This window comes from Ranitomeya imitator, chromosome 5 (assembly GCF_032444005.1).
Source record: "Ranitomeya imitator isolate aRanImi1 chromosome 5, aRanImi1.pri, whole genome shotgun sequence".
Taxonomy (NCBI): domain Eukaryota; kingdom Metazoa; phylum Chordata; class Amphibia; order Anura; family Dendrobatidae; genus Ranitomeya; species Ranitomeya imitator.
In genome coordinates this window covers 697,689,059-697,761,147 of record NC_091286.1, presented here as the reverse complement: position 1 = coordinate 697,761,147, position 72,089 = coordinate 697,689,059, and the positions used below count along the sequence as shown (strand labels likewise).

Sequence of the window (72,089 nt, the reverse complement as noted above, 5' to 3'; positions counted from 1 at the left end):
TCATGTATCTCTGTATACAGGGAGCTCCCCCTAGTGGTGGCTGCAGACAGGATCTTGTGTATCTCTATACAGGGAGCTCCCCCTAGTGGTGACTGCAGACAGGATCTTATCATGTATCTCTGTATACAGGGAGCTCGCTCTAGTGGTGGCTGCAGACAGGATCTTATCATGTATCTCTGTATACAGGGAGCTCCCCCTAGTGGTGGCTGAAGACAGGATCTTATCTTGTATCTCTGTATACAGGGAGCTCCCCCTAGTGGTGGCTGCAGACAGGATCTTATCATGTATCTCTGTATACAGGGAGCTCCCCCTAGTGGTGACTGCAGACAGGATCTTATCATGTATCTCTGTATACAGGGAGCTCCCCCTAGTGGTGACTGCAGACAGGATCTTATCATGTATCTCTGTATACAGGGAGCTCCCCCTAGTGGTGACTGCAGACAGGATCTTATGTATCTCTGTATACAGGGAGCTCCCCCTAGTGGTGACTGCAGACAGGATCTTATCATGTCTCTCTGTATACAGGGAGCTCCCCCTAGTGGTGACTGCAGACAGGATCTTATGTATCTCTGTATACAGGGAGCTCCCCCTAGTGGTGGCTGCAGACAGGATCTTATGTATCTCTATACAGGCAGCTCCCCCTAGTGGTGACTGCAGACAGGATCTTATCATGTATCTCTGTATACAGGGAGCTCCCCCTAGTGGTGGCTGCAGACAGGATCTTATCTTGTATCTCTGTATACAGGGAGCCCCTCTAGTGGTGGCTGCAGACAGGATCTTATGTATCTCTATACAGGGAGCTCCCCCTAGTGGTGGCTGCAGACAGGATCTTATCATGTATCTCTGTATACAGGGAGCTCCCCCTAGTGGTGGCTGCAGACAGAATCTTATCATGTATCTCTGTATACAGGGAGCTCCCCCTAGTGGTGGCTGCAGACAGGATCTTATCATGTATCTCTGTATACAGGGAGCCCCTCTAGTGGTGACTGCAGACAGGATCTTATGTATCTCTGTATACAGGGAGCTCCCCCTAGTGGTGGCTGCAGACAGGATCTTGTGTATCTCTATACAGGGAGCTCCCCCTAGTGGTGACTGCAGACAGGATCTTATCATGTATCTCTGTATACAGGGAGCTCCCCCTAGTGGTGGCTGCAGACAGGATCTTATCTTGTATCTCTGTATACAGGGAGCCCCTCTAGTGGTGGCTGCAGACAGGATCTTATGTATCTCTATACAGGGAGCTCCCCCTAGTGGTGGCTGCAGACAGGATCTTATCATGTATCTCTGTATACAGGGAGCTCCCCCTAGTGGTGGCTGCAGACAGAATCTTATCATGTATCTCTGTATACAGGGAGCTCCCCCTAGTGGTGGCTGCAGACAGGATCTTATCATGTATCTCTGTATACAGGGAGCTCCCCCTAGTGGTGGCTGCAGGCAGGAGCTTATCATGTATCTCTGTATACAGGGAGCTCCCCCTAGTGGTGACTGCAGACAGGATCTTATCATGTATCTCTGTATACAGGGAGCTCCCTCTAGTGGTGGCTGCAGACAGGATATTACCATGTATCTCTCTATACAGGGAGCTCCCCCTAGTGGTGGCTGCAGACAGGATCTTATCATGTATCTCTGTATACAGGGAACTCCCCCTAGTGGTGGCTGCAGACAGGATCTTATCATGTATCTCTGTATACAGGGAGCTCCCCCTAGTGGTGACTGAAGACAGAATCATATCATGTATCTCTGTATACAGGGAGCTCCCCCTAGTGGTGACTGCAGACAGGATCTTATCATGTATCTCTGTATACAGGGAGCTCCCCCTAGTGGTGGCTGCATACAGGATCTTATGTATCTCTATACAGGGAGCTCCCCCTAGTGGTGACTGCAGACAGGATCTTATCATGTATCTCTGTATACAGGGAGCTCCCCCTAGTGGTGGCTGCAGACAGGATCTTATCTTGTATCTCTGTATACAGGGAGCTCCCCCTAGTGGTGGCTGCAGACAGGATATTACCATGTATCTCTGTATACAGGGAGCTCCCCCTAGTGGTGGCTGCAGACAGGATCTTATCATGTATCTCTGTATACAGGGAGCTCCCCCTAGTGGTGACTGCAGACAGGATCTTATCATGTATCTCTGTATACAGGAAGCTCCCCCTAGTGGTGGCTGCAGACAGGATCTTATGTATCTCTATACAGGCAGCTCCCCCTAGTGGTGACTGCAGACAGGATCTTATCATGTATCTCTGTATACAGGGAGCTCCCCCTAGTGGTGGCTGCATACAGGATCTTATGTATCTCTATACAGGGAGCTCCCCCTAGTGGTGACTGCAGACAGGATCTTATCATGTATCTCTGTATACAGGGAGCTCCCCCTAGTGGTGGCTGCAGACAGGATCTTATCTTGTATCTCTGTATACAGGGAGCTCCCCCTAGTGGTGGCTGCAGACAGGATATTACCATGTATCTCTGTATACAGGGAGCTCCCCCTAGTGGTGGCTGCAGACAGGATCTTATCATGTATCTCTGTATACAGGGAGCTCCCCCTAGTGGTGACTGCAGACAGGATCTTATCATGTATCTCTGTATACAGGGAGCTCCCCTAGTGGTGACTGCAGACAGGATCTTATCATGTATCTCTGTATACAGGGAGCTCCCCCTAGTGGTGGCTGCAGACAGGATCTTATCATGTATCTCTGTATACAGGGAACTCCCCCTAGTGGTGGCTGCAGACAGGATCTTATCATGTATCTCTGTATACAGGGAGCTCCCCCTAGTGGTGGCTGCAGACAGGATCTTATGTATCTCTGTATACAGGGAGCTCCCCCTAGTGGTGACTGCAGACAGGATCTTATCATGTATCTCTGTATAAAGGAAGCTCCCCCTAGTGGTGGCTGCAGACAGGATCTTATGTATCTCTATACAGGCAGCTCCCCCTAGTGGTGACTGCAGACAGGATCTTATCATGTATCTCTGTATACAGGGAGCTCCCCCTAGTGGTGGCTACAGACAGGATCTTATCATGTATCTCTGTATACAGGGAGCTCCCCCTAGTGGTGACTGCAGACAGGATCTTATCATGTATCTCTGTATACAGGGAGCTCCCTCTAGTGGTGGCTGCAGACAGGATCTTATCATGTATCTCTGTATACAGGGAGCTCCCTCTAGTGGTGGCTGCAGACAGGATCTTATCATGTATCTCTGTATACAGGGAGCTCCCCCTAGTGGTGACTGCAGACAGGATCTTATCATGTATCTCTGTATACAGGGAGCTCCCCCTAGTGGTGACTGCAGACAGGATCTTATCATGTATCTGTATACAGGGAGCTCCCCCTAGTGGTGGCTGCAGACAGGAAGTTATCATGTATCTGTATACAGGGAGCTCCCCCTAGTGGTGGCCGCAGACAGGATCTTATCATGTACCTCTGTATACAGGGAGCTCCCCCTAGTGGTGACTGCAGACAGGATATGATCATGTATCTCTGTATACAGGGAGCTCCCCCTAGTGGTGGCCGCAGACAGGATCTTATCATGTATCTCTGTATACAGGGAGCTCCCTCTAGTGGTGGCTGCAGACAGGATCTTATCATGTATCTCTGTATACAGGGAGCTCCCCCTAGTGGTGACTGCAGACAGGATCTTATCATGTATCTCTGTATACAGGGAGCTCTCCCTAGTGGTGACTGCAGACAGGATCTTATCATGTATCTCTGTATACAGGGAGCTCCCCCTAGTGGTGACTGCAGACAGGATCTTATCATGTATCTGTATACAGGGAGCTCCCCCTAGTGGTGACTGCAGACAGGATCTTATCATGCATCTCTGTATACAGGGAGCTCCCTCTAGTGGTGGCTGCAGACAGGATCTTATCTTGTATCTCTGTATACAGGGAGCTCCTCCTAGTGGTGGCTGCAGACAGGATTTTATCATGTATCTCTGTATACAGGGAGCTCCCCCTAGTGGTGGCTACAGACAGGATCTTATCATGTATCTCTGTATACAGGGAGCTCCCCCTAGTGGTGACTGCAGACAGGATCTTATCATGTATCTCTGTATACAGGGAGCTCCCTCTAGTGGTGGCTGCAGACAGGATCTTATCATGTATCTCTGTATACAGGGAGCTCCCTCTAGTGGTGGCTGCAGACAGGATCTTATCATGTATCTCTGTATACAGGGAGCTCCCCCTAGTGGTGACTGCAGACAGGATCTTATCATGTATCTCTGTATACAGGGAGCTCCCCCTAGTGGTGACTGCAGACAGGATCTTATCATGTATCTGTATACAGGGAGCTCCCCCTAGTGGTGGCTGCAGACAGGAAGTTATCATGTATCTGTATACAGGGAGCTCCCCCTAGTGGTGGCCGCAGACAGGATCTTATCATGTACCTCTGTATACAGGGAGCTCCCCCTAGTGGTGACTGCAGACAGGATATTATCATGTATCTCTGTATACAGGGAGCTCCCCCTAGTGGTGGCCGCAGACAGGATCTTATCATGTATCTCTGTATACAGGGAGCTCCCTCTAGTGGTGGCTGCAGACAGGATCTTATCATGTATCTCTGTATACAGGGAGCTCCCCCTAGTGGTGACTGCAGACAGGATCTTATCATGTATCTCTGTATACAGGGAGCTCTCCCTAGTGGTGACTGCAGAGAGGATCTTATCATGTATCTCTGTATACAGGGAGCTCCCCCTAGTGGTGACTGCAGACAGGATCTTATCATGTATCTGTATACAGGGAGCTCCCCCTAGTGGTGACTGCAGACAGGATCTTATCATGTATCTCTGTATACAGGGAGCTCCCTCTAGTGGTGGCTGCAGACAGGATCTTATCATGTATCTCTGTATACAGGGAGCTCCCCCTAGTGGTGACTGCAGACAGGATATTATCATGTATCTCTGTATACAGGGAGCTCCCCCTAGTGGTGGCTGCAGACAGGAAGTTATCATGTATCTGTATACAGGGAGCTCCCCCTAGTGGTGGCCGCAGACAGGATCTTATCATGTACCTCTGTATACAGGGAGCTCCCCCTAGTGGTGACTGCAGACAGGATATTACCATGTATCTCTGTATACAGGGAGCTCCCCCTAGTGGTGGCCGCAGACAGGATCTTATCATGTATCTCTGTATACAGGGAGCTCCCCCTAGTGGTGGCCGCAGACAGGATCTTATCATGTATCTCTGTATACAGGGAGCTCCCCCTAGTGGTGACTGCAGACAGGATGTTATCATGTCTCTCTGTATACAGGGAGCTCCCCCTAGAGGTGACTGCAGACAGGAGCTTATCATGTATCTCTGTATACAGGGAGCTCCCCCTAGTGGTGACTGCAGACAGGATCTTATCATGTATCTCTGTATACAGGGAGCTCCCCCTAGTGGTGACTGCAGACAGGATCTTATCATGTATCTCTGTATACAGGGAGCTCCCCCTAGTGGTGGCTGCAGACAGGATCTTATCATGTATCTCTGTATACAGGAAGCTCCCCCTAGTGGTGGCTGCAGACAGGATCTTATCATGTATCTGTATACAGGGAGCTCCCCCTAGTGGTGACTGCAGACAGGATCTTATCATGTATCTCTGTATACAGGGAGCTCCCCCTAGTGGTGACTGCAGACAGGATCTTATCATGTATCTCTGTATACAGGGAGCTCCCCCTAGTGGTGACTGCAGACAGGATCTTATGTATCTCTGTATACAGGGAGCTCCCCCTAGTGGTGACTGCAGACAGGATCTTATCATGTCTCTCTGTATACAGGAAGCTCCCCCTAGTGGTGGCTGCAGACAGGATCTTATGTATCTCTATACAGGCAGCTCCCCCTAGTGGTGGCTGCAGACAGGATCTTATGTATCTCTGTATACAGGGAGCTCCCCCTAGTGGTGACTGCAGACAGGATCTTATCATGTATCTCTGTATACAGGGAGCTCCCCCTAGTGGTGGCTGCAGACACGATCTTATCTTGTATCTCTATACAGGGAGCTCCCCCTAGTGGTGGCTGCAGACAGGATATTACCATGTATCTCTGTATACAGGGAGCTCCCCCTAGTGGTGGCTGCAGACAGGATCTTATCATGTATCTCTGTATACAGGGAGCTCCCCCTAGTGGTGGCTGCAGACAGGATCTTATCATGTATCTCTGTATACAGGGAGCTCCCCCTAGTGGTGGCTGCAGACAGGATCTTATCATGTATCTCTGTATACAGGGAGCTCCCCCTAGTGGTGGCTGCAGACAGGATCTTATCATGTATCTCTGTATACTGGGAGCTCCCCCTACTGGTGACTGCACACAGGATCTTATGTATCTCTATACAGGGAGCTCCCCCTAGTGGTGACTGCAGACAGGATCTTATCATGTATCTCTGTATACTGGGAGCTCCCCCTACTGGTGACTGCAGACAGGATCTTATGTATCTCTGTATACAGGAAGCTCCTCCTGGTGGTGACTGCAGACAGGATCTTATGTATCTCTATACAGGGAGCTCCTCCTAGTGGTGGCTGCAGACAGGATCTTATGTATCTCTGTATACAGGGAGCTCCTCCTAGTGGTGGCTGCAGACAGGATCTTATCATGTATCTCTGTATACAGGGAGCTCTCCCTAGTGGTGGCTGCAGGCAGGATCTTATCATGTATCTCTGTATACAGGGAGCTCCCCCTAGTGGTGACTGCAGACAGGATCTTATGTATCTCTGTATACAGGGAGCTCCCCCTAGTGGTGACTGCAGACAGGATCTTATCATGTATCTCTGTATACAGGGAGCTCCCCCTAGTGGTGGCTGCAGACAGGATCTTATGTATCTCTATACAGGCAGCTCCCCCTAGTGGTGGCAGCAGACAGGATCTTATCATGTATCTCTGTATACAGGGAGCTCCCCCTAGTGGTGGCTGCAGACAGAATCTTGTGTATCTCTATACAGGGAGCTCCCCCTAGTGGTGACTGCAGACAGGATCTTATCATGTATCTCTGTATACAGGGAGCTCCCCCTAGTGGTGGCTGAAGACAGGATCTTATCTTGTATCTCTGTATACAGGGAGCTCCCCCTAGTGGTGGCTGCAGACAGGATCTTATCATGTATCTCTGTATACAGGGAGCTCCCCCTAGTGGTGACTGCAGACAGGATCTTATCATGTATCTCTGTATACAGGGAGCTCCCCCTAGTGGTGACTGCAGACAGGATCTTATCATGTATCTCTGTATACAGGGAGCTCCCCCTAGTGGTGACTGCAGACAGGATCTTATGTATCTCTGTATACAGGGAGCTCCCCCTAGTGGTGACTGCAGACAGGATCTTATCATGTCTCTCTGTATACAGGGAGCTCCCCCTAGTGGTGACTGCAGACAGGATCTTATGTATCTCTGTATACAGGAAGCTCCCCCTAGTGGTGGCTGCAGACAGGATCTTATGTATCTCTATACAGGCAGCTCCCCCTAGTGGTGGCTGCAGACAGGATCTTATGTATCTCTGTATACAGGGAGCTCCCCCTAGTGGTGACTGCAGACAGGATCTTATCATGTATCTCTGTATACAGGGAGCTCCCCCTAGTGGTGGCTGCAGACACGATCTTATCTTGTATCTCTATACAGGGAGCTCCCCCTAGTGGTGGCTGCAGACAGGATATTACCATGTATCTCTGTATACAGGGAGCTCCCCCTAGTGGTGGCTGCAGACAGGATCTTATCATGTATCTCTGTATACAGGGAGCTCCCCCTAGTGGTGGCTGCAGACAGGATCTTATCATGTATCTCTGTATACAGGGAGCTCCCCCTAGTGGTGGCTGCAGACAGGATCTTATCATGTATCTCTGTATACAGGGAGCTCCCCCTAGTGGTGGCTGAAGACAGGATCTTATCATGTATCTCTGTATACAGGGAGCTCCCCCTAGTGGTGGCTGCAGACAGGATCTTATCATGTATCTCTGTATAAAGGGAGCTCTCCCTAGTGGTGGCTGCAGACAAGATCTTATCATGTATCTCTGTATACAGGGAGCTCCCCCTAGTGGTGACTGCAGACAGGATCTTATCATGTATCTCTGTATACAGGGAGCTCCCCCTAGTGGTGACTGCAGACAGGATCTTATCATGTATCTCTCTATACAGGGAGCTCCCCCTAGTGGTGACTGCAGACAGGATCTTATCATGTATCTCTGTATACTGGGAGCTCCCCCTACTGGTGACTGCACACAGGATCTTATGTATCTCTATACAGGGAGCTCCTCCTAGTGGTGGCTGCAGACAGGATCTTATGTATCTCTGTATACAGGGAGCTCTCCCTAGTGGTGGCTGCAGGCAGGATCTTATCATGTATCTCTGTATACAGGGAGCTCCCCCTAGTGGTGATTGCAGACAGGATCTTATGTATCTCTGTATACAGGGAGCTCCCCCTAGTGGTGACTGCAGACAGGATCTTATCATGTATCTCTGTATACAGGGAGCTCCCCCTAGTGGTGGCTGCAGACAGGATCTTATGTATCTCTATACAGGGAGCTCCCCCTAGTGGTGACTGCAGACAGGATCTTATCATGTATCTCTGTATACAGGGAGCTCCCCCTAGTGGTGGCTGCAGACAGGATCTTATCATGTATCTCTGTATACAGGGAGCTCCCCCTAGTGGTGACTGCAGACAGGATCTTATCATGTATCTCTGTATACAGGGAGCTCCCCTAGTGGTGGCTGCAGACAGAATCTTATCATGTATCTCTGTATACAGGGAGCTCCCCCTAGTAGTGGCTGCAGACAGGATCTTATGTATCTCTGTATACAGGAAGCTCCTCCTGGTGGTGACTGCAGACAGGATCTTATCATGTATCTCTGTATACAGGGAGCTCCCCCTAGTGGTGGCTGCAGACAGGATCTTATCATGTATCTCTGTATACAGGGAGCTCCCCCTAGTGGTGGCTGCAGACAGGATCTTATCATTTATCTCTGTATACAGGGAGCTCCCCCTAGTGGTGACTGCAGACAGGATCGTATCATATATCTCTGTATACAGGGAGCTCCCCCTAGTGGTGACTGCAGACAGGATCTTATGTATCTCTGTATACAGGGAGCTCCCCCTAGTGGTGACTGCAGACAGGATCTTATCATGTATCTCTGTATACAGGGAGCTCCCCCTAGTGGAGACTGCAGACAGGATCTTATCATGTATCTCTGTATACAGGGAGCTCCCCCTAGTGGTGGCTGCAGACAGGATCTTATGTATCTCTATACAGGCAGCTCCCCCTAGTGGTGACTGCAGACAGGATCTTATCATGTATCTCTGTATACAGGGAGCTCCCCCTAGTGGTGGCTGCAGACAGGATCTTGTGTATCTCTATACAGGGAGCTCCCCCTAGTGGTGACTGCAGACAGGATCTTATCATGTATCTCTGTATACAGGGAGCTCCCCCTAGTGGTGGCTGCAGACAGGATCTTATCTTGTATCTCTGTATACAGGGAGCCCCTCTAGTGGTGGCTGCAGACAGGATCTTATGTATCTCTATACAGGGAGCTCCCCCTAGTGGTGGCTGCAGACAGGATCTTATCATGTATCTCTGTATACAGGGAGCTCCCCCTAGTGGTGGCTGCAGACAGAATCTTATCATGTATCTCTGTATACAGGGAGCTCCCCCTAGTGGTGGCTGCAGACAGGATCTTATCATGTATCTCTGTATACAGGGAGCTCCCCCTAGTGGTGGCTGCAGACAGGATATTACCATGTATCTCTCTATACAGGGAGCTCCCCCTAGTGGTGACTGCAGGCAGGATCTTATCATGTATCTCTGTATACTGGGAGCTCCCCCTACTGGTGACTGCACACAGGATCTTATGTATCTCTATACAGGGAGCTCCCCCTAGTGGTGGCTGCAGACAGGATCTTATCATGTATCTCTGTATACAGGGAGCTCCCCCTAGTGGTGGCTGCAGACAGGATCTTATCATGTATCTCTGTATACAGGGAACTCCCCCTAGTGGTGGCTGCAGACAGGATCTTATCATGTATCTCTGTATACAGGGAGCTCCCCCTAGTGGTGGCTGCAGACAGGATCTTATCATGTATCTCTGTATACAGGGAGCTCCCCCTAGTGGTGGCTGCAGGCAGGATCTTATCATGTATCTCTGTATACAGGGAGCTCCCCCTAGTGGTGACTGCAGACAGGATCTTATCATGTATCTCTGTATACAGGAAGCTCCCCCTAGTGGTGGCTGCAGACAGGATCTTATGTATCTCTATACAGGCAGCTCCCCCTAGTGGTGACTGCAGACAGGATCTTATCATGTATCTCTGTATACAGGGAGCTCCCCCTAGTGGTGGCTGCATACAGGATCTTATGTATCTCTATACAGGGAGCTCCCCCTAGTGGTGACTGCAGACAGGATCTTATCATGTATCTCTGTATACAGGGAGCTCCCCCTAGTGGTGGCTGCAGACAGGATCTTATCTTGTATCTCTGTATACAGGGAGCTCCCCCTAGTGGTGGCTGCAGACAGGATATTACCATGTATCTCTGTATACAGGGAGCTCCCCCTAGTGGTGGCTGCAGACAGGATCTTATCATGTATCTCTGTATACAGGGAGCTCCCCCTAGTGGTGACTGCAGACAGGATCTTATCATGTATCTCTGTATACAGGGAGCTCCCCTAGTGGTGACTGCAGACAGGATCTTATCATGTATCTCTGTATACAGGGAGCTCCCCCTAGTGGTGACTGCAGACAGGATCTTATCATGTATCTCTGTATACAGGGAGCTCCCCTAGTGGTGGCTGCAGACAGGATCTTATCATGTATCTCTGTATACAGGGAACTCCCCCTAGTGGTGGCTGCAGACAGGATCTTATCATGTATCTCTGTATACAGGGAGCTCCCCCTAGTGGTGGCTGCAGACAGGATCTTATGTATCTCTGTATACAGGGAGCTCCCCCTAGTGGTGACTGCAGACAGGATCTTATCATGTATCTCTGTATAAAGGAAGCTCCCCCTAGTGGTGGCTGCAGACAGGATCTTATGTATCTCTATACAGGCAGCTCCCCCTAGTGGTGACTGCAGACAGGATCTTATCATGTATCTCTGTATACAGGGAGCTCCACCTAGTGGTGACTGCAGACAGGATCTTATCTTGTATCTCTGTATACAGGGAGCTCCTCCTAGTGGTGGCTGCAGACAGGATTTTATCATGTATCTCTGTATACAGGGAGCTCCCCCTAGTGGTGACTGCAGACAGGATCTTATCATGTATCTCTGTATACAGGGAGCTCCCCCTAGTGGTGGCTGCAGACAGGATCTTATCATGTATCTCTGTATACAGGGAGCTCCCTCTAGTGGTGGCTGCAGACAGGATCTTATCATGTATCTCTGTATACAGGGAGCTCCCCCTAGTGGTGACTGCAGACAGGATCTTATCATGTATCTCTGTATACAGGGAGCTCCCCCTAGTGGTGACTGCAGACAGGATCTTATCATGTATCTGTATACAGGGAGCTCCCCCTAGTGGTGACTGCAGACAGGATCTTATCATGTATCTCTGTATACAGGGAGCTCCCTCTAGTGGTGGCTGCAGACAGGATCTTATCATGTATCTCTGTATACAGGGAGCTCCCTCTAGTGGTGGCTGCAGACAGGATCTTATCATGTATCTCTGTATACAGGGAGCTCCCCCTAGTGGTGACTGCAGACAGGATCTTATCATGTATCTCTGTATACAGGGAGCTCCCCCTAGTGGTGACTGCAGACAGGATCTTATCATGTATCTGTATACAGGGAGCTCCCCCTAGTGGTGGCTGCAGACAGGAAGTTATCATGTATCTGTATACAGGGAGCTCCCCCTAGTGGTGGCCGCAGACAGGATCTTATCATGTACCTCTGTATACAGGGAGCTCCCCCTAGTGGTGACTGCAGACAGGATATTATCATGTATCTCTGTATACAGGGAGCTCCCCCTAGTGGTGGCCGCAGACAGGATCTTATCATGTATCTCTGTATACAGGGAGCTCCCTCTAGTGGTGGCTGCAGACAGGATCTTATCATGTATCTCTGTATACAGGGAGCTCCCCCTAGTGGTGACTGCAGACAGGATCTTATCATGTATCTCTGTATACAGGGAGCTCTCCCTAGTGGTGACTGCAGACAGGATCTTATCATGTATCTCTGTATACAGGGAGCTCCCCCTAGTGGTGACTGCAGACAGGATCTTATCATGTATCTGTATACAGGGAGCTCCCCCTAGTGGTGACTGCAGACAGGATCTTATCATGTATCTCTGTATACAGGGAGCTCCCTCTAGTGGTGGCTGCAGACAGGATCTTATCATGTATCTCTGTATACAGGGAGCTCCCCCTAGTGGTGACTGCAGACAGGATATTATCATGTATCTGTATACAGGGAGCTCCCCCTAGTTGTGGCTGCAGACAGGAAGTTATCATGTATCTGTATACAGGGAGCTCCCCCTAGTGGTGGCCGCAGACAGGATCTTATCATGTACCTCTGTATACAGGGAGCTCCCCCTAGTGGTGACTGCAGACAGGATATTACCATGTATCTCTGTATACAGGGAGCTCCCCCTAGTGGTGGCCGCAGACAGGATCTTATCATGTATCTCTGTATACAGGGAGCTCCCCCTAGTGGTGACTGCAGACAGGATGTTATCATGTCTCTCTGTATACAGGGAGCTCCCCCTAGAGGTGACTGCAGACAGGAGCTTATCATGTATCTCTGTATACAGGGAGCTCCCCCTAGTGGTGACTGCAGACAGGATCTTATCATGTATCTCTGTATACAGGGAGCTCCCCCTAGTGGTGACTGCAGACAGGATCTTATCATGTATCTCTGTATACAGGGAGCTCCCCCTAGTGGTGGCTGCAGACAGGATCTTATCATGTATCTCTGTATACAGGGAGCTCCCCCTAGTGGTGGCTGCAGACAGGATCTTATCATGTATCTGTATACAGGGAGCTCCCCCTAATGGTGACTGCAGACAGGATCTTATCATGTATCTCTGTATACAGGGAGCTCCCCCTAGTGGTGACTGCAGACAGGATCTTATCATGTATCTCTGTATACAGGGAGCTCCCCCTAGTGGTGACTGCAGACAGGATCTTATGTATCTCTGTATACAGGGAGCTCCCCCTAGTGGTGACTGCAGACAGGATCTTATCATGTCTCTCTGTATACAGGAAGCTCCCCCTAGTGGTGGCTGCAGACAGGATCTTATGTATCTCTATACAGGCAGCTCCCCCTAGTGGTGGCTGCAGACAGGATCTTATGTATCTCTGTATACAGGGAGCTCCCCCTAGTGGTGACTGCAGACAGGATCTTATCATGTATCTCTGTATACAGGGAGCTCCCCCTAGTGGTGGCTGCAGACACGATCTTATCTTGTATCTCTATACAGGGAGCTCCCCCTAGTGGTGGCTGCAGACAGGATATTACCATGTATCTCTGTATACAGGGAGCTCCCCCTAGTGGTGGCTGCAGACAGGATCTTATCATGTATCTCTGTATACAGGGAGCTCCCCCTAGTGGTGGCTGCAGACAGGATCTTATCATGTATCTCTGTATACAGGGAGCTCCCCCTAGTGGTGGCTGCAGACAGGATCTTATCATGTATCTCTGTATACTGGGAGCTCCCCCTACTGGTGACTGCACACAGGATCTTATGTATCTCTATACAGGGAGCTCCCCCTAGTGGTGACTGCAGACAGGATCTTATCATGTATCTCTGTATACTGGGAGCTCCCCCTACTGGTGACTGCACACAGGATCTTATGTATCTCTGTATACAGGAAGCTCCTCCTGGTGGTGACTGCAGACAGGATCTTATGTATCTCTATACAGGGAGCTCCTCCTAGTGGTGGCTGCAGACAGGATCTTATGTATCTCTGTATACAGGGAGCTCCTCCTAGTGGTGGCTGCAGACAGGATCTTATCATGTATCTCTGTATACAGGGAGCTCTCCCTAGTGGTGGCTGCAGGCAGGATCTTATCATGTATCTCTGTATACAGGGAGCTCCCCCTAGTGGTGACTGCAGACAGGATCTTATGTATCTCTGTATACAGGGAGCTCCCCCTAGTGGTGACTGCAGACAGGATCTTATCATGTATCTCTGTATACAGGGAGCTCCCCCTAGTGGTGGCTGCAGACAGGATCTTATGTATCTCTATACAGGCAGCTCCCCCTAGTGGTGGCAGCAGACAGGATCTTATCATGTATCTCTGTATACAGGGAGCTCCCCCTAGTGGTGGCTGCAGACAGAATCTTGTGTATCTCTATACAGGGAGCTCCCCCTAGTGGTGACTGCAGACAGGATCTTATCATGTATCTCTGTATACAGGGAGCTCCCCCTAGTGGTGGCTGAAGACAGGATCTTATCTTGTATCTCTGTATACAGGGAGCTCCCCCTAGTGGTGGCTGCAGACAGGATCTTATCATGTATCTCTGTATACAGGGAGCTCCCCCTAGTGGTGACTGCAGACAGGATCTTATCATGTATCTCTGTATACAGGGAGCTCCCCCTAGTGGTGACTGCAGACAGGATCTTATCATGTATCTCTGTATACAGGGAGCTCCCCCTAGTGGTGACTGCAGACAGGATCTTATGTATCTCTGTATACAGGGAGCTCCCCCTAGTGGTGACTGCAGACAGGATCTTATCATGTCTCTCTGTATACAGGGAGCTCCCCCTAGTGGTGACTGCAGACAGGATCTTATGTATCTCTGTATACAGGAAGCTCCCCCTAGTGGTGGCTGCAGACAGGATCTTATGTATCTCTATACAGGCAGCTCCCCCTAGTGGTGGCTGCAGACAGGATCTTATGTATCTCTGTATACAGGGAGCTCCCCCTAGTGGTGACTGCAGACAGGATCTTATCATGTATCTCTGTATACAGGGAGCTCCCCCTTGTGGTGGCTGCAGACACGATCTTATCTTGTATCTCTATACAGGGAGCTCCCCCTAGTGGTGGCTGCAGACAGGATATTACCATGTATCTCTGTATACAGGGAGCTCCCCCTAGTGGTGGCTGCAGACAGGATCTTATCATGTATCTCTGTATACAGGGAGCTCCCCCTAGTGGTGGCTGCAGACAGGATCTTATCATGTATCTCTGTATACAGGGAGCTCCCCCTAGTGGTGGCTGCAGACAGGATCTTATCATGTATCTCTGTATACAGGGAGCTCCCCCTAGTGGTGGCTGAAGACAGGATCTTATCATGTATCTCTGTATACAGGGAGCTCCCCCTAGTGGTGGCTGCAGACAGGATCTTATCATGTATCTCTGTATAAAGGGAGCTCTCCCTAGTGGTGGCTGCAGACAAGATCTTATCATGTATCTCTGTATACAGGGAGCTCCCCTAGTGGTGACTGCAGACAGGATCTTATCATGTATCTCTGTATACAGGGAGCTCCCCCTAGTGGTGGCTGCAGACAGGATCTTATCATGTATCTCTGTATACAGGGAGCTCCCCCTAGTGGTGACTGCAGACAAGATCTTATCATGTATCTCTGTATACAGGGAGCTCCCCCTAGTGGTGACTGCAGACAGGATCTTATCATGTATCTCTGTATACAGGGAGCTCCCCCTAGTGGTGACTGCAGACAGGATCTTATCATGTATCTCTCTATACAGGGAGCTCCCCCTAGTGGTGACTGCAGACAGGATCTTATCATGTATCTCTGTATACTGGGAGCTCCCCCTAGTGGTGATTGCAGACAGGATCTTATGTATCTCTGTATACAGGGAGCTCCCCCTAGTGGTGACTGCACACAGGATCTTATGTATCTCTATACAGGGAGCTACTCCTAGTGGTGGCTGCAGACAGGATCTTATGTATCTCTGTATACAGGGAGCTCCTCCTAGTGGTGGCTGCAGACAGGATCTTATCATGTATCTCTGTATACAGGGAGCTCTCCCTAGTGGTGGCTGCAGGCAGGATCTTATCATGTATCTCTGTATACAGGGAGCTCCCCCTAGTGGTGATTGCAGACAGGATCTTATGTATCTCTGTATACAGGGAGCTCCTCCTAGTGGTGGCTGCAGACAGGATCTTATGTATCTCTGTATACAGGGAGCTCCTCCTAGTGGTGATTGCAGACAGGATCTTATGTATCTCTGTATACAGGGAGCTCCCCCTAGTGGTGATTGCAGACAGGATCTTATGTATCTCTGTATACAGGGAGCTCCTCCTAGTGGTGATTGCAGACAGGATCTTATGTATCTCTGTATACAGGGAGCTCCCCCTAGTGGTGGCTGCAGACAGGATCTTATCATGTATCTCTGTATACAGGGAGCTCTCCCTAGTGGTGGCTGCAGACAGGATCTTATCATGTATCTCTGTATACAGGGAGCTCCCCCTAGTGGTGGCTGCAGACAGGATCTTATGTATCTCTATACAGGCAGCTCCCCCTAGTGGTGGCAGCAGACAGGATCTTATCATGTATCTCTGTATACAGGGAGCTCCCCCTAGTGGTGGCTGCAGACAGGATCTTGTGTATCTCTATACAGGGAGCTCCCCCTAGTGGTGACTGCAGACAGGATCTTATCATGTATCTCTGTATACAGGGAGCTCCCCCTAGTGGTGGCTGCAGACAGGATCTTATCATGTATCTCTGTATACAGGGAGCTCCCCCTAGTGGTGACTGCAGACAGGATCTTATCATGTATCTCTGTATACAGGGAGCTCCCCTAGTGGTGGCTGCAGACAGAATCTTATCATGTATCTCTGTATACAGGGAGCTCCCCCTAGTAGTGGCTGCAGACAGGATCTTATGTATATCTGTATACAGGAAGCTCCTCCTGGTGGTGACTGCAGACAGGATCTTATCATGTATCTCTGTATACAGGGAGCTCCCCCTAGTGGTGGCTGCAGACAGGATCTTATCATGTATCTCTGTATACAGGGAGCTCACCCTAGTGGTGGCTGCAGACAGGATCTTATCATGTATCTCTGTATACAGGGAGCTCCCCCTAGTGGTGACTGCAGACAGGATCGTATCATATATCTCTGTATACAGGGAGCTCCCCCTAGTGGTGACTGCAGACAGGATCTTATGTATCTCTGTATACAGGGAGCTCCCCCTAGTGGTGACTGCAGACAGGATCTTATCATGTATCTCTGTATACAGGGAGCTCCCCCTAGTGGAGACTGCAGACAGGATCTTATCATGTATCTCTGTATACAGGGAGCTCCCCCTAGTGGTGGCTGCAGACAGGATCTTATGTATCTCTATACAGGCAGCTCCCCCTAGTGGTGACTGCAGACAGGATCTTATCATGTATCTCTGTATACAGGGAGCTCCCCCTAGTGGTGGCTGCAGACAGGATCTTGTGTATCTCTATACAGGGAGCTCCCCCTAGTGGTGACTGCAGACAGGATCTTATCATGTATCTCTGTATACAGGGAGCTCCCCCTAGTGGTGGCTGCAGACAGAATCTTATCATGTATCTCTGTATACAGGGAGCTCCCCCTAGTGGTGGCTGCAGACAGGATCTTATCATGTATCTCTGTATACAGGGAGCTCCCCCTAGTGGTGGCTGCAGACAGGATATTACCATGTATCTCTCTATACAGGGAGCTCCCCCTAGTGGTGACTGCAGGCAGGATCTTATCATGTATCTCTGTATACTGGGAGCTCCCCCTACTGGTGACTGCACACAGGATCTTATGTATCTCTATACAGGGAGCTCCCCCTAGTGGTGGCTGCAGACAGGATCTTATCATGTATCTCTGTATACAGGGAGCTCCCCCTAGTGGTGGCTGCAGACAGGATCTTATCATGTATCTCTGTATACAGGGAACTCCCCCTAGTGGTGGCTGCAGACAGGATCTTATCATGTATCTCTGTATACAGGGAGCTCCCCCTAGTGGTGGCTGCAGACAGGATCTTATCATGTATCTCTGTATACAGGGAGCTCCCCCTAGTGGTGGCTGCAGGCAGGATCTTATCATGTATCTCTGTATACAGGGAGCTCCCCCTAGTGGTGACTGCAGACAGGATCTTATCATGTATCTCTGTATACAGGAAGCTCCCCCTAGTGGTGGCTGCAGACAGGATCTTATGTATCTCTATACAGGCAGCTCCCCCTAGTGGTGACTGCAGACAGGATCTTATCATGTATCTCTGTATACAGGGAGCTCCCCCTAGTGGTGGCTGCATACAGGATCTTATGTATCTCTATACAGGGAGCTCCCCCTAGTGGTGACTGCAGACAGGATCTTATCATGTATCTCTGTATACAGGGAGCTCCCCCTAGTGGTGGCTGCAGACAGGATCTTATCTTGTATCTCTGTATACAGGGAGGTCCCCCTAGTGGTGGCTGCAGACAGGATATTACCATGTATCTCTGTATACAGGGAGCTCCCCCTAGTGGTGGCTGCAGACAGGAACTTATCATGTATCTCTGTATACAGGGAGCTCCCCCTAGTGGTGACTGCAGACAGGATCTTATCATGTATCTCTATATACAGGGAGCTCCCCTAGTGGTGACTGCAGACAGGATCTTATCATGTATCTCTGTATACAGGGAGCTCCCCCTAGTGGTGGCTGCAGACAGGATCTTATCATGTATCTCTGTATACAGGGAACTCCCCCTAGTGGTGGCTGCAGACAGGATCTTATCATGTATCTCTGTATACAGGGAGCTCCCCCTAGTGGTGGCTGCAGACAGGATCTTATGTATCTCTGTATACAGGGAGCTCCCCCTAGTGGTGACTGCAGACAGGATCTTATCATGTATCTCTGTATACAGGGAGCTCCCCCTAGTGGTGGCTGCAGACAAGATCTTATCATGTATCTCTGTATACAGGGAGCTCCCCCTAGTGGTGACTGCAGACAGGATCTTATCATGTATCTCTGTATACAGGGAGCTCCCCCTAGTGGTGGCTGCAGACAGGATCTTATCTTGTATCTCTGTATACAGGGAGCTCCCCCTAGTGGTGACTGCAGACAGGATCTTATCATGTATCTCTGTATACAGGGAGCTCCCCCTAGTGGTGACTGCAGACAGGATCTTATGTATCTCTATACAGGGAGCTCCCCCTAGTGGTGGCTGCAGACAGGATCTTATCATGTATCTCTGTATACAGGGAGCTCCCCCTAGTGGTGGCTGCAGACAGGATCTTATCATGTATCTCTGTATACAGGGAGCTCCCCCTAGTGGTGGCTGCAGACAGGATCTTATGTATCTCTATACAGGGAGCTCCCCCTAGTGGTGACTGCAGACAGGATCTTATGTGTCTCTGTATACAGGGAGCTCCCCCTAGTGGTGACTGCAGACAGGATCTTATCATGTATCTCTGTATACAGGGAGCTCCCCCTAGTGGTGGCTGCAGACAGGATATTACCATGTATCTCTCTATACAGGGAGCTCCCCCTAGTGGTGACTGCAGGCAGGATCTTATCATGTATCTCTGTATACTGGGAGCTACCCCTATTGGTGGCTGCAGACAGGATCTTATCATGTATGTCTGTATACAGGGAGCTCCCCCTATTGGTGGCTGCAGACAGGATATTACCATGTATCTCTCTATACAGGGAGCTCCCCCTAGTGGTGACTGCAGGCAGGATCTTATCATGTATCTCTGTATACTGGGAGCTCCCCCTACTGGTGACTGCACACAGGATCTTATGTATCTCTATACAGGGAGCTCCCCCTAGTGGTGGCTGCAGACAGGATCTTATCATGTATCTCTGTATACTGGGAGCTCCCACTAGTGGTGGCTGCAGACAGGATCTTATCATGTGTCTCTGTATACAGGGAGCTCCCACTATTGGTGGCTGCAGACAGGATCTTATCATGTATCTCTGTATACAGGGAGCTCCCCCTAGTGGTGGCTGCAGACAGGATATTACCATGTATCTCTCTATACAGGGAGCTCCCCCTAGTGGTGACTGCAGGCAGGATCTTATCATGTATCTCTGTATACTGGGAGCTCCCCCTACTGGTGACTGCACACAGGATCTTATGTATCTCTATACAGGGAGCTCCCCCTAGTGGTGGCTGCAGACAGGATCTTATCATGTATCTCTGTATACAGGGAGCTCCCCCTAGTGGTGGCTGCAGACAGGATCTTATCATGTATCTCTGTATACAGGGAGCTCCCCCTAGTGGTGGCTGCAGACAGGATCTTATGTATCTCTGTATACAGGGAGCTCTCCCTAGTGGTGGCTGCAGACAGGATCTTATCATGTATCTCTGTATACATGGAGCTCCCCCTAGTGGTGGCTGCAGGCAGGATCTTATCATGTATCTCTGTATACAGGGAGCTCCCCCTAGTGGTGGCTGCAGACAGGATCTTATTATGTATCTCTGTATACAGGGAGCTCTCCCTAGTGGTGGCTGCAGACAGGATCTTATGTATCTCTATACAGGCAGCTCCCCCTAGTGGTGACTGCAGACAGGATTTTATCTTGTATCTCTGTATACAGGGAGCTCCCCCTAGTGGTGTGTGCAGACAGGATCTTATCATGTATCTCTCTATACAGGGAGCTCCCCCTAGTGGTGACTGCAGACAGGATGTTATCATGTATCTCTGTATACAGGGAGCTCCTCCTAGTGGTGACTGCAGACAGGATGTTATCATGTATCTCTGTATACAGGGAGCTCCCCCTAGTGGTGACTGCAGACAGGATCTTATGTATCTCTATACAGGGAGCTCCCCCTAGTGGTGGCTGCAGACAGGATCTTATCATGTACCTCTGTATACAGGGAGCTCCCCCTAGTGGTGGCTGCAGACAGGATCTTATGTATCTCTATACAGGGAGCTCCCCCTAGTGGTGGCTGCAGACAGGATCTTATCATGTATCTCTGTATACAGGGAGCTCCCCCTAGTGGTGGCTGCAGACAGGAGCTTATCATGTATCTCTGTATACAGGGAGCTCCCCCTAGTGGTGGCTGCAGACAGGATGTTATCATGTATCTCTGTATACAGGGAGCTCCTCCTAGTGGTGGCTGCAGACAGGATCTTATCATGTACCTCTGTATACAGGGAGCTCCCCCTAGTGGTGGCTGCAGACAGGATCTTATCATGTATCTCTGTATACAGGGAGCTCCCCCTAGTGGTGGCTGCAGACAGGAGCTTATCATGTATCTCTGTATACAGGGAGCTCCCCCTAGTGGTGGCTGCAGACAGGATGTTATCATGTATCTCTGTATACAGGGAGCTCCCCCTAGTGGTGACTGCAGACAGGATCTTATCAGGTATCTCTGTATACAGGGAGCTCCCCCTAGTGGTGGCTGCAGACAGGATCTTATGTATCTCTGTATACAGGGAGCTCCCCCTAGTGGTGGCTGCAGACAGGATCTTATGTATCTCTGTATACAGGGAGCTCCCCCTAGTGGTGGCTGCAGACAATCACAATTGGATTTGGGAGAGAATACTTCACATTCCAAGCGTCTGAAATAAAAGAAGCAATCAGTGGCTAATATCGAGTGATATATTTGCAGATTCAGGTTACAGCAGCCATTTGTGTACAGCTCATATACAACAAACCTCCCCAAGAAAATCCATAACAAAAGAAATAGAACAAAGAAGGCAAACGTTCCAGATCATTAGGCCCACCTGTGGGGTGTTCTGTGAGGAGCGCGGCCCCCGGGCCCTCCCCTCCCCCTCCATTATGGATACAGATTAGTGATTCATTCTATCTTTTATTGTGGTACACATTATTTATCCAGAACAGTGGAGCAGAATTTGCCGCACGCGTTTCCATCTCGCACTTTTTTTTTCTTCTTTTCAGTGATAACAGAACGAAGAGGAAAAGAGGGCAGGAGGGGCATCGGGTACAACCAAAATGTAGTGATGGGGGCAGGGGGTGCGGAGGGGGACGGGGGCTTTAAAATGATATATGTCATACACACGAGGTCACAAATATCTCCCGGGCCGACGCATCGTCGTCTCCTGCCACCGCCTGCTCCGACAAAGGGGAGATACCGGCAAGCACTCAGAGATGGAGGTTAATGAGGAAGGGACATTCATGGGGGAGGCTACAATGGAGGGGGTCCGGGGAAGTGGTCTATGCTGCGAGGGGGCGGGAGGTGAGGAGGGGGCAGTGACCGTGAATGGCGCAAACTAAAGACTCAGCAACATTTGCTCTTCCAGCCTGTGACGCCTCCACCGCTGCTGATATCTACATTCTCACTGTTGGGTTCTTTCACTGGAGTCTGGAAGACAAGAGCGGCCGCCATTACTCACAGCGGGGGCCGGAGAACCCCCCGAAACGTGCTCCGGAGCAGAACTCACTATTCTGCTGGTGCAGTCACTGTGTACATACATTACATTACTGATCCTGAGTTACATCCTGTATTATACCCCAGAGCTGCAGTCACTATTCTGCTGGTGCAGTCACTGTGTACATACATTACATTACTGATCCTGAGTTACATCCTGTATTATACTCCAGAGCTGCACTCACTATTCTGCTGGTGCAGTCACTGTGTACATACATTACATTACTGATCCTGAGTTACATCATGTATTATACCCCAGAGCTGCACTCACTATTCTGCTGGTGCAGTCACTGTGTACATACATTATATTACTGATCCTGAGTTACATCCTGTATTATACCCCAGAGCTGCAGTCACTATTCTGCTGGTGCAGTCACTGTGTACATACATTACATTACTGATCCGGCTTTACCTCCTGTATTATACCCCAGAGCTGCAGTCACTATTCTGCTGGTGCAGTCACTGTGTACATACATTACATTACTGATCCTGAGTTACCTCCTGTATTATACCCCAGAGCTGCACTCACTATTCTGCTGGTGCAGTCACTGTGTACATACATTACATTACTGATCCTGAGTTACCTTCTGTATTATACTCCAGAGCTGCACTCACTATTCTGCTGGTGCAGTCACTGTGCACATACATTACATTACTGATCCGGAGTTACATCCTGTATTATACCCCAGAGCTGCACTCACTATTCTGCTGGTGCAGTCACTGTGTACATACATTACATTACTGATCCTGAGTTACGTCCTGTATTATACTCCAGAGCTGCGCTCACTATTCTGCTGGTGCAGTCACTGTGTACATACATTACATTACTGATCCTGAGTTACCTCCTGTATTATACCCCAGAGCTGCAGTCACTATTCTGCTGGTGCAGTCACTGTGTACATACATTACATTACTGATCCTGAGTTACATCCTGTATTATACCCCAGAGCTGCACTCACTATTCTGCTGGTGCAGTCACTGTGTACATACATTACATTACTGATCCTGAGTTACATCCTGTATTATACTCCAGAGCTGCACTCACTATTCTGCTGGTGCAGTCACTGTGTACATACATTACTGATCCGGATTTACCTCCTGTATTATACCCCAGAGCTACACTCTCTATTCTACTGGTGCAGTCACTGTGTACATACATTACTGATCCTGAGTTACATCCTGTATTATACCCCAGAGCTGCAGTCACTATTCTGCTGGTGCAGTCACTGTGTACATACATTACATTACTGATCCTGAGTTACCTCCTGTATTATACCCCAGAGCTGCAGTCACTATTCTGCTGGTGCAGTCACTGTGTACATACATTACATTACTGATCCTGAGTTACATCCTGTATTATACCCCAGAGCTGCACTCACTATTCTGCTGGTGCAGTCACTGTGTACATACATTACATTACTGATCCTGAGTAACATCCTGTATTATACCCCAGAGCTGCACTCACTATTCTGCTGGTGCAGTCACTGTGTACGTACATTACTGATCCTGAGTTACATCCTGTATTATACTCCAGAGCTGCACTCACTATTCTGCTGGTGCAGTCACTGTGTACATACATTACTGATCCGGATTTACCTCCTGTATTATACCCCAGAGCTACACTCTCTATTCTGCTGGTGCAGTCACTGTGTACATACATTACATTACTGATCCTGAGTTACATCCTGTATTATACTCCAGAGCTGCACTCACTATTCTGCTGGTGCAGTCACTGTGTACATACATTATATTACTGATCCTGAGTTACATCCTGTATTATACCCCAGAGCTGCACTCTCTATTCTACTGGTGCAGTCACTGTGTACATACATTATATTACTGATCCTGAGTTACATCCTGTATTATACCCCAGAGCTGCACTCACTATTCTGCTGGTGCAGTCACTGTGTACATACATTACATTACTGATCCTGAGTTACATCCTGTATTATACCCCAGAGCTGCACTCACTATTCTGCTGGTGCAGTCACTGTGTACATACATTACATTACTGATCCTGAGTTACATCCTGTATTATACCCCAGAGCTGCACTCACTATTCTGCTGGTGCAGTCACTGTGTACATTACATTACATTACTGATCCTGAGTTACATCCTGTATTATACCCCAGAGCTGCACTCACTATTCTGCTGGTGCAGTCACTGTGTACATACATTACTGATCCTGAGTTACATCCTGTATTATACCCCAGAGCTGCACTCACTATTCTGCTGGTGCAGTCACTGTAAACATACATTACATTACTGATCCTGAGTTACATCCTGTATTATACCCCACAGCTGCACTCATTATTCTGCTGGTGCAATCACTGTGTGCATACATTACATTACTGATCCTGAGTTACATCCAGTATTATACTCCAGAGCTGCACTCACTATTCTGCTGGGGCAGTCACTGTGCACATACATTACTGATCCTGAGTTACATCCTGTATTATACCCCAGAGCTGCACTCACTATTCTGCTGGGGCAGTCACTGTGCACATACATTACTGATCCTGAGTTACATCCTGTATTATACTCCAGAGCTGCGCTCACTATTCTGCTGGTGCAGTCACTGTGTACATACATTACATTACTGATCCTGAGTTACACCCTGTATTATACCCCAGAGCTGCACTCACTATTCTGCTGGTGCAGTCACTGTGTACATACATTACATTACTGATCCCGAGTTACATCCTGTATTATACCCCAGAGCTGCACTCACTATTCTGCTGGTGCAGTCACTGTGTACATACATTACATTACTGATCCCGAGTTACATCCTGTATTATACTCCAGAGCTGCACTCACTATTCTGCTGGTGCAGTCATTGTGTTCATACATTACATTACTGATCCTGAGTTACATCCTGTATTATACCCCAGAGCTGTGCTCACTATTCTGCTGGTGCAGTCACTGTGTATATACATTACTGATCCTGAGTTACACGCTGCATTATGTTCCGGAGCTGCGCTCACTATTCTGCTGGTGTAGTCACTGTGTACATACATTACATTACTGATCCTGAGTTACCTCCTGTATTATACCCCAGAGCTGCACTCACTATTCTGCTGGTGCAGTCACTGTGTACATACATTACATTACTGATCCTGAGTTACCTCCTGTATTATACCCCAGAGCTGCACTCACTATTCTGCTGGTGCAGTCACTGTGTACATACATTACATTACTGATCCTGAGTTACCTCCTGTATTATACCCCAGAGCTGCACTCACTATTCTGCTGGTGCAGTCACTGTGTACATACATTACATTACTGATCCTGAGTTACATCATGTATTATACCCCAGAGCTGCACTCACTATTCTGCTGGTGCAGTCACTGTGTACATACATTACATTACTGATCCTGAGTTACATCATGTATTATACCCCAGAGCTGCACTCACTATTCTGCTGGTGCAGTCACTGTGCACATACATTACTGATCCTGAGTTACACGCTGCATTATGTTCCGGAGCTGCACTCTTATGAGGACATGTATATACACTGCAATCCTCCACTCTACACTTCAGGCTGCACTCCGATGTGACCCCTGATTGGTCGGATGTCTCCCCCTCCTCAGTGGCCGCCATCTTGCGGCTGTCCGCCATGCTTTACCTTTCGGAGGATGTCTTCCGCTAATGTGAGGAATGCCTTCTCAATGTTTATGTTTGATTTCGCGCTTGTCTCAAAAAACCTAATTCCGTGTTCTCGAGCGATCTGAAAGAAAGGATGGAAGTCACAGATCACGATGGCTCCTCGGTGGCACCAGCTGGTGTCACATCCAGAGCTGCATTCTTAATTCTGCTGTCTTTTTAGGAGAGTGCAGAGGTCTGTTTTGGGGCAGCAGTGCGCACGCAGCTCTGGATGTGACTGGAGCACATGACGACAAAGTGTAGCTGTGAATTATTGTAGTCGGGGAGTTTCGGTGACGGATGTTGGTCCTTATGGTGCCGGCCTCCGGAGCTGTAAACATACAGGAGCAATGCGGCGCCGCTGCACATGCTTATGGTATAGCGTTTACACAGCCGCGCAGTCATGTATACGCCTGGACACGGCGTCTGCACGCGGCCCACCATCTACAGGACACGCTGCCGCCAGGGCACGATGGGGGGTGTAGTGACGGCAGGAACGGGGGGGTGTTACAGCAGCGCTACAGTCCCATGCAGTGTCTACAGGCCCCTGGACCGGGGGAGGGGAGGAAGCACCGGATCTCGCCACCTTACCTGCTCTCCTTTTGCCTTGAGCACCACCCGCTTGTCCTCCATGTCGCACTTGTTTCCCAGCAGCATCCGCTCCACGTCTTCGTTGGCATGCTGCAAGAGAAAAGCAGAAGGGGTTAACTGGCCCCGACCACCGCAGCAGCGGGGGCCGGGACTGCATGACGCTCACACTGAAGCGAGTGCAGCTAGGACACCGCTGTTCCTGACACTACGTCACGGGGGACGAGCTCAGAAAAGCGTCACAGCTGAGGATCTGTTACAGCTGCATCCAGTGCAGGCTGATGGGGCCGCAGCGGGTCTTCTGGTACAGTGTGTCAGACAGGTGGGTGCAGTGTGACAACCAGTGCAGGCTGATGGGGCCGCAGCGGGTCTTCTGGTACAATGTGTCAGACCGGTGGATGTGGCTCTTCTGGTACAGTGTATCAGACCGGTGGGTGCAGTGTGACAACCAGTGCAGGCTGATGGGGTCGCAGCGGGTCTTCTGGTACAATGTGTCAGACCGGTGGATGTGGCTCTTCTGGTACAGTGTATCAGACCGGTGGGTGCAGTGTGACAACCAGTGCAGGCTGATGGGGCCGCAGCGGCTCTTCTGGTACAGTGTGTCAGACCGGTGGGTGCAGTGTGACAACCAGTGCAGGCTGATGGGGCCGCAGCGGCTCTTCTGGTACAGTGTGTCAGACCGGTGGGTGCAGTGTGACAACCAGTGCAGGCTGATGGGGCCGCAGCGGCTCTTCTGGTACAGTGTGTCAGACCGGTGGATGCAGTGTAACATCCAGTGCAGGCTGATGGGGCCGCAGCAGCTCTTCTGGTACAATGTGTCAGACCGGTGGATGCAGTGTGACAACCAGTGCAGGCTGATGGGGCTGCAGCGGCTCTTCTGGTACAATGTGTCAGACAGGTGAGTGCAGTGTAACATCCAGTGCAGGCTGATGGGGCCGCAGCGGCTCTTCTGGTACAATGTGTCAGACAGGTGAGTGCAGTGTAACATCCAGTGCAGGCTGATGGGGCCGCAGCGGCTCTTCTGGTACAATGTGTCAGACAGGTGAGCGCAGTGTAACATCCAGTGCAGGCTGATGGGGCTGCAGCGGCTCTTCTGGTACAATGTGTCAGACAGGTGAGTGCAGTGTAACATCCAGTGCAGGCTGATGGGGCTGCAGCGGCTCTTCTGGTACAGTGTGTCAGACTGGTGGGTGCAGTGTAACATCCATTGCAGGCTGATGGGGCCGCAGCGGCTCTTCTGGTACAGTGTGTCAGACCGGTGGGTGCAGTGTGACAACCAGTGCAGGCTGATGGGGCCGCAGCGGCTCTTCTGGTACAATGTGTCAGACAGGTGAGTGCAGTGTAACATCCAGTGCAGGCTGATGGGGCTGCAGCGGCTCTTCTGGTACAGTGTGTCAGACTGGTGGGTGCAGTGTAACATCCATTGCAGGCTGATGGGGCCGCAGCGGCTCTTCTGGTACAGTGTGTCAGACCGGTGGGTGCAGTGTGACAACCAGTGCAGGCTGATGGGGCCGCAGCAGCTGTTCTGGTACAATGTGTCAGACTGGTGGGTGCAGTGTAACATCCAGTGCAGGCTGATGGGGCCGCTGCGGCTCTTCTGGTACAGTGTGTCAGACAGGTGGGTGCAGTGTGACAAGTCCTCACCCGGAAATAATAAACGTCTCGCTCCTGGAGAACACTGTGGTGTGAAAAGTGAGGACGGGGTCTCAGAGATAGAATTGGTGACATGTGAGGCCACAGAGAGCTGCAGACAGTACGGGGGTAACGGTGCAGGATCTGCCGTTGGTAGGCTGTGCCCGTCATACGGGGTCTTGTCAATAACCAGGCCGCAGTGCTGGGTCACCCCCGCTGGAGCGCACGGACGGGGGGACGGACACACGGGGGCTATTTTGGGACATGGCAGCGATTCAGATATGGAACAGATGACGACACCACGGGGTGTCCTGCGGAGATTGACAGCTCTGGAGGCTGACGGCGGCCACGATCCAGCACGAGTCACTCCGGCCTCATTACCAGGCACGCTCCGATCACCCAGAATCAGGGCCGGATTACAGGGTGCACTCTACACACATGCTGCAGGGCAGTGGCCCTTTAAGAGGCGCAGCTTCACCCTGACGTGTGTGGGGGGCGAGTGACTCATTAACTCTCATCATCGTCGCAAGACAGGACTCGCAGCCAAATGCCAGACCTGCACACCCTGCCATCTGCCAGCAGGGGGCAGCAGAGCCGGCTGTCACTGCAGATGACAGGCGGCTGCAGGACGGTCACTCCCAGGATTAGTCATCGCTTCATGCATTCCTCAGCACAGAGCCAGAGGATTGCACAAGGGCGGAAAAGGGAGAGTGACAGGCCGGGCCGGGGAAGAGCGGCGGACGGCCAGGGCAGGCAGGGGCCGGGGAAGAGCGGCGGACGGCCAGGGCAGGCAGGGGCCGGGGAAGAGCGGCGGACGGCCAGGGCAGGCAGGGGCCGGGGAAGAGCGGCGGACGGCCAGGGCCGGGGAAGAGCGGCGGACGGACGGCCAGGGCAGGCAGTGGCCGGGGAAGAGCGGCGGACGGCCAGGGCAGGCAGGGGCCGGGGAAGAGCGGCGGACGGCCAGGGCAGGCAGGGGCCGGGGAAGAGCGGCGGACGGCCAGGGCAGGCAGGGGCCGGGGAAGAGCGGCGGACGGACGGCCAGGCAGGGGCCGGGGAAGAGCGGCGGACGGCCAAGGCAGGCAGGGGCCGGGGAAGAGCGGCGGACGGCCAGGGCAGGCAGGGGCCGGGGAAGAGCGGCGGACGGCCAGGGCAGGCAGGGGCCGGGGAAGAGCGGCGGACGGCCAGGGCAGGCAGGGGCCGGGGAAGAGCGGCGGACGGCCAGGGCAGGCAGGGGCCGGGGAAGAGCGGCGGACGGCCAGGGCAGGCAGGGGCCGGGGAAGAGCGGCGGACGGCCAGGGCAGGCAGGGGCCGGGGAAGAGCGGCGGACGGCCAGGGCAGGCAGGGGCCGAGGAAGAGCGGCGGACGGCCAGGGCAGGCAGGGGCCGGGGAAGAGCGGCGGACGGCCAGGGCAGGCAGGGGCCGGGGAAGAGCGGCGGACGGCCAGGGCAGACAGGGGCCGGGGAAGAGCGGCGGACGGCCAGTGCAGACAGGGGCCGGGGAAGAGCGGCGGACGGCCAGTGCAGACAGGGGCCGGGGAAGAGCGGCGGACGGCCAGTGCAGACAGGGGCCGGGGAAGAGCGGCGGACGGCCAGTGCAGACAGGGGCCGGGGAAGAGCGGCGGACGGCCAGTGCAGACAGGGGCCGGGGAAGAGCGGCGGACGGCCAGTGCAGACAGGGGCCGGGGAAGAGCGGCGGACGGCCAGTGCAGACAGGGGCCGGGGAAGAGCGGCGGACGGCCAGTGCAGACAGGGGCCGGGGAAGAGCGGCGGACGGCCAGTGCAGACAGGGGCCGGGGAAGAGCGGCGGACGGCCAGTGCAGACAGGGGCCGGGGAAGAGCGGCGGACGGCCAGTGCAGACAGGGGCCGGGGAAGAGCGGCGGACGGCCAGTGCAGACAGGGGCCGGGGAAGAGCGGCGGACGGCCAGTGCAGACAGGGGCCGGGGAAGAGCGGCGGACGGCCAGTGCAGACAGGGGCCGGGGAAGAGCGGCGGACGGCCAGTGCAGACAGGGGCCGGGGAAGAGCGGCGGACGGCCAGTGCAGACAGGGGCCGGGGAAGAGCGGCGGACGGCCAGTGCAGACAGGGGCCGGGGAAGAGCGGCGGACGGCCAGTGCAGACAGGGGCCGGGGAAGAGCGGCGGACGGCCAGTGCAGACAGGGGCCGGGGAAGAGCGGCGGACGGCCAGTGCAGACAGGGGCCGGGGAAGAGCGGCGGACGGCCAGTGCAGACAGGGGCCGGGGAAGAGCGGCGGACGGCCAGTGCAGACAACGGCCAGTACAGACAGGGGCCGGGGAAGAGCGGCGGACGGCCAGTGCAGTCAGGGGAAGAGCGGCGGACGGCCAGTGCAGACAGACAGGGGAAGAGCGGCGGACGGCCAGTGCAGACAGGGGCTGGGGAAGAGCGGCAGACGGCCAGCGCAGGCAGGGGCCTGGGAAGAGCGGCGGACGGCCAGTGCAGACAGGGGACGGGAAAGAGCGGCAGACGGCCAGTGCAGACAGGGGCCGGGCCGAGAAAGAGCGGCGGACAGCCAGTGCAGGCTAGGGAAGAGAGGCCTACAAGAGACAGTGGCAGGCAAGTCGGGGGAAGAGTGGCGGATAAGGGACAGTGGCAGGCCCAGGCCGGGGAAGAGAGGCCTACAAGAGACAGTGGCAGGCCGAGTCGGGGGAAGAGTGGCAGATAAGGGACAGTGGCAGGCCCAGGCCGGGGAAGAGAGGCCTACAAGAGACAGTGGCAGGCCGAGCCGGGGGAAGAGCGGCAGACATCATACTCTGTAGTCGGGGGGATGGGAATAGGACAAGCGCTCTGCCATACCATCCCCACAAAATAGGGTCTCTGATGTGCCACATCCACCCCCCTACCCCCCCCCCCCCCCCCACAAGACAGAGGCTCTGCCATACCACCTCTGCCCGAGAAGACAGGGGCTCTGCCGTACCATCCCCACAGACTAGGAGCTCTGCCGTACCACCTCCACCCCAGGACAGGGGGCTCTGCCATACCACCTCCACTCGACTACAGCAGGACAGGGGGTCGTAGCCTGATGGCAGGTTTGTGGCCTTTATACGGACACTTCTAGCATCTCCCTCATTGCGGAGCAGTGGTCGCAGACCCCTATGTACCCCTCTTACCTCATCTATGTTTCTGAGCCACTTGCTGATGTTCTCAAAGCTTTTGGCGTTGGTGATGTCATAGACTAACATGATCCCCATCGCCCCCCTGTAGTAGGAGGTGGTGATCGTGTGGAATCGCTCCTGTCCGGCCGTGTCCCTGCGAAAACAAACAGAGGGGTCATTACCAGCGGCGGGCACAAACGGAGTGTGGGAGACTGTCAATTGTTTGGTCACAACTCTGCTGCCTGTTATTGGAAACAGAAAGCGTCACCAGATGCCCCTCTAATAATGCTGCCCCCAATCACAATCTGAGAACAGGATGTCACTCATTACACAACACAACTATCCACATCCAAAGGGAAGGTCAGGAATCTACTGTTTCCCTTAACCAGTTCCCCTCTGCCACAGGACCACCCCCAGCCGCCGGACCACCCACCACTCCACAGGAGCAGCCGCCGGACCACCCACCACTCCACAGGAGCAGCCGCCGGACCACCCACCACTCCACAGGAGCAGCCGCTGGACCACCAGGAACGCCACAGGATCAGCCGCCGGACCACCCACCACTCCACAGGATCAGCCGCCGGACCACCAGGAACGCCACAGGATCAGCCGCCGGACCACCCACCACTCCACAGGAGCAGCCGCCGGACCACCCACCACTCCACAGGAGCAACCGCCGGACCACCCACCACTCCACAGGAGCAGCCGCCGGACCACCCACCACTCCACAGGAGCAGCCGCCGGACCACCAGGAACGCCACAGGATCAGCCGCCGGACCACCCACCACTCCACAAGAGCAGCCGCCGGACCACCAGGAACGCCACAGGATCAGCCGCCGGACCACCCACCACTCCACAAGAGCAGCCGCCGAACCAACAGGAACGCCACAGGAGCAGCCGCCGGACCACCAGGAACGCCACAGGAGCAGCCGCCAGGAACGACGCGGAACCACCCACCACAAAAGCCACAGGTGCACCCACCACCCTGCTAGGAATGCCGCAGGACCACCTCAACAGGACCCCTTTAGGCTCCACGGAAAGGGCGTTGATTGACGCTTCACCCTGTGGGAGAGGGGTTGCTCGGCGTCACACAGGGGTCCAGATGAGATACACTCCAGCTGTGTCTCAGCCTCTGGGTGAAAACATTCACTGACAGCAAGCAGAGCAGTATGGAGGCAGCGTGTGAGCGGTCCGTCCATGTCAGGCTGTGATCAGGCGGCCGTTAGTCACACAGGAGCCGTGCCACCGCCGCCCTCGACCAACGCAGAAAATAAATATTGACACTGCAGCACCCTGCGATCAGCGCCGCCCGGAGCCAAGAGGACGGCAGGTGCCAGCGGCCGCAGAAAAGTGGAGCCATTCAGGCCGCTGCAGCTGGAGGGAGGATGAATGAGCGGCAGAGGATAAATGGGGGCTGTATGTGAGCGTGGGACCTGTGGGCAAGGGGCTCCTGTGCCCGGGGGGCTGCATCAGGAGGCTCCGCTATCCCGAGACTCCGTGCCCACCGCCCTCTGGATGGGTCAGAGGACCCCAGTGTTACTGATGGCAGGAGCCCACCGCCCCCCAGTGACGCCCACCGACCCCCCCAGTGACGCCCGCTGCCCCCCCAGTGACGCCCGCCGCCCCCAGTGACGCCGACGCCGCCCCTGCTCACCAGATCTGTAGTTTGATCTTCTTTCCTTGTAATTCCACAGTTTTGATCTTGAAATCGATTCCTGCGAGAGATAAAGAGAACAGTAAGTCGCCACGGGACACGTCCACGATCCCTGCCACAGCAAATCTTTATTCTTTCTTTATTTTTTTTATATAGCGCTAACATATTCCGCAGCGCTTTACAGTTTCCACACATTATCATCTCTGTCCCCGATAGGGAATTTAGATTGTGAGCCCTATCAGTATGTCTTTGGAATGTGGGAGGAAACCTGAGAACCCGGAGGAAACCCACGCAAACACGGAGAGAACATACAAACTCTTTGCAGATGTTGTCCTTGGTGGGATTTGAACCCAGGACTCCAGCACTGCAAGGCTGCTGTGCTAACCTCTGAACCGTGCTGCCCTTATCCACTGAGCCACCGTGCTGCCCTATAGCAAATGTCCTTTACTGGAAGGCATCATATGGTGCCACGTCCACAGGCACAAAATTTAGTAACTGCTGGCCGAGAACAAAGACCATGTACGACCGCAGCTCTGGAGGTGACTTGTGAACAGCATGAGGTCAATGCAAAACCACAAAAGCCCCAGATGTAGGAATAGGTCCAATATGATACTAACTGCCCCCCCCCCCCCCCCGGACAGCCCTACGAGACCCGCCGTACATCGGGGACAGCCTCACAGGATCCGCTGCCATACACTGGGGACAGCCTCACAGGATCCGCTGCCATACACCGGGGACAGCCCCACAGGATCCGCCGCCATACACCGGGGACAACCCCACAGGATCCGCCGCCATACACCGGGGACAGCCCCACAGGATCTGCCGCCGTACAAGGAGGACAGCCCCACAGGATCCGCCACCATACACTGGGGACAGCCCCACAGGATCCGCCGCCATACACCGGGGACAACCCCACAGGATCCGCCGCCGTACAAGGAGGACAGCCCCACAGGATCCGCCACCATACACTGGGGACAGCCCCACAATACCTGCTGCCGTACAAAGGGGACAGCCCCACAGGATCCGCCACCATACACTGGGGACAGCCCCACAGGATCCGCCGCCATACACCGGGGACAGCCCCACAGGATCTGCCGCCGTACAAGGAGGACAGCCCCACAGGATCCGCCACCATACACTGGGGACAGCCCCACAATACCTGCCGCCGTACAAAGGGGACAGCCCCACAGGATCCACCACCGTGCACCGGGGACAAGCCCCACAATACCTGCCGCCGTACACTGGGGATCCCCCCACATGGACCCTCTGCCCCAGAAGACCCGTCACCGTACAGCGGGAACCCTCCGCCCCACCAGACCCAGCATATAATAACAGCCCAACAAGACTCGCCATTTTGGAGACGCTCTGACTCCGTTCACACATATCTCGCTGCACTCGCCCATTTTTCCTGCTTTCGACACCTTCAATACCCAACTGACCGCCTCTGGGTAACAGACGCTCCCCCCGCACGCCACCATTGTCACCAGCTAGTGCTGTACCGCCCCCCGTGATCAGACACATGTAGCAGAGCTGAATCTGTCATTTTCCAGCATCTCATGTGAATTATCACATCGGAGCACAAAAGATGGAGAATCGCTGCCTCATAGGGAAAAGCAGCACACTCCCCTCTGCTACATCTGCGAGTCCACCAACACCAGCGCTCCCACAATGCACTGCTCCCTGGTAACAGAAAACCACACAAATCGTGAAGGCACCTTCCCTTCCCCAGGAGCCCGGCACCTTCCCTTCCCCAGGAGCCCGGCACCTTCCCTTCCCCAGGAGCCCGGCACCTTCCCTTCCCCAGGAGCCCGGCACCTTCCCTTCCCCAGGAGCCCGGCACCTTCCCTTCCCCAGGAGCCCGGCACCTTCCCTTCCCCAGGAGCCCGGCACCTTCCCTTCCCCAGGAGCCCGGCACCTTCCCTAGGGCCCGGGAGACCGGCACCTTCCCTTCCCCAGGGCCCGGCACCTTCCCTTCCCCAGGGCCCGGCACCTTCCCTAGGGCCCGGGAGACCGGCACCTTCCCTTCCCCAGGGCCCGGCACCTTCCCTTCCTCCTGCAGTGAGCTTTCTACATGGAGAAGATGCAGGAGCCGCACCACACAGGATAATACACTGCACCATCTCTGCTGCCAGTGCCAAAAACCCAACAAACCGTTCTCCTGAAATCCTCTGTGCTGCTGGTCACCAGCTCCCTCCATTATCTAACTGACCTCCCATATGATCAGTACACTACGCTTCTGAAATACTCTGTGCTGCTGCACACACTCCATGTGCTACAGAAAAGATCAAATCTTTTTATGGCATCAGCAGACTCATCTCCTGAAATCCTCTGTGCTGCTGGTAATCAAGGACTGGACAATGAAACACCCGGCGGGGTTCACTGTGGATGCGGAGCGTGAGAAGCAGAGGGATGGAAATGGTGCGAGTAAGATCGCTCGTCACCTGGTCACATGACACTGCGGTAAGTTGGCGCCCACGTCGCCCTCACATACGGTACAGATGGAGCGCTCCTTAGTGCTACACAGCCCGATCCTTCCAATCTGCCTGCTGGGACTCCACATTCTCCACCGAGAGGGCAGAACCCTCATCATTCACAGGGGACGGGAGCCTTCTCCCTGCTCTACCAATCAAGGAATGCTGGGAGTTGTAGTCCCGGGCTGGCAACAGCGAGGCAGGATGTAGCAGAATAGCAACGCCCGGTACACAGGCACATTGTAACAAGGGAGACAATCACTACAACCCTGCCCTAGCTGTCAGGGCATACTGGGGGTTGTAGTTTCACTACTGCTTTGGAGGCCCCTGACTCAGCAGGCAGCGATGTCCAGGAACATTCAGGGCACAGGAGGCACCAGGGAGCGGGTGCACGAGGAGGCGGCACCAGGGAGCGGGCCCACGAGGAGGCGGCACCGGGGAGCGGGCCCACGAGGAGGCGGCACCGGGGAGCGGGCCCACGAGGAGGCGGCACCGGGGAGCGGGCCCACGAGGAGGAGGCACCGGGGAGCGGGCCCACGAGGAGGCGGCACCGGGGAGCGGGCCCACGAGGAGGCGGCACCGGGGAGCGGGCCCACGAGGAGGCGGCACCGGGGAGCGGGCCCACGAGGAGGCGGCACCGGGGAGCGGGCCCACGAGGAGGAGGCACCGGGGAGCGGGCCCACGAGGAGGCGGCACCGGGGAGCGGGCCCACGAGGAGGAGGCACCGGGGAGCGGGCCCACGAGGAGGAGGCACCGGGGAGCGGGCCCACGAGGAGGCACCGGGGAGCGGGCGCACGAGGAGGAGGCACCGGGGAGCGGGCCCACGAGGAGGCGGCACCGGGGAGCGGGCCCACGAGGAGGAGGCACCGGGGAGCGGGCCCACGAGGAGGAGGCACCGGGGAGCGGGCCCACGAGGAGGAGGCACCGGGGAGCGGGCCCACGAGGAGGAGGCACCGGGGAGCGGGCCCACGAGGAGGAGGCACCGGGGAGCGGGCCCACGAGGAGGCGGCACCGGGGAGCGGGCGCACGAGGAGGAGGCACCGGGGAGCGGGCCCACGAGGAGGCGGCACCGGGGAGCGGGCCCACGAGGAGGCGGCACCGGGGAGCGGGCCCACGAGGAGGCGGCACCAGGGAGCGGGCCCACGAGGAGGAGGCACCAGGGAGCGGGCCCACGAGGAGGAACCAGGGAGCGGGCCCACGAGGAGGCGGCACCAGGGAGCGGGCCCACGAGGAGGAGGCACCAGGGAGCGGGCCCACGAGGAGGAGGCACCAGGGAGCGGGCCCACGAGGAGGAACCAGGGAGCGGGCCCACGAGGAGGCGGCACCAGGGAGCGGGCCCACGAGGAGGCGGCACCAGGGAGCGGGCCCACGAGGAGGCGGCACCAGGGAGCGGGCCCACGAGGAGGCGGCACCAGGGAGCGGGCCCACGAGGAGGAGGCACCAGGGAGCGGGCCCACGAGGAGGAGGCACCAGGGAGCGGGCCCACGAGGAGGAGGCACCAGGGAGCGGGCCCACGAGGAGGAGGCACCAGGGAGCGGGCCCACGAGGAGGAGGCACCAGGGAGCGGGCCCACGAGGAGGAGGCACCAGGGAGCGGGCCCACGAGGAGGAGGCACCAGGGAGCGGGCCCACGAGGAGGAGGCACCAGGGAGCGGGCCCACGAGGAGGAGGCACCAGGGAGCGGGCCCACGAGGAGGAGGCACCAGGGAGCGGGCCCACGAGGAGGAGGCACCAGGGAGCGGGCCCACGAGGAGGAGGCACCAGGGAGCGGGCCCACGAGGAGGAGGCACCAGGGAGCGGGCCCACGAGGAGGAGGCACCAGGGAGCGGGCCCACAAGGAGGCCACCAGGGAGCGGGCCCACGAGGAGGAGGCACCAGAGAGCGGGCGCTGGGATGGAGAAGCTTCCCAGGGGCAGAGGAACAACTTACAGAAAGACACAAAGGAGCAAATTCTCCGCTGTAATGAAAGAGCGTACAACAAAGGGCAGCGGGGCCGGATTCCTGCGCTCCATTCACTGCCCAGGCTGCAATCAATGGGCACTTGTCACCACGAGCCCCAGCCACCGTGCACGTCACAACTGCGAGCAGACCTGCAGCCTCCACTCCACCATGTCAATAGCTCTGACACCATTGTGTCCACTCCAGACCACGCTCTGCGCCCCTGCACCAGGAGGAGACATTGTATCATCAGCCTCACACCGGGAGGAGACATTGTATCACCACACACCGGGAGGAGACATTGTATCAGCCCTACACCGGGAGGAGACATTGTATCATCAGCCCCACACCGGGAGGCAACATTGTATCATCAGCCCCCACACCGGGAGGAGACATTGTATCATCAGCCCCCACACCGGGAGGAGACATTGTATCATCAGCCCCCACACCGGGAGAAGACATTGTATCATCAGCCCCCACACCAGGAGGAGACATTGTATCATCAGCCCCACACCAGGAGGAGACATTGTATCATCAGCCCCACACCGGGAGGAGACATTGTATCATCAGCCCCCACACCGGGAGGAGACATTGTATCATCAGCCCCACACCAGGAGGAGACATTGTATCAGCCCTACACCAGGAGGAGACATTGTATCAGCCCTACACCAGGAGGAGACATTGTATCAGCCCTACACCAGGAGGAGACATTGTATCAGCCCCACACCGGGAGGAGACATTGTATCATCCCCCACACCGGGAGGAGACATTGTATCATCAGCCCCACACCGGGAGGAGACATTGTATCATCCCCCACACCGGGAGGAGACATTGTATCATCAGCCCCACACCAGGAGGAGACATTGTATCATCAGCCCCACACCAGGAGGAGACATTGTATCAGCCCTACACCAGGAGGAGACATTGTATCAGCCCTACACCAGGAGGAGACATTGTATCAGCCCTACACCAGGAGGAGACATTGTATCAGCCCTACACCAGGAGGAGACATTGTATCAGCCCTACACCGGGAGGAGACATTGTATCATCAGCCCCACACCAGGAGGAGACATTGTATCATCAGCCCCACACCGGGAGGAGACATTGTATCATCAGCCCCACACCGGGAGGAGACATTGTATCATCAGCCCCACACCAGGAGAAGACATTGTATCATCAGCCCCCACACCGGGAGGAGACATTGTATCATCAGCCCCACACCGGGAGGAGACATTGTATCATCAGCCCCACACCGGGAGGAGACATTGTATCATCAGCCCCACACCGGGAGGAGACATTGTATCATCAGCCCCACACCGGGAGGAGACATTGTATCAGGCCACAGAAGAGACCGCTCACAGGAGTCTACACTGGATACACCTGGAGCAAACCCCATTAGCTACAGGTTTGGCTTTTTTTAGTGTTTGGACCTTATAAACGCACAACAATATTGTAACAAACTATCAGGACAGGAGAGATTAATGTCCTCGGCTCACGGAGGATGGTCGGAGACACCGAGGGGAGCGGCTGTCCGCTAGTCACCTGCTGATGGCTCTCCGAGAAGCCCACCAGGACCATGACACGTCACACCAGCCTGGACGATGATCAGCGGCGCCCCTGAAAAGCGCCACATTTACACAGAGAGGAGCAGGCCCTGGATGAAAATCCTGAGGAAGCAGAGAGTGTCTCCCCGAGGATGACGAGTCACCGCAGCTTGTCATGTAACTAGTGACGTCCACACAGAACTGGAAGAAGGCCCAGACTTCATCCACACGATACAGAGCAAAATCCGCCCAACACGTGCACAGATTCCCGCAAATATCCGTAACTCCACTGTCCGGATCTGACAGCATCTCATGCTCCAGTCACACCCAGAGCTGCGAACAGGACGGCAGCCACAGGGAGCCCAGCACCAATCCGCTGACAGGCGGTGACACAGATAAAGGGTTAAGTATGGAGGGTGCAACAAACAAAAGGTTTAGTCCTGAGGAAGAGCTGGACCCTCATTGTCCCTGAGCCTGGATACAGCAGGAATGTGAGGGTCCGCCACCTCCAACATTCCTGAGACATGAGATCGGCACAGACCACCAGCAGTCCCATGTCAGCCACCAAGAAGTACTGCTCCCCCCTAAAACAGGGAGGAAGATGAAGGAGAGCCGGAAGTATCATCTCTTCACAATCTGCAACGGAACCAAAACTTATCTATGGAAAATACATGTCACCAGCAGTCCTACGTAACACCACAGATAACAGTGATAACTATCTGAGTACAGATAATGCAGTAGATGTCACCTGCAGTCCTATGTAACACTACAGATAACATAGTGATAACTGAATACAGATAATGCAGTAGGTGTCACCAGCAGTCCCATGTAACACCAGTGGTATCTGGGTACAGATAACGTAGTAGGGGGTCACCTGCAGTCCCAGGTAGCCCCAGTGATCTCTGAGTACAGATAATGTAGCCCCAGTGATCGCGGTGTGATGGATGGAGGACCCATGTCGGGGCGGTGTGATGGATGGAGGACCCATGTCGGGGCGGTGTGATGGATGGAGGACCTATGTCGGGGCGGTGTGATGGAGGACCTATGTCGGGGCGGTGTGATGGATGGAGGACCCATGTCGGGGCGGTGTGATGGATGGAGGACCTATGTCGGGGCGGTGTGATGGATGGAGGACCCATGTCGGGGCGGTGTGATGGATGGAGGACCCATGTCGGGGCGGTATGATGGATGGAGGACCCATGTCGGGGCGGTATGATGGATGGAGGACCCATGTCGGGACGGTGTGATGGATGGACGACCCATGTCGGGGTGGTGTGATGGATGGAGGACCCATGTCGGGGCGGTGTGATGGATGGAGGACCCATATCGGGGCGGTGTGATGGATGGAGGACCCATGTCAGGGCGGTGTGATGGATGGAGGACCCATGTCGGGGCGGTGTGATGGATGGAGGACCCATGTCGGGGCGGTATGATGGATGGAGGACCTATGTCGGGGCGGTGTAATGGAGGACCTATGTCGGGGCGGTGTGATGGATGGAGGACCCATGTCGGGGCGGTGTGATGGATGGAGGACCTATGTCGGGGCGGTGTGATGGATGGAGGACCCATGTCGGGGCGGTGTGATGGATGGAGGACCCATGTCGGGGCAGTGTGATGGATGGAGGACCCATGTCGGGGCGGTATGATGGATGGAGGACCCATGTCGGGACGGTGTGATGGATGGAGGACCCATGTCGGGGCGGTGTGATGGATGGAGGACCCATATCGGGGCGGTGTGATGGATGGAGGACCCATGTCAGGGCGGTGTGATGGATGGAGGACCCATGTCGGGGCGGTATGATGGATGGAGGACCCATGTCGGGGCGGTGTGATGGATGGAGGACCCATGTCAGGGCGGTGTGATGGATGGAGGACCCATGTCGGGGCGGTGTGATGGATGGAGGACCCATATCGGGGCGGTGTGATGGATGGAGGACCCATGTCGGGGCGGTGTGATGGATGGAGGACCCATGTCGGGGCGGTATGATGGATGGAGGACCCATGTCGGGGCGGTGTGATGGATGGAGGACCCATGTCGGGGCGGTGTGATGGATGGAGGACCCATGTCGGGGCGGTGTGATGGATGGAGGACCCATGTCGGGGCGGTGTGATGGACCCATGTCGGGGCGGTGTGATGGACCCATGTCGGGGCGGTGTGATGGATGGAGGACCCATGTCGGGGCGGTATGATGGATGGAGGACCCATGTTGGGGCGGTGTGATGGATGGAGGACCCATGTCGGGGCGGTGTGATGGATGGAGGACCCATGTCGGGGCGGTGTGATGGATGGAGGACCCATGTCGGGGCGGTGTGATGGATGGAGGACCCATGTCGGGGCGGTATGATGGATGGAGGACCCATGTCGGGGCGGTGTGATGGATGGAGGACCCATGTCGGGGCGGTGTGATGGATGGAGGACCCATGTCGGGGCGGTGTGATGGATGGAGGACCCATGTCGGGGCGGTGTGATGGACCCATGTCGGGGTGGGACTTCTCACATCTCTGCAGTATGAGGCACATGAAGGAGCAGCGGGGACAAGTCTGAGCAGGGCGGCAGCACACACATATAATTAGTGAGTAACAATGGTGCAGTGAAGCCAGAGAACAATCACAGCCTCATCCTGGAGCCGCGGCCCCCTGGCACCGAGCGAGCCGGACCCAGCACCCCGAAGCGGCCAGCACCCCGGCATCATGGGTAATGATCGCCATCACAGAGGGCCGGGTACCGAGGAGCCGCACTCGCACCTTCAGACTTTTTTCAATATTTCCATTCAGTGACAGCAAAGATCTTGGATTAAAAATACAATGACAGCGCAGATTTATTTTCCTTCCTGGGCTACAAATGGCTGATAACAGCTAGCAGTAGCTCACCAGCACCTAGTAACCTGAGGTCTGGCAGCTCGCGGCCTCTCGGGTGTCAGGACTCAGCCTTTGTCTCTTTAAGCTCCCGCTATCAATTTTATATGAGCAAAAATCAGAACAGTCGCCGTCACCCGATCCGGGCGAGTACTAACAGCCGTAATGTGGGGGAGGGGTAATAACGGAAGCAGCGGGTGACGCCGGCGTGCTGCCCACTGATAGTCGGCCAGGTAATACAGAAACGTTCACACAGTCTGCCGAATTATCGGAAGTTCTGAAGTACTGGACGTGGTCCATGGTCTCCCAGGTATTGGCGGTTTCACGTACTGGCCCTTTAAGGTGTGACAGTGACTGCCGAGCCATCATATAATATTAGCACCACAGAGCCAATCGATAAGGCACGGGGGAGCGGCGCAGATGCTGCAGCACCTCCTGTGGCACATGGGTAAACTCCATATCTTCTCCATCCCGCGCACCCCCCATGATTTCAGCTCCACTCCATTAGAGAGTACAGGAATCAGAAGCTCGGGCTCAGCGGCACCATCTACTGGGGTTTACGGTGGTCCGAAACCCCGTACTACAACATCAGGCGCTCAGGCCACAGCTGTGCCACAGCAGGGCTGAGGAGACACTGAACCAGCAGCTTCTGCTCTCCGCCATGCTTTACACTGCTGCTCTCCCAATGATACATACACAGCAGCCGCACGTGACGGGCAGCGTCTACCTGCCGCTCACAGCAGCCCATGCCCTGCACCCCGCAGACGAGCCCGGCCATGTGCGCAGCGTCACAGGTTATTTTTATGCCATGAACACATTCCCCCATTATGCCTGGAAGGTCTGCAGAGCAGCGGGCACAGGCCGGCGTTATCTGACTGGGCCAGCGCAGCAGCGCCACGCTACCCAGACAGGCAGTAGGTGAGGGCACCGGGACAGGACGCTGCACGGGGGAAGCCTGACACTGGCACATTCTGCTCTGCAAGATGAGACAAGCAGCCTGTGCTCCGCCTGCGGCACCCTTCATCTAACCCCCACCAGAACACAGCCCAAAATACTGTCTGCACTACTGAGGAAGGCACCGAACATCAACCCGACCTGTAATACCACCCTGTGCTATAATACCGCTACGTAATCACAGCATAGGCATACTGACCGAGTTACACCCTCTATTATACCCCAGAGCTGCACTCACTATTCTGCTGGTGCAGTCACTGTGTACATACATTACTGATCCTGAGTTACATCCTGTATTATACCCCAGAGCTGCACTCACTATTCTGCTGGTGCGGTCACAGTGTACATACATTACATTACTGATCCTGAGTTACATCCTGTATTATACTCCAGAGCTGCACTCACTATTCTGCTGGTGCGGTCACAGTGTACATACATTACATTACTGATCCTGAGTTACATCCTGTATTATACCCCAGAGCTGCACTCACTATTCTGCTGGTGCAGTCTCTGTGTACATACATTACATTACTGATCCTGAGTTACCTACTGTATTATACCCCAGAGCTGCACTCACTATTCTGCTGGTGCAGTCTCTGTGTGCATACATTACATTACTGATCCTGAGTTACATCCTGTATTATACTCCAGAGCTGCACTCACTATTCTGCTGGTGCAGTCACTGTGTACATACATTACATTACTGATCCTGAGTTACATCCTGTATTATACCCCAGAGCTGCACTCACTATTCTGCTGGTGCAGTCACTGTGTACATACATTACATTACTGATCCTGAGTTACACCCTCTATTATACCCCAGAGCTGCACTCACTATTCTGCTGGTGCGGTCTCTGTGTGCATACATTACATTACTGATCCTGAGTTACATCCTGTATTATACCCCAGAGCTGCACTCACTATTCTGCTGGTGCAGTCACTGTGTACATACATTACATTACTGATCCTGAGTTACATCCTGTATTATACTCCAGAGCTGCACTTACTATTCTGCATGTGCAGTCACTGTGTACATACATTACATTACTGATCCTGAGTTACATCCTGTATTATACTCCAGAGCTGCACTCACTATTCTGCTGGTGCAGTCACTGTGTACATACATTACATTACTGATCCTGAGTTACATCCTGTATTATACCCCAGAGCTGCACTCACTATTCTGCTGGTGCAGTCACTGTGTACATACATTACATTACTGATCCTGAGTTACACCCTCTATTATACCCCAGAGCTGCACTCACTATTCTGCTGGTGCAGTCACTGTGTACATACATTACATTACTGATCCTGAGTTACATCCTGTATTATACCCCAGAGCTGCACTCACTATTCTGCTGGTGCAGTCACTGTGTACATACATTACATTACTGATCCTGAGTTACACCCTCTATTATACCCCAGAGCTGCACTCACTATTCTGCTGGTGCAGTCACTGTGTACATACATTACATTACTGATCCTGAGTTACATCCTGTATTATACCCCAGAGCTGCACTTACTATTCTGCTGGTGCAGTCACTGTGTACATACATTACATTACTGATCCTGAGTTACATCCTGTATTATACCCCAGAGCTGCACTTACTATTCTGCTGGTGCAGTCACTGTGTACATACATTACTGATCCTGAGTTACATCCTGTATTATACCCCAGAGCTGCACTCACTATTCTGCTGGTGTAGTCACTGTGTACATACATTACATTACTGATCCTGAGTTACCTCCTGTATTATACCCCAGAGCTGCACTCACTATTCTGCTGGAGCAGTCTCTGTGTACATACATTACATTACTGATCCTGAGTTACATCCTGTATTATACTCCAGAGCTGCACTCACTATTCTGCTGGTGCAGTCACTGTATACATATATTACTGATCCTGAGTTACATGTTATGATCTGGTGGCCTTGGAGCAGCATGAGACGTACTCTGGAGAAGGTGGTCCCTGTACTGACCGCAAACCCTGAACATAGCAGCGAAACTAGAAGCAGCCGTGGGGGGTACCTAACACTCCCTAGACCCCTCGACACAGCCTAAGAAACTAACTACCCCTAAAGACAGAAATAGGAAACCTATCTTGCCTCAGAGAAAATCCCCAAAGGATAGATAGCCCCCCACAAATATTGACTGTGAGAGGAGAGGGAAATAACACACGCAGATATGAAATCAGGATTTAACATAGGAGGCCATACTAGCTAAAAAGGAAGAATAGGACAGAGTACTATGCGGTCAGTATAAAAACACTAGAAAATATCCACCACAGAAAATACGGATCACCACATCTGACTAAAGACATGAGGGGTATATCTGCATCTCCAGAGAATTAGCTAGGCTGCAAAAAATCCTTCACAGACAAAGCTGGACAAGACAAAACATGAAAATGCACAGAACTATAAAGGTCCACAGCAGGTGGACAGCAAAAACCAAGCCAGGACTTATCTTCGAAGAAAAGCACAGCGAACAGGAGACCAGAAGGGATGTGAATCCTCCAAAAACAATGGACAACTGGCAGGGACTAAAAAGTCCTGCAAAGCTATATACCCCAGTTTTGCAATTAGTAGATACACCTGTCCAATCCTGCAGTCCAGGCACAACTGCATTACCCTCTACAACCACTGGAGGGAGCCCAAAAGCTGAATTCACAACAGTTACATCCTGCATTATACTCCAGAGCTGCACTCACTATTCTGCTGGTGCAGTCACTGTGTACATACATTACTTACACTGTTCTGCACTCTGTATTATACTCCAGAGCAGCGTTCCGTGGTGAGGGCCCGGTCACACAGAGCATATCCTGCCACTCCTGCAGATGGGGGCTTCAAGGTGGGGTAGGACCACCATTACCAGTTCATTAGCATTTACAGTAAATGCTCGGAGAAGCGTCACCCCCAGGATCCGGCAGCCGCGGCTCCACCCAGAGCAGCCGGGACCCGGCTCTGACTTTCAAAGAACTCCGCTCTGAACCTTGCTCTGTTTATCTGCATTAGTGGAGTCTCTGAACCAGAGGGCCGGATCCGAGCATCTACGGGCCCCAACGAGACCCCGCGGAGTACCTGGCAGGAAAGTCGGGGGGGAGGTGAGGTACCATCCATCCAGGGCAACATCTGCACGGCTGCCAGGAGGTTACCCGGGGGGGGGGGGGGGGGGGGGGGGTTACAATCCAACATCCCAAATCCAGACGTAGCAGGTGTGACATTGGTGGAGCGCAGTTCACCGGGGTCTTCTAGATTCCAGCGCGTTCTCTGCACCGGGTGCAAAATGCGTCAGCGCTGAGTAAATCATCCGAGACACCGGCTTCATAACTGTCCAGTGTGAGCCCACATCAGACCCGAAGACCACCGGGAGTGCAGAGATGGTGAACGCAGGACGTGGGGAAGATGCAGCTTGGACCCCGCGGTCCAGGCAGTGAAATGCAGCCATGTCCCACCAGCGCCCGCAATCCCCCTGCCCCGATGGAGCCATAACTGGTGGTCACTGCAAAGCTCCTTATAAAAGTGTCAGTAATGGTCAAGAGCGGAGGAGACGCCGCAGAGATGTCACTGTGCTCAGGCACCGCCGCAGGAGGTAACATGACCGAGACCCCCGGCTGCCGTCACAACATGATATATCGTCACAGGGTCCCCAACATTAACCTTGGTCCGTCCCCCCTCACTGATCACCGGTCTCCAGAGAATAAGCCCCCGGCGCCTCCTCCGTACAGGATGTTACTCCGCACTCCACTCCCAAAACTGGATCTACAAGTCACAGCGATGTCTGTGGCCGACGACTTCCTGCTGTCAATCACCGGCCCGAGGCTGAACCCACGAGAACAGCGGGCCAGACACAGGCAGGACGGCCGAGGAGGTGCCCCAACACCGGCCTCCAACCCCCCCCCCATCAATAATCGGCAGGGCCCTCCGGCCTCCCCCCCCCAATATCCGCAGAGCCCTCCGGCCTCTCTCCCCCCCCCCCCCCCCAATATCCGCAGAGCTCTCCGGCCTCTTCCCCCCCCCCCAATATCCGCAGAGCCCTCCGGCCTCTCCCCCCCCCCCCCCCCCAATATCCGCAGAACTCTCCGGCCTCTTCCCCCCCCCCCCCCCCAATATCCGCAGAGCTCTCCGGCCTCTTCCCCCCCCCCCCCCCCCCAATATCCGCAGAGCCCTCCGGCCTCTCCCCCCCCCCCCCCAATATCCGCAGAACTCTCCGGCCTCTCCCCCCCCCCCCCCAATATCCGCAGAGCTCTCCGGCCTCTCCCCCCCCCCCCCAATATCCGCAGAGCTCTCCGGCCTCTCCCCCCCCCCCCCCAATATCCGCAGAGCTCTCCGGCCTCTCTCCCACCCCCCCCACCCCCCCCAATATCCGCAGAGCTCTCCGGCCTCCCCCCCCCCCAATATCCGCAGAGCTCTCCGGCCTCTCCCCCCCCCCCCCCCCCAATATCCGCAGAGCTCTCCGGCCTCTCCCCCCCCCCCAATATCCGCAGAGCTCTCCGGCCTCTCCCGCCCCGCCCCCAATATCCGCAGAGCTCTCCGGCCTCTCCCCCCCGCCCCCAATATCCGCAGAGCCTTCCGGCCTCTCCCCCCCCCCCCCCCCCCAATATCCGCAGAGCTCTACGGCCTCTCCCCCCCCCCCCAATATCCGCAGAGACCACCGGGGCCCCTGCACAGTACGGTCTCGGTACCTCAGGCCGCAGTGTGGCCCCCGGGGCCCCTGCACAGTACGGTCTCGGTACCTCGGGCCCCCCGCACATAGTGTGCGGCCTCGGTACCTCAGGCCCCCCGCACATAGTGTGCGGCCCCCGTACCTCAGGCCCCCCGCACATAGTGTGAGGCCCCCGCATAGTGTGAGGCCCCCGCGGCCCCTGTATATGGTGTGTGGCCCCCGGGGCCCCTGTACAGTACGGTCTCGGTACCTCAGGCCGCAGTGAGGCCCCCGTACACTGTGTGGCCCCCTGCACAGTACGGTCTCGGTACCTCAGGCCGCAGTGTGGCCCCCGGGGCCCCTGCACAGTACGGTCTCGGTACCTCAGGCCGCGGTGAGGCCCCCGTACACTGTGTGGCCCCCGGGGCCCCTGTACAGTACGGTCTCGGTACCTCAGGCCGCGGTGAGGCTCCCGTATAGTGTGTGGCCCCCGGGGCCCCTGCACAGTACGGTCTCGGTACCTCAGGCCGCAGTGTGGCCCCCGGGGCCCCTGCACAGTACGGTCTCGGTACCTCGGGCCCCCCGCACATAGTGTGCGGCCTCGGTACCTCAGGCCCCCCGCACATAGTGTGCGGCCCCCGTACCTCAGGCCCCCCGCATAGTGTGAGGCCCCCGCATAGTGTGAGGCCCCCGCGGCCCCTGTATATGGTGTGTGGCCCCCGGGGCCCCTGTACAGTACGGTCTCGGTACCTCAGGCCGCAGTGAGGCCCCCGTACACTGTGTGGCCCCCTGCACAGTACGGTCTCGGTACCTCAGGCCGCAGTGTGGCCCCCTGCACAGTACGGTCTCGGTACCTCAGGCCGCGGTGAGGCCCCCGTACACTGTGTGGCCCCCGGGGCCCCTGTACAGTACGGTCTCGGTACCTCAGGCCGCGGTGAGGCCCCCGTATAGTGTGTGGCCCCCGGGGCCCCTGCACAGTACGGTCTCGGTACCTCAGGCCGCGGTGAGGCCCCCGTACACTGTGTGGCCCCCGGGGCCCCTGTACAGTACGGTCTCGGTACCTCAGGCCGCGGTGAGGCCCCCGTATAGTGTGTGGCCCCCGGGGCCCCTGCACAGTACGGTCTCGGTACCTCAGGCCGCGGTGAGGCCCCCGTACAGTGTGTGGCCCCCGGGGCCCCTGCACAGTACGGTCTCGGTACCTCAGGCCGCGGTGAGGCCCCCGTATAGTGTGTGGCCCCCGGGGCCCCTGCACAGTACGGTCTCGGTACCTCAGGCCGCAGTGTGGCCCCTGTACAGTACGGTCTCGGTACCTCAGGCCGCGGTGAGGCCCCCGTACAGTGTGAGGCCCCCGTACACTGTGTGGCCCCCGTACACTGTGTGGCCCCCGTACACTGTGTGGCCCCCGTACACTGTGTGGCCCCCGTACACTGTGTGGCCCCCGTACACTGTGAGGCCCCCGGGGCCCCCGTACACTGTGAGGCCCCCGTACACTGTGTGGCCCCCGTACACGGTGTGGCCCCCGCACGGCCGCCCGCCCGCCGCCAGCACTCACCGATGGTGGAGATGAAGGTGGTGTTGAAGGCATCATCCGAGAAGCGGAACAGGACGCAGGTCTTCCCCACCCCCGAGTCTCCTATAAGCAGCAGCTTGAAGAGCAGGTCGTACGTCTTCTTCGCCATGGGCCCTGCGTCTCCTCCGGGGACCCCTCTCCTGTCAGTCGCGGCCGCCGCTCGGCGGTCTCGTCATACACGGCCCCTCCCCAGTACCGGGCACACCCGCCGCTGACACCAAGCTGCTCCGTGTCGCTGCCGGGCTCTCCGCCTCCTCCCTGTGTCTCCTCTCCCGCAGACTCCTCCTCCAGGGCCTCGCCGGGACAAAAATGGCGGCCCCTCCCCCAGTGCGCGCCCCCTGCCGCAGAGACGCCCGCACGTGAACGTGCACGCACGCCTCTACCGCATCACGCATGCGTCAGAATTTCCCTTTTTTTTTACGTAACTTTATTGCAGAAAACAATTTACACAAAACAAATGACAGTATTAGGCCCCCTCACTTCCCTTTTTTATGTCTATATGCGCTCCGTTTTATAAGGACCGCAAATACGGAAACCACCAAACCCATTGTATTCAATGGTGGTGCGCACATGTCAGGTTTGTCACATGGATCGTGAGTCCGTGTGACAGTGAGTCCGTGTGACCGTGAGTCCGTGTGACAGTGAGTCCGTGTGACGAAGCGTCCGTGAGACCGTGAGTCCGTGTGACAAGGAGTCCGTGTGTCAGCGAGTCCGTGTGTCAGTGAGTCCGTGTGACGGAGCGTCCGTGTGACAGTGAGTCCGTGTGACCGTGAGTCCGTGTGACAGTGAGTCCGTGTGACGAAGCGTCCGTGAGACCGTGAGTCCGTGTGACAAGGAGTCCGTGTGACAAGGAGTCCGTGTGTCAGTGAGTCCGTGTGACAGTGAGTCCGTGTGACAGCGAGTCCGTGTGACCGTGAGTCCGTGTGACAGTGAGTCCGTGTGACGAAGCGTCCGTGAGACCGTGAGTCCGTGTGACAAGGAGTCCGTGTGTCAGTGAGTCCGTGTGACAGTGAGTCCGTGTGACAGTGAGTCCGTGTGACGGTGTGTCCGTGTGACTGTGACTCCCTGTGACAGTGACTCCCTGTGACGGTGTGTCCGTGTGACAGTGAGTCCGTGTGACACTGAGTCCGTGTGACTGTGAGTCCGTGTGACAATTAGTCCGTGTGACCGTGAGTCCGTGTGACTGTGAGTCCGTGTGACAATTAGTCCGTGTGACCGTGAGTCCATGTGACCGTGAGTCCGTGTGACTGACTCCCTGTGACAGTGAGTCCGTGTCGCGATAATGTAAAATGTCATAATGTGAGATTAGTTCTAGAAAGTACCATGTCACAGACTCACACACTGCAGTTTCGATCCCCCATTCTCCCCCTCTGCATTCGCTCATACAACAAACAAAGCCCTATGGCAGAGACACTGTGCAACTTGATACCAATGTGTGAGCAGTTTATGGCTTTTAAACTGCAGACAACCGATCCCATAAAGCCACTCATTCCCCCCTCCCCTTTCCCAAATGGAATGTCTTTGTCTGGGGACTCAAAAAACTTAAATAGGAAAAAGAGTGCACTCAGTCCACTTAGTGATGTTATCTTTACCCCTGCTGAGTTGTGAGTGAGAGTTGGTCCAGGAAGCGAGCTAACAACAGCTCGGCAAAGCTGTGCTCATGCATCTGGATATATCGCAGAGGTGTCAAACTGCATTCCTCGAGGGCCGAAAACCATGCGGGTTTTCAAGATTTCCTTAGCATTGCAAAAGGTGCTGTAATCATGATGTGTGTAGGTGATTAAATTATCACCTGTGCAGTACAAGGAAATCCTGAAAACATGACCTGTTTGCAGCCCTTGAGGAATGCAGTTTGACACCACTGATATATGGAAGCCCTTTCTCCTCCATAGCACACGGCCAGTCACAAGCTGAAATTTTCTGAACGCTATGTAAGTGTTTTTCAATTTTAATCCCTTTTTATTTGTAATCTGTAATGCACATATGATTTTGTCTTCTTTATAATATCTTTTATACATTGTAAACACTGCCTACCTTTTTATGGAGTAAAATATATAATTTACTATCTTAGTAACATAGTTAGTAAGGCCGAAAAAAAGATATTTGTCCATTCAGTTCAGCCTATATTCCATCATAATAAATCCCCAGATCTACGTCCTTCTACAGAACCTAATAATTGTATGATACAATATTGTTCTGCTCCAGGAAGACATCCAGGCCTCTCTTGAACCCCTCGACTGAGTTCGCCATCACCACCTCCTCAGGCAAGCAATTCCAGATTCTCACTGCCCTAACAGTAAAGAATCCTCTTCTATGTTGGTGGAAAAACCTTCTCTCCTCCAGACGCAAAGAATGCCCCCTTGTGCCCGTCACCTTCCTTGGTATAAACAGATCCTCAGCGAGATATTTGTATTGTCCCCTTATATACTTATACATGGTTATTAGATCGCCCCTCAGTCGTCTTTTTTCTAGACTAAATAATCCTAATTTCGCTAATCTATCTGGGTATTGTAGTTCTCCCATCCCCTTTATTAATTTTGTTGCCCTCCTTTGTACTCTCTCTAGTTCCATTATATCCTTCCTGAGCACCGGTGCCCAAAACTGGACACAGTACTCCATGTGCGGTCTAACTAGGGATTTGTACAGAGGCAGTATAATGCTCTCATTATGTGTATCCAGACCTCTTTTAATGCACCCCATGATCTTGTCTATCTCTGCTCTATAAACGAACTGTCGCTTCCTCTGAAGTGAATTACGCTACGGATTTTGGTTGGCTCCTGACCCGTTAACCCTTGTGGAATCGGAGCTGGTGGCAGCATACTTTGTTCTGTGCGTTTGGGAATCCTTGCAGCGACGGCGACGTTGATAATTATTGTTCCTGCCTGCATGGGAGTAGTTATATTGCCCTCGCTGTTGTGAATTCTGTGGCAGAGTTCACTCCTGTGGTCACAAATGGTAACATAGTAACATAGTAACATAGTTAGTAAGGCCGAAAAAAGACATTTGTCCATCCAGTTCAGCCTATATTCCATCATAATAAATACCCAGATCTACGTCCTTCTACAGAACCTAATAATTGTATGATACAATATTGTTCTGCTCCAGGAAGACATCCAGGCCTCTCTTGAACCCCTCGACTGAGTTCGCCATCACCACCTCCTCAGGCAAGCAATTCCAGATTCTCACTGCCCTAACAGTAAAGAATCCTCTTCTATGTTGGTGGAAAAACCTTCTCTCCTCCAGACGCAAAGAATGCCCCCTTGTGCCCGTCACCTTCCTTGGTATAACAGATCCTCAGCGAGATATTTGTATTGTCCCCTTATATACTTATACATGGTTATTAGATCGCCCCTCAGTCGTCTTTTTTCTAGACTAAATAATCCTAATTTCGCTAATCTATCTGGGTATTGTAGTTCTCTCATCCCCTTTATTAATTTTGTTGCCCTCCTTTGTACTCTCTCTAGTTCCATTATATCCTTCCTGAGCACCGGTGCCCAAAACTGGACACAGTACTCCATGTGCGGTCTAACTAGGGATTTGTACAGAGGCAGTATAATGCTCTCATCATGTGTATCCAGACCTCTTTTAATGCACCCCATGATCCTGTTTGCCTTGGCAGCTGCTGCCTGGCACTGGCTGCTCCAGGTAAGTTTATCATTAACTAGGATCCCCAAGTCCTTCTCCCTGTCAGATTTACCCAGTGGTTTCCCGTTCAGTGTGTAATGGTGATATTGATTCCCTCTTCCCATGTGTATAACCTTACATTTATCATTGTTAAACCTCATCTGCCACCTTTCAGCCCAAGTTTCCAACTTATCCAGATCCATCTGTAGCAGAATACTATCTTCTCTTGTATTAACTGCTTTACATAGTTTTGTATCATCTGCAAATATCGATATTTTACTGTGTAAACCTTCTACCAGATCATTAATGAATATGTTGAAGAGAACAGGTCCCAATACTGACCCCTGCGGTACCCCACTGGTCACAGCGACCCAGTTAGAGACTATACCATTTATAACCACCCTCTGCTTTCTATCACTAAGCCAGTTACTAACCCATTTACACACATTTTCCCCCAGACCAAGCATTCTCATTTTGTGTACCAACCTCTTGTGCGGCACGGTATCAAACGCTTTGGAAAAATCGAGATATACCACGTCCAATGACTCACCGTGGTCCAGCCTATAGCTTACCTCTTCATAAAAACTGATTAGATTGGTTTGACAGGAGCGATTTCTCATAAACCCATGCTGATATGGAGTTAAACAGTTATTCTCATTGAGATAATCCAGAATAACATCCCTCAGAAACCCTTCAAATATTTTACCAACAATAGAGGTTAGACTTACTGGCCTATAATTTCCAGGTTCACTTTTAGAGCCCTTTTTGAATATTGGCACCACATTTGCTATGCGCCAGTCCTGCGGAACAGACCCTGTCGCTATAGAGTCACTAAAAATAAGAAATAATGGTTTATCTATTACATTACTTAGTTCTCTTAGTACTCGTGGGTGTATGCCATCCGGACCCGGAGATTTATCTATTTTAATCTTATTTAGCCGGTTTCGCACCTCTTCTTGGGTTAGATTAGTGACCCTTAATATAGGGTTTTCATTGTTTCTTGGGATTTCACCTAGCATTTCATTTTCCACCGTGAATACCGTGGAGAAGAAGGTGTTTAATATGTTAGCTTTTTCCTCGTCATCTACAACCATTCTTTCCTCACTATTTTTTAAGGGGCCTACATTTTCAGTTTTTATTCTTTTACTATTGATATAGTTGAAGAACAGTTTGGGATTAGTTTTACTCTCCTTAGCAATGTGCTTCTCTGTTTCCTTTTTGGCAGCTTTAATTAGTTTTTTAGATAAAGTATTTTTCTCCCTATAGTTTTTTAGAGCTTCAATGGTGCCATCCTGCTTTAGTAGTGCAAATGCTTTCTTTTTACTGTTAATTGCCTGTCTTACTTCTTTGTTTAGCCACATTGGTTTTTTCCTATTTCTAGTCCTTTTATTCCCACAAGGTATAAACCGCTTACACTGCCTATTTAGGATGTTCTTAAACATTTCCCATTTATTATCTGTATTCTTATTTCTGAGGATATTGTCCCAGTCTACCAGATGAAGGGCATCTCTAAGCTGTTCAAACTTTGCCTTCCTAAAGTTCAATGTTTTTGTGACTCCCTGACAAGTCCCCCTAGTGAAAGACAGGTGAAACTGCACAATATTGTGGTCGCTATTTCCTAAATGCCCGACCACCTGCAGATTTGTTATTCTGTCAGGTCTATTAGATAGTATTAGGTCTAAAAGTGCTGCTCCTCTGGTTGGATTCTGCACCAATTGTGAAAGATAATTTTTCTTGGTTATTAGCAGAAACCTGTTGCCTTTATGGGTTTCACAGGTTTCTGTTTCCCAGTTAATATCTTCGGCTGATTCTCTCTGGGAGCTTCCGTTTGTGGAGGAAAGTGGTACTGCAGCTTCTGAGTTTCCTCCCTCAGGTGATCTGGTGAGGTCGTTAGCTGCTTCTCTACTTAACTCCACCTGATGCTTTGATCCTTGCTTCCTGTCAATGTTCCAGTGTTGGTCTTGTGTTTCTCTGGATCATTTCTGTGGCCTGCTGCTCTGCATAGCTAAGTGCTTCTTTGCTATTTGTTGCTATTTTTTCTGTCCAGCTTGTCTATTTGTTTTGCTGGAAGCTCTGGGATGCAAAGGGTGTACCTCCGTGCCGTTAGTTCGGTACGGAGGGTCTTTTTGCCCCCTTTGCGTGGTTTTCTTTAGGGTTTTGTGTAGACCGCAAAGTTATCTTTCCTATCCTCGTTCTGTCTAGAATATCGGGCCTCACTTTGCTGAATCTATTTCATCCCTACGTTTGTCTTTTCATCTTACTCACAGTCATTATATGTGGGGGGCTGCCTTTTCCTTTGGGGTATTTCTCTGAGGCAAGGTAGGCTTATTTTTCTATCTTCAGGCTAGTTAGTTTCTCAGGCTGTGCCGAGTTGCATAGGGAGCGTTAGGCGCAATCCACAGCTGCCTCTAGTTGTGTTTGGAGAGGATCAGGAATTGCGGTCTACAGAGTTTCCACGTCTCAGAGCTCGTTCTATTATTTTGGGTTATTGTCAGATCACTGTATGTGCTCTGATCGCTATGTACATTGTGTTACTGAATTGCCTATCATAACACCTCGCTACATCATGCCCAATAGCCAGTACATAGCAGGCAGCCTTTCTGGCGACTAATTACCCTAGGTGCAGTATCTAATCTGACCTGAAGGTAAAGTGGGCGCCAGAGAGCTGCAAGTTCCATACCGGAACTGGGAAGTGGGATATAGATAAATCCCCTTCAGAAGGAACCAGGGGGCAACCAAACAACCCCGGTTCGTGACAAATTGGTCTGAGTAGTGGGGAAAATAAAGATATCCTCCCCAGGATCCCTGACATATTGTTGAGATCCGTGACGTATTGGCGGCAGGCGGTGGGATAATAGAGCATTAGTGATCTGGTTTGAACAATCATTCCTCTCACTAAAAACTTGTACAGTTCTTGAGAGGACTGTGCGCAAAAATGTTTTGGAGAACAAGCTCAGTTTCCTATTCCTGAGACGATACCATGTGTACTTTCAATTACCCCCTCCCTTTCTCTTTGTTTTTCTATGCTATCTTTTATTTGGCAACCATGGTTGTGCTGGGAGAAACCTTTTATAAGAAGTAGACCAGAGACACCCTTATTGCCATGTGCAGGTCACAGCACATTGACTTTGCAGGCAAAAACAAAGACCAACTGGTCGCAGATCTGGTGCAATGGGAAGCCGCTCTAGACCACTCTCAGAGCCCAGTGGCCACAGAAGCCAGCACAAGCGGAAATGGTGCTGCAGCAGAGGTCCAACCACTGAATGCCTCAGGACCCACTTAGGCCAGTGGATCCAAGGACTGTCAGTGACCACCTTTGCACAGCTGCGGGACCTGATGATCAAAGACCAGTTCTTTCATCTTTGCCCAGCTGAGGTGCGACAGTTCGTGATGGACAGAGAACCCAAAGACGTGACAAGAGCAGCGCAGATTGCCGATGCCTATGAGGCCAACCGTAGATCGGAAGTGCGGAAGCCAGTCACCACCAGCTGGACAGTCCTTGGATCCACTTATCAAAGTTGGTCCCGAGTCCATGCGTCACATTGCTGTAACTGTCGTGTGAGCCACGTTGGAGGTTCCGGAACTTTCTACGGTAAACCTCAGGTGTAAGTCGGTACTTGGTTATCAGGGCCTGCTTGGTGGCCTCATAGTCTTCATCTTGGTCTGGCGAGAGAGAAGCAAACGCCTCCAGAGCTTTGCCTTTTAGCCCTGGTGTCAGGTGTCAGGCCCATTGGTACCCAGGCAGCCGGTACTGTCTGAAGGCTTTCTCAAATGCCCGCAGAAAAGTGTTCAAGTCCCCATCCTTTTCCATCCCAGGAAAGTGCTCTGTCCATGGTTTAGGGGACAGAGCGTTGTTGGTCTCACTGCTCTGCGCAGTAGATGGTACAGCTCTGAGTTGGGCCAGCCGCAGTTCATGGTTTCTCTGGGCCTCCCGCTCAGCTCTCTCAGTCTTTTGGAATTGCAGGACCAGCTGCAGACGGAGGTCCGCGCTCCCCTGGTTGCAAGTTGGGCCGGCATTCAGTGGTTGGACCTCTGCGGCAGCCCCATTTTCGCTGGTGCTGGCTTCTGCGGCCACTGGGCTCTGAGACTGGGCTTGATCTGCTTCAAATTGCACCAGTTCCGTGACCATTTGAGCTTTGCTTTTGCCATGGGGGTCCAGCCCATGGTACGTGCATACTCCAACAAGAGTGTCCTTCTTTTGCTGGGTGTACTAGGCTTCTCCTTTTGCAGCCAACATTGCCAAATAAAAGATAAGATAGAAAAATAAAGAGAAGGGGAGGGGGTAATCGCAAGTACACACGGTATCATCTTAGGACTAGTAAACACTAAGCTCGCTCTCCAAACTTATTTGAGTCCTCTCCAGAACTGTGCAAGTTTTTAGTGAGAGGAATGATTGCTCAAACAAGATCATTAATTCTCTATTATCCCACCGCTCTGCCACCAATATGGTCACGGTTCACACCATGCTGCCAACAATGTGTCACGGATCCCAACAATATGGCAGGGATCCCTGGGAGGATGCGTTTATCATCCCCACTACTCACACCAATTTGTCACGAACCGGGGTGTTTTCGTTGCCCCTGGTTCCTTCTGAAGGGGATTTATCTATCTCCCACTTCCTAGTTCCGGTTTGGAACTTGCAGCTCTCAGGCGCCCCCTTTACCCTCAGGTCAGATTAGGTACTGCACCTAGGGTATTTGGTTGCCAGAAAGGCTGCCTGCTATGTCCTAGCTATTGGGCACGCTGCAGCGAGAGCAATATAACTGCTCCCACTCAGGCGGGAACAATAATTATCAATGCTGCCATCGCTGCAAAGATTCCCAATCGCAAAGAACAAAGTATGCTGCCACCAGCTCCGATTCCACAAGGGTTAATGGGTCGGGAGCCAACCCAAATCAGTAGCATAATTCACTTCAGAGGAAGCGACAGTTCGTTTATAAAGCATAAAGAGACAAGCTAGTAAATTATATATTTTGCTCCAAAAAATGGTAGGCAGTGTTTACAAGGTATAAAAAGATATCACAAAAAAAGACAAAATCATGTGTACAATACAGATTACAAATAAAATAGGATTAACATTGAAAAGAGGTCATTATGTCATGGTATCATCTTGGCTGGCCTTTGGCTTAGGAGGATAAATACATCCAGATGCATAGCACCCCTCTGTATCAGCAGCAGGACCCCGGACACAAGACGCTGCTGGAATCCTGTCTCACTAATATATCTCACAGCCCAAAACCCAGGCACTCCCCCTGTGGTGACATCACTTAGAAGCTGAAACCTCCTCTTTACTTACAGCTGTGGTAACTATTTTTATGCATAACTCGCTGTGTGAACCTCGCATAAGTAAGACACGCCGTGATCTTCAACCGACCAGGAAGGACTATGTTAGCGGTCCATGAGGTGGACACTGGGAATCATGGAATCATGCCCCACTGTGGCGAAGACCTTATCAGATCTCCGACGAGGTGCAGCAGGTTATGTGCCAGGAGATCGATGATATGTTACAGTTGGGGGTGATTCAACAGTCCAAAAGCGCGTGGGCCTCACCTGTAGTTCTCGTGCCAAAGAAGGATCGGACCACCCGGTTCTGCGTGAACTACAGGGGGCTCAACGCTATCACAGCCTCCGACGCGCACCCAATGCCATGCATCGAGGAGCTGCTTGAGAGGTTAGCTGGTGCCAAATATTTGACCATAATGGATCTGATTATATAATCGTATGCAATCCCTAAAAAACTATAAATCTTTGTTAAGAACCCACATATTGGTTCACACCACAAAATCAAAAAAACATACACTGTGCTCACACATAAACGCTTAATAAAAATGGGGTAACTAGGTGTCCCTAATGTATGCTATTCTCGCACCTTCCTACCTGTGGGGGTTGGCACCCTATAGGGGAAACGATATGGTGCCCCCACTCCACGGCGGCTGTCCCTAGGGGCCCTGTAGTACCCTATATCCCCTAGGGAAACCCACTACCCACAGATTAGGGAAACCGCTGTAGATAGACAGAGGTGCTCCTATGCTAAAGGAACCCTAGATCCCCACAAATATAAAAAAAAAATAAGGAACACAGTAGGCAAAAAATGTTGGCATTATTGGCGATAAAGGAGAGGGATATATAGCCTAAATGCTTATAGGGCCATAATATCTGTGATAGGAGAGTCAATTGTAGTGCCCCAATACAGCCACAGACATGTCCATGTATTAAATATCTCCACTATAGCAAAGGACTGAAAGCACTTATCTCCCTTCGCCTGCCAATTGCCAATTGACAGTGAGTCCGTGTGACCGTGAGTCCGTGTGACAAGGAGTCCGTGTGACAGTGAGTCCCTGTGACAGTGGGTCCGTGTGATAGTGAGTCCGTGTGACAAGGAGTCCGTGTGACAAGGAGTCCGTGTGACAAGGAGTCCGTGTGACAAAGAGTCATTGTGACAGTGAGTCCGTGTGACAGCGAGTCCGAGTGACAGTGAGTCCGTGTGACCGTGAGTCCGTGTGACAGTGAGTCCGTGTGACAAGGAGTCCGTGTGACAAGGAGTCCGTGTGACAGTGAGTCCGTGTGACAAGAAGTCCGTGTGACAGTGAGTCTGTGTGACAGTGAGTCTGTGTGACAGTGAGTCCGTGTGACAGTGAGTCCGTGTGTCAGTGAGTCCGTGTGTCAGTGAGTCCGTGTGACAAGGAGTCCGTGTGACAGTGAGTCTGTGTGACAGTGAGTCTGTGTGACAGTGAGTCCGTGTGACGAGTCAGTGTGACAGTGAGTCCGTGTGACAAGGAGTCCGTGTGACAAGGAGTCCGTGTGACAGTGAGTCCGTGTGACAAGGAGTCCGTGTGACAGTGAGTCCGTGTGACAGTGAGTCCGTGTGACAAGGAGTCCGTGTGACAAGGAGTCCGTGTGACAAGAAGTCCGTGTGACAGTGAGTCCGTGTGACAGTGAGTCCGTGTGACAGTGAGTTCGTGTGACAGTGAGTCCGTGTGACAAGGAGTCCGTGTGACAAGGAGTCCGTGTGACAGTGAGTCCGTGTGACAGTGAGTCCGTGTGACAGTGAGTCCGTGTGACAAGGAGTCCGTGTGACAAGGAGTCCGTGTGACAGTGAGTTCGTGTGACAAGGAGTCCGTGTGACAAGGAGTCCGTGTGACGGTGTCTCCGTGTGACTGTGACTCCCTGTGACAGTGAGTCCGTGTGACAGTGACTCCCTGTGACCGTGAGTCCGTGTGACTGTGAGTCCGTGTGACTGTGACTCCCTGTGACAGTGAGTCCGTGTGACACTGAGTCCGTGTGACTGTGAGTCCCTGTGACTCCCTGTGACAGTGAGTCCGTGTGACCGTGAGTCCGTGTGACGGTGTGTCCGTGTGACTGTGACTCCCTGTGACAGTGACTCCCTGTGACAGTGAGTCCGTGTGACAGTGAGTCCGTGTGACCGTGAGTCCGTGTGACTGTGAGTCCGTGTGACAATTAGTCCGTGTGACCGTGAGTCCATGTGACCGTGAGTCCGTGTGACTGACTCCCTGTGACAGTGAGTCCGTGTCGCGATAATGTAAAAATGTCATAATGTGAGATTAGTTCTAGAAAGTACCATGTCACAGACTCACACACTGCAGTTTCGATCCCCCATTCTCCCCCTCTGCATTCGCTCATACAACAAACAAAGCCCTATGGCAGAGACACTGTGCAACTTGATACCAATGTGTGAGCAGTTTATGGCTTTTAAACTGCAGACAACCGATCCCATAAAGCCACTCATTCCCCCCTCCCCTTTCCCAAATGGAATGTCTTTGTCTGGGGACTCAAAAAACGTAAATAGGAAAAAGAGTGCACTCAGTCCACTTAGTGATGTTATCTTTACCCCTGCTGAGTTGTGAGTGAGAGTTGGTCCAGGAAGCGAGCTAACAACAGCTCGGCAAAGCTGTGCTCATGCATCTGGATATATCGCAGAGGTGTCAAACTGCATTCCTCGAGGGCCGAAAACCATGCGGGTTTTCAAGATTTCCTTAGCATTGCAAAAGGTGCTGTAATCATGATGTGTGTAGGTGATTAAATTATCACCTGTGCAGTACAAGGAAATCCTGAAAACATGACCTGTTTGCAGCCCTTGAGGAATGCAGTTTGACACCACTGATATATGGAAGCCCTTTCTCCTCCATAGCACACGGCCAGTCACAAGCTGAAATTTTCTGAACGCTATGTAAGTGTTTTTCAATTTTAATCCCTTTTTATTTGTAATCTGTAATGCACATATGATTTTGTCTTCTTTATAATATCTTTTATACATTGTAAACACTGCCTACCTTTTTATGGAGTAAAATATATAATTTACTATCTTAGTAACATAGTTAGTAAGGCCGAAAAAAAGATATTTGTCCATTCAGTTCAGCCTATATTCCATCATAATAAATCCCCAGATCTACGTCCTTCTACAGAACCTAATAATTGTATGATACAATATTGTTCTGCTCCAGGAAGACATCCAGGCCTCTCTTGAACCCCTCGACTGAGTTCGCCATCACCACCTCCTCAGGCAAGCAATTCCAGATTCTCACTGCCCTAACAGTAAAGAATCCTCTTCTATGTTGGTGGAAAAACCTTCTCTCCTCCAGACGCAAAGAATGCCCCCTTGTGCCCGTCACCTTCCTTGGTATAAACAGATCCTCAGCGAGATATTTGTATTGTCCCCTTATATACTTATACATGGTTATTAGATCGCCCCTCAGTCGTCTTTTTTCTAGACTAAATAATCCTAATTTCGCTAATCTATCTGGGTATTGTAGTTCTCCCATCCCCTTTATTAATTTTGTTGCCCTCCTTTGTACTCTCTCTAGTTCCATTATATCCTTCCTGAGCACCGTTGCCCAAAACTGGACACAGTACTCCATGCGCGGTCTAACTAGGGATTTGTACAGAGGCAGTATAATGCTCTCATCATGTGTATCCAGACCTCTTTTAATGCACCCCATGATCTTGTCTATCTCTGCTCTATAAACGAACTGTCGCTTCCTCTGAAGTGAATTACGCTACGGATTTTGGTTGGCTCCTGACCCGTTAACCCTTGTGGAATCGGAGCTGGTGGCAGCATACTTTGTTCTGTGCGTTTGGGAATCCTTGCAGCGACGGCGACGTTGATAATTATTGTTCCTGCCTGCATGGGAGTAGTTATATTGCCCTCGCTGTTGTGAATTCTGTGGCAGAGTTCACTCCTGTGGTCACAAATGGTACTTCGGCTGATTCTCTCTGGGAGCTTCCGTTTGTGGAGGAAAGTGGTACTGCAGCTTCTGAGTTTCCTCCCTCAGGTGATCTGGTGAGGTCGTTAGCTGCTTCTCTACTTAACTCCACCTGATGCTTTGATCCTTGCTTCCTGTCAATGTTCCAGTGTTGGTCTTGTGTTTCTCTGGATCATTTCTGTGGCCTGCTGCTCTGCATAGCTAAGTGCTTCTTTGCTATTTGTTGCTATTTTTTCTGTCCAGCTTGTCTATTTGTTTTGCTGGAAGCTCTGGGATGCAAAGGGTGTACCTCCGTGCCGTTAGTTCGGTACGGAGGGTCTTTTTGCCCCCTTTGCGTGGTTTTCTTTAGGGTTTTGTGTAGACCGCAAAGTTATCTTTCCTATCCTCGTTCTGTCTAGAATATCGGGCCTCACTTTGCTGAATCTATTTCATCCCTACGTTTGTCTTTTCATCTTACTCACAGTCATTATATGTGGGGGGCTGCCTTTTCCTTTGGGGTATTTCTCTGAGGCAAGGTAGGCTTATTTTTCTATCTTCAGGCTAGTTAGTTTCTCAGGCTGTGCCGAGTTGCATAGGGAGCGTTAGGCGCAATCCACAGCTGCCTCTAGTTGTGTTTGGAGAGGATCAGGAATTGCGGTCTACAGAGTTTCCACGTCTCAGAGCTCGTTCTATTATTTTGGGTTATTGTCAGATCACTGTATGTGCTCTGATCGCTATGTACATTGTGTTACTGAATTGCCTATCATAACACCTCGCTACATCATGCCCAATAGCCAGTACATAGCAGGCAGCCTTTCTGGCGACTAATTACCCTAGGTGCAGTATCTAATCTGACCTGAAGGTAAAGTGGGCGCCAGAGAGCTGCAAGTTCCAAACCGGAACTGGGAAGTGGGATATAGATAAATCCCCTTCAGAAGGAACCAGGGGGCAACCAAACAACCCCGGTTCGTGACAAATTGGTCTGAGTAGTGGGGAAAATAAAGATATCCTCCCCAGGATCCCTGACATATTGTTGAGATCCGTGACGTATTGGCGGCAGGCGGTGGGATAATAGAGCATTAGTGATCTGGTTTGAACAATCATTCCTCTCACTAAAAACTTGTACAGTTCTTGAGAGGACTGTGCGCAAAAATGTTTTGGAGAACAAGCTCAGTTTCCTATTCCTGAGACGATACCATGTGTACTTTCAATTACCCCCTCCCTTTCTCTTTGTTTTTCTATGCTATCTTTTATTTGGCAACCATGGTTGTGCTGGGAGAAACCTTTTATAAGAAGTAGACCAGAGACACCCTTATTGCCATGTGCAGGTCACAGCACATTGACTTTGCAGGCAAAAACAAAGACCAACTGGTCGCAGATCTGGTGCAATGGGAAGCCGCTCTAGACCACTCTCAGAGCCCAGTGGCCACAGAAGCCAGCACAAGCGGAAATGGTGCTGCAGCAGAGGTCCAACCACTGAATGCCTCAGGACCCACTTAGGCCAGTGGATCCAAGGACTGTCAGTGACCACCTTTGCACAGCTGCGGGACCTGATGATCAAAGACCAGTTCTTTCATCTTTGCCCAGCTCAGGTGCGACAGTTCGTGATGGACAGAGAACCCAAAGACGTGACAAGAGCAGCGCAGATTGCCGATGCCTATGAGGCCAACCGTAGATCGGAAGTGCGGAAGCCAGTCACCACCAGCTGGACAGTCCTTGGATCCACTTATCAAAGTTGGTCCCGAGTCCATGCGTCACATTGCTGTAACTGTCGTGTGAGCCACGTTGGAGGTTCCGGAACTTTCTACGGTAAACCTCAGGTGTAAGTCGGTACTTGGTTATCAGGGCCTGCTTGGTGGCCTCATAGTCTTCATCTTGGTCTGGCGAGAGAGAAGCAAACGCCTCCAGAGCTTTGCCTTTTAGCCCTGGTGTCAGGTGTCAGGCCCATTGGTACCCAGGCAGCCGGTACTGTCTGAAGGCTTTCTCAAATGCCCGCAGAAAAGTGTTCAAGTCCCCATCCTTTTCCATCCCAGGAAAGTGCTCTGTCCATGGTTTAGGGGACAGAGCGTTGTTGGTCTCACTGCTCTGCGCAGTAGATGGTACAGCTCTGAGTTGGGCCAGCCGCAGTTCATGGTTTCTCTGGGCCTCCCGCTCAGCTCTCTCAGCCTTTTGGAATTGCAGGACCAGCTGCAGACGGAGGTCCGCGCTCCCCTGGTTGCAAGTTGGGCCGGCATTCAGTGGTTGGACCTCTGCGGCAGCCCCATTTTCGCTGGTGCTGGCTTCTGCGGCCACTGGGCTCTGAGACTGGGCTTGATCTGCTTCAAATTGCACCAGTTCCGTGACCATTTGAGCTTTGCTTTTGCCATGGGGGTCCAGCCCATGGTACGTGCATACTCCAACAAGAGTGTCCTTCTTTTGCTGGGTGTACTAGGCTTCTCCTTTTGCAGCCAACATTGCCAAATAAAAGATAAGATAGAAAAATAAAGAGAAGGGGAGGGGGTAATCGCAAGTACACACGGTATCATCTTAGGACTAGTAAACACTAAGCTCGCTCTCCAAACTTATTTGAGTCCTCTCCAGAACTGTGCAAGTTTTTAGTGAGAGGAATGATTGCTCAAACAAGATCATTAATTCTCTATTATCCCACCGCTCTGCCACCAATATGGTCACGGTTCACACCGTGCTGCCAACAATGTGTCACGGATCCCAACAATATGGCAGGGATCCCTGGGAGGATGCGTTTATCATCCCCACTACTCACACCAATTTGTCACGAACCGGGGTGTTTTCGTTGCCCCTGGTTCCTTCTGAAGGGGATTTATCTATCTCCCACTTCCTAGTTCCGGTTTGGAACTTGCAGCTCTCAGGCGCCCCCTTTACCCTCAGGTCAGATTAGGTACTGCACCTAGGGTATTTGGTTGCCAGAAAGGCTGCCTGCTATGTCCTAGCTATTGGGCACGCTGCAGCGAGAGCAATATAACTGCTCCCACTCAGGCGGGAACAATAATTATCAATGCTGCCATCGCTGCAAAGATTCCCAATCGCAAAGAACAAAGTATGCTGCCACCAGCTCCGATTCCACAAGGGTTAATGGGTCGGGAGCCAACCCAAATCAGTAGCATAATTCACTTCAGAGGAAGCGACAGTTCGTTTATAAAGCATAAAGAGACAAGCTAGTAAATTATATATTTTGCTCCAAAAAATGGTAGGCAGTGTTTACAAGGTATAAAAAGATATCACAAAAAAAGACAAAATCATGTGTACAATACAGATTACAAATAAAATAGGATTAACATTGAAAAGAGGTCATTATGTCATGGTATCATCTTGGCTGGCCTTTGGCTTAGGAGGATAAATACATCCAGATGCATAGCACCCCTCTGTATCAGCAGCAGGACCCCGGACACAAGACGCTGCTGGAATCCTGTCTCACTAATATATCTCACAGCCCAAAACCCAGGCACTCCCCCTGTGGTGACATCACTTAGAAGCTGAAACCTCCTCTTTACTTACAGCTGTGGTAACTATTTTTATGCATAACTCGCTGTGTGAACCTCGCATAAGTAAGACACGCCGTGATCTTCAACCGACCAGGAAGGACTATGTTAGCGGTCCATGAGGTGGACACTGGGAATCATGGAATCATGCCCCACTGTGGCGAAGACCTTATCAGATCTCCGACGAGGTGCAGCAGGTTATGTGCCAGGAGATCGATGATATGTTACAGTTGGGGGTGATTCAACAGTCCAAAAGCGCGTGGGCCTCACCTGTAGTTCTCGTGCCAAAGAAGGATCGGACCACCCGGTTCTGCGTGAACTACAGGGGGCTCAACGCTATCACAGCCTCCGACGCGCACCCAATGCCATGCATCGAGGAGCTGCTTGAGAGGTTAGCTGGTGCCAAATATTTGACCATAATGGATCTGATTATATAATCGTATGCAATCCCTAAAAAACTATAAATCTTTATTAAGAACCCACATATTGGTTCACACCACAAAATCAAAAAAACATACACTGTGCTCACACATAAACGCTTAATAAAAATGGGGTAACTAGGTGTCCCTAATGTATGCTATTCTCGCACCTTCCTACCTGTGGGGGTTGGCACCCTATAGGGGAAACGATATGGTGCCCCCACTCCACGGCGGCTGTCCCTAGGGGCCCTGTAGTACCCTATATCCCCTAGGGAAACCCACTACCCACAGATTAGGGAAACCGCTGTAGATAGACAGAGGTGCTCCTATGCTAAAGGAACCCTAGATCCCCACAAATATAAAAAAAAAATAAGGAACACAGTAGGCAAAAAATGTTGGCATTATTGGCGATAAAGGAGAGGGATATATAGCCTAAATGCTTATAGGGCCATAATATCTGTGATAGGAGAGTCAATTGCAGTGCCCCAATACAGCCACAGACATGTCCATGTATTAAATATCTCCACTATAGCAAAGGACTGAAAGCACTTATCTCCCTTCGCCTGCCAATTGCCAATTGACAGTGAGTCCGTGTGACCGTGAGTCCGTGTGACAAGGAGTCCGTGTGACAGTGAGTCCCTGTGACAGTGGGTCCGTGTGACAGTGGGTCCGTGTGATAGTGAGTCCGTGTGACAAGGAGTCCGTGTGACAAGGAGTCCGTGTGACAAGGAGTCCGTGTGACAAAGAGTCATTGTGACAGTGAGTCCGTGTGACAGCGAGTCCGAGTGACAGTGAGTCCGTGTGACCGTGAGTCCGTGTGACAGTGAGTCCGTGTGACCGTGAGTCCGAGTGACAGTCCCTGTGACAGTGGGTCCGTGTGACAGTGAGTCCGTGTGACAAGGAGTCCGTGTGACAAGGAGTCCGTGTGACAGTGAGTCCGTGTGACAAGAAGTCCGTGTGACAGTGAGTCTGTGTGACAGTGAGTCTGTGTGACAGTGAGTCCGTGTGACAGTGAGTCCGTGTGTCAGTGAGTCCGTGTGTCAGTGAGTCCGTGTGACAAGGAGTCCGTGTGACAGTGAGTCTGTGTGACAGTGAGTCTGTGTGACAGTGAGTCCGTGTGACGAGTCAGTGTGACAGTGAGTCCGTGTGACAAGGAGTCCGTGTGACAAGGAGTCCGTGTGACAGTGAGTCCGTGTGACAAGGAGTCCGTGTGACAGTGAGTCCGTGTGACAGTGAGTCCGTGTGACAAGGAGTCCGTGTGACAAGGAGTCCGTGTGACAAGAAGTCCGTGTGACAGTGAGTCCGTGTGACAGTGAGTCCGTGTGACAGTGAGTTCGTGTGACAGTGAGTCCGTGTGACAAGGAGTCCGTGTGACAAGGAGTCCGTGTGACAGTGAGTCCGTGTGACAGTGAGTCCGTGTGACAGTGAGTCCGTGTGACAGTGAGTCCGTGTGACAAGGAGTCCGTGTGACAAGGAGTCCGTGTGACAGTGAGTTCGTGTGACAAGGAGTCCGTGTGACAAGGAGTCCGTGTGACGGTGTCTCCGTGTGACTGTGACTCCCTGTGACAGTGAGTCCGTGTGACAGTGACTCCCTGTGACCGTGAGTCCGTGTGACTGTGAGTCCGTGTGACTGTGACTCCCTGTGACAGTGAGTCCGTGTGACACTGAGTCCGTGTGACTGTGAGTCCCTGTGACTCCCTGTGACAGTGAGTCCGTGTGACCGTGAGTCCGTGTGACGGTGTGTCCGTGTGACTGTGACTCCCTGTGACAGTGACTCCCTGTGACAGTGAGTCCGTGTGACAGTGAGTCCGTGTGACCGTGAGTCCGTGTGACTGTGAGTCCGTGTGACAATTAGTCCGTGTGACCGTGAGTCCATGTGACCGTGAGTCCGTGTGACTGACTCCCTGTGACAGTGAGTCCGTGTCGCGATAATGTAAAAATGTCATAATGTGAGATTAGTTCTAGAAAGTACCATGTCACAGACTCACACACTGCAGTTTCGATCCCCCATTCTCCCCCTCTGCATTCGCTCATACAACAAACAAAGCCCTATGGCAGAGACACTGTGCAACTTGATACCAATGTGTGAGCAGTTTATGGCTTTTAAACTGCAGACAACCGATCCCATAAAGCCACTCATTCCCCCCTCCCCTTTCCCAAATGGAATGTCTTTGTCTGGGGACTCAAAAAACGTAAATAGGAAAAAGAGTGCACTCAGTCCACTTAGTGATGTTATCTTTACCCCTGCTGAGTTGTGAGTGAGAGTTGGTCCAGGAAGCGAGCTAACAACAGCTCGGCAAAGCTGTGCTCATGCATCTGGATATATCGCAGAGGTGTCAAACTGCATTCCTCGAGGGCCGAAAACCATGCGGGTTTTCAAGATTTCCTTAGCATTGCAAAAGGTGCTGTAATCATGATGTGTGTAGGTGATTAAATTATCACCTGTGCAGTACAAGGAAATCCTGAAAACATGACCTGTTTGCAGCCCTTGAGGAATGCAGTTTGACACCACTGATATATGGAAGCCCTTTCTCCTCCATAGCACACGGCCAGTCACAAGCTGAAATTTTCTGAACGCTATGTAAGTGTTTTTCAATTTTAATCCCTTTTTATTTGTAATCTGTAATGCACATATGATTTTGTCTTCTTTATAATATCTTTTATACATTGTAAACACTGCCTACCTTTTTATGGAGTAAAATATATAATTTACTATCTTAGTAACATAGTTAGTAAGGCCGAAAAAAAGATATTTGTCCATTCAGTTCAGCCTATATTCCATCATAATAAATCCCCAGATCTACGTCCTTCTACAGAACCTAATAATTGTATGATACAATATTGTTCTGCTCCAGGAAGACATCCAGGCCTCTCTTGAACCCCTCGACTGAGTTCGCCATCACCACCTCCTCAGGCAAGCAATTCCAGATTCTCACTGCCCTAACAGTAAAGAATCCTCTTCTATGTTGGTGGAAAAACCTTCTCTCCTCCAGACGCAAAGAATGCCCCCTTGTGCCCGTCACCTTCCTTGGTATAAACAGATCCTCAGCGAGATATTTGTATTGTCCCCTTATATACTTATACATGGTTATTAGATCGCCCCTCAGTCGTCTTTTTTCTAGACTAAATAATCCTAATTTCGCTAATCTATCTGGGTATTGTAGTTCTCCCATCCCCTTTATTAATTTTGTTGCCCTCCTTTGTACTCTCTCTAGTTCCATTATATCCTTCCTGAGCACCGTTGCCCAAAACTGGACACAGTACTCCATGCGCGGTCTAACTAGGGATTTGTACAGAGGCAGTATAATGCTCTCATCATGTGTATCCAGACCTCTTTTAATGCACCCCATGATCTTGTCTATCTCTGCTCTATAAACGAACTGTCGCTTCCTCTGAAGTGAATTACGCTACGGATTTTGGTTGGCTCCTGACCCGTTAACCCTTGTGGAATCGGAGCTGGTGGCAGCATACTTTGTTCTGTGCGTTTGGGAATCCTTGCAGCGACGGCGACGTTGATAATTATTGTTCCTGCCTGCATGGGAGTAGTTATATTGCCCTCGCTGTTGTGAATTCTGTGGCAGAGTTCACTCCTGTGGTCACAAATGGTACTTCGGCTGATTCTCTCTGGGAGCTTCCGTTTGTGGAGGAAAGTGGTACTGCAGCTTCTGAGTTTCCTCCCTCAGGTGATCTGGTGAGGTCGTTAGCTGCTTCTCTACTTAACTCCACCTGATGCTTTGATCCTTGCTTCCTGTCAATGTTCCAGTGTTGGTCTTGTGTTTCTCTGGATCATTTCTGTGGCCTGCTGCTCTGCATAGCTAAGTGCTTCTTTGCTATTTGTTGCTATTTTTTCTGTCCAGCTTGTCTATTTGTTTTGCTGGAAGCTCTGGGATGCAAAGGGTGTACCTCCGTGCCGTTAGTTCGGTACGGAGGGTCTTTTTGCCCCCTTTGCGTGGTTTTCTTTAGGGTTTTGTGTAGACCGCAAAGTTATCTTTCCTATCCTCGTTCTGTCTAGAATATCGGGCCTCACTTTGCTGAATCTATTTCATCCCTACGTTTGTCTTTTCATCTTACTCACAGTCATTATATGTGGGGGGCTGCCTTTTCCTTTGGGGTATTTCTCTGAGGCAAGGTAGGCTTATTTTTCTATCTTCAGGCTAGTTAGTTTCTCAGGCTGTGCCGAGTTGCATAGGGAGCGTTAGGCGCAATCCACAGCTGCCTCTAGTTGTGTTTGGAGAGGATCAGGAATTGCGGTCTACAGAGTTTCCACGTCTCAGAGCTCGTTCTATTATTTTGGGTTATTGTCAGATCACTGTATGTGCTCTGATCGCTATGTACATTGTGTTACTGAATTGCCTATCATAACACCTCGCTACATCATGCCCAATAGCCAGTACATAGCAGGCAGCCTTTCTGGCGACTAATTACCCTAGGTGCAGTATCTAATCTGACCTGAAGGTAAAGTGGGTGCCAGAGAGCTGCAAGTTCCAAACCGGAACTGGGAAGTGGGATATAGATAAATCCCCTTCAGAAGGAACCAGGGGGCAACCAAACAACCCCGGTTCGTGACAAATTGGTCTGAGTAGTGGGGAAAATAAAGATATCCTCCCCAGGATCCCTGACATATTGTTGAGATCCGTGACGTATTGGCGGCAGGCGGTGGGATAATAGAGCATTAGTGATCTGGTTTGAACAATCATTCCTCTCACTAAAAACTTGTACAGTTCTTGAGAGGACTGTGCGCAAAAATGTTTTGGAGAACAAGCTCAGTTTCCTATTCCTGAGACGATACCATGTGTACTTTCAATTACCCCCTCCCTTTCTCTTTGTTTTTCTATGCTATCTTTTATTTGGCAACCATGGTTGTGCTGGGAGAAACCTTTTATAAGAAGTAGACCAGAGACACCCTTATTGCCATGTGCAGGTCACAGCACATTGACTTTGCAGGCAAAAACAAAGACCAACTGGTCGCAGATCTGGTGCAATGGGAAGCCGCTCTAGACCACTCTCAGAGCCCAGTGGCCACAGAAGCCAGCACAAGCGGAAATGGTGCTGCAGCAGAGGTCCAACCACTGAATGCCTCAGGACCCACTTAGGCCAGTGGATCCAAGGACTGTCAGTGACCACCTTTGCACAGCTGCGGGACCTGATGATCAAAGACCAGTTCTTTCATCTTTGCCCAGCTCAGGTGCGACAGTTCGTGATGGACAGAGAACCCAAAGACGTGACAAGAGCAGCGCAGATTGCCGATGCCTATGAGGCCAACCGTAGATCGGAAGTGCGGAAGCCAGTCACCACCAGCTGGACAGTCCTTGGATCCACTTATCAAAGTTGGTCCCGAGTCCATGCGTCACATTGCTGTAACTGTCGTGTGAGCCACGTTGGAGGTTCCGGAACTTTCTACGGTAAACCTCAGGTGTAAGTCGGTACTTGGTTATCAGGGCCTGCTTGGTGGCCTCATAGTCTTCATCTTGGTCTGGCGAGAGAGAAGCAAACGCCTCCAGAGCTTTGCCTTTTAGCCCTGGTGTCAGGTGTCAGGCCCATTGGTACCCAGGCAGCCGGTACTGTCTGAAGGCTTTCTCAAATGCCCGCAGAAAAGTGTTCAAGTCCCCATCCTTTTCCATCCCAGGAAAGTGCTCTGTCCATGGTTTAGGGGACAGAGCGTTGTTGGTCTCACTGCTCTGCGCAGTAGATGGTACAGCTCTGAGTTGGGCCAGCCGCAGTTCATGGTTTCTCTGGGCCTCCCGCTCAGCTCTCTCAGCCTTTTGGAATTGCAGGACCAGCTGCAGACGGAGGTCCGCGCTCCCCTGGTTGCAAGTTGGGCCGGCATTCAGTGGTTGGACCTCTGCGGCAGCCCCATTTTCGCTGGTGCTGGCTTCTGCGGCCACTGGGCTCTGAGACTGGGCTTGATCTGCTTCAAATTGCACCAGTTCCGTGACCATTTGAGCTTTGCTTTTGCCATGGGGGTCCAGCCCATGGTACGTGCATACTCCAACAAGAGTGTCCTTCTTTTGCTGGGTGTACTAGGCTTCTCCTTTTGCAGCCAACATTGCCAAATAAAAGATAAGATAGAAAAATAAAGAGAAGGGGAGGGGGTAATCGCAAGTACACACGGTATCATCTTAGGACTAGTAAACACTAAGCTCGCTCTCCAAACTTATTTGAGTCCTCTCCAGAACTGTGCAAGTTTTTAGTGAGAGGAATGATTGCTCAAACAAGATCATTAATTCTCTATTATCCCACCGCTCTGCCACCAATATGGTCACGGTTCACACCGTGCTGCCAACAATGTGTCACGGATCCCAACAATATGGCAGGGATCCCTGGGAGGATGCGTTTATCATCCCCACTACTCACACCAATTTGTCACGAACCGGGGTGTTTTCGTTGCCCCTGGTTCCTTCTGAAGGGGATTTATCTATCTCCCACTTCCTAGTTCCGGTTTGGAACTTGCAGCTCTCAGGCGCCCCCTTTACCCTCAGGTCAGATTAGGTACTGCATCTAGGGTAATTGGTTGCCAGAAAGGCTGCCTGCTATGTCCTAGCTATTGGGCACGCTGCAGC

General features: G+C 52.4%; 1 protein-coding gene across 1 annotated transcript; it reads right to left on the bottom strand.

Annotated features, from left to right (window-relative positions):
• Nucleotides 1-21,387: 21,387 nt before the first annotated feature.
• RAB10 (RAB10, member RAS oncogene family) lies at nucleotides 21,388-49,134 on the bottom strand. Its single transcript, XM_069728499.1, has 6 exons — nucleotides 48,772-49,134; nucleotides 32,817-32,877; nucleotides 31,178-31,316; nucleotides 26,425-26,514; nucleotides 25,817-25,918; nucleotides 21,388-22,125 (listed from the first exon to the last, which is right to left on the bottom strand). The coding sequence occupies exons 1-6, from the start codon at nucleotides 48,896-48,898 to the stop codon at nucleotides 22,042-22,044; spliced, it is 603 nt and encodes a 200-aa protein (XP_069584600.1). The 5' UTR covers nucleotides 48,899-49,134; the 3' UTR covers nucleotides 21,388-22,041.
• Nucleotides 49,135-72,089: the final 22,955 nt, after the last annotated feature.

What these genes read in the sequence shown, in the direction of transcription:
- RAB10 (XM_069728499.1), bottom strand. Translation starts at nt 48,898, where the DNA reads ATGGCGAAGAAGACGTACGACCTGCTCTTCAAGCTGCTGCTTATAGGA. An exon ending in CACCTTCATCTCCACCATCG is followed by an intron (nt 32,878 to 48,771) that starts GTGAGTGCTGGC and finishes TATCTCTCGCAG; the next exon opens with GAATCGATTTCAAGATCAAA. An exon ending in TCAAGGCAAAAGGAGAGCAG is followed by an intron (nt 25,919 to 26,424) that starts GTAAGGTGGCGA and finishes CCTTTCTTTCAG; the next exon opens with ATCGCTCGAGAACACGGAAT.